This window comes from Panicum hallii, chromosome 4 (assembly GCF_002211085.1).
Source record: "Panicum hallii strain FIL2 chromosome 4, PHallii_v3.1, whole genome shotgun sequence".
In the NCBI taxonomy this organism is placed as follows: domain Eukaryota; kingdom Viridiplantae; phylum Streptophyta; class Magnoliopsida; order Poales; family Poaceae; genus Panicum; species Panicum hallii.
In genome coordinates this window covers 4,869,108-4,928,887 of record NC_038045.1, presented here as the reverse complement: position 1 = coordinate 4,928,887, position 59,780 = coordinate 4,869,108, and the positions used below count along the sequence as shown (strand labels likewise).

The following is a 59,780-nucleotide window of genomic DNA, read 5'->3' as shown; positions in this document are numbered from 1 at the left end:
GGGGAAGGGGGTGAACTAGTTTGCACAAAATATTAACTTATGGCTCAACTAGTTTGCACAAAATATAATCTAAAGCATGCTATTTAGATATACAACTAGGGTCCTTATAGTATGAATCTCATCCAAAAAGTTTTACGACCTATAGCCGATACTAACAAGATATTACACTACGAATATAAAGTCGTACAAATTGCAAGTATGAAATGCGAAAGCGAAGGGGATGAGAGAAAGCAAACTCTCGATACGAAAAATTATCTTATAGTATCGGTAAGCACAAGGCTACCCTAGTCTACGTTGTTGAAGCACTCACTAAGACTATTTCTTTCCGGTCACCGAGTCTCTTCCAGGACTCTTCTTGACTCGCCACCAAGGCTTACCTACCGAGGCTCTCACCAAATCCCCGGTCACCTCGATGCCGTCTCCACTAAAGAGCTTCTCCGAAGGAATGGGGTCTCCACATCCCCCGCATAAAAACGTCGTCACCACTCCACACCAAGCCGGAGGGTCGATGACTTGCCGGTGAGTCACCAAGACTCCAAGGGGCCGGTACGCTAAGATACAAGCTTTGGTTCACTTAAAAACCAGCACACAAGGCAACTACACTTTGCACTCTTACTCTAACTAGAGCTAGCCTATCACCCTCACTTACAATATCTATGTAGCTTCTCACGAACTCCAACAGCCTCAAATAACCTGGGGTGAGACCTTATATAGGCTAGAGATCCACTCCTAACCATTACATGCTTTTTCCCTAAAAAGCATAAAGTGTCGGTTAAACCGGTCGCCGCCGTCGGTTTAACCGGTCACACTGCTGACCTGCATGCTAACCATTGAACTTTAATATTCACTCTGCTAACGTCATTGTACTGGCGCAATGCACCAACGCACATTTGGTTCAACTGGTGCTGAAGATATTATTTCTCGAACGTTTATGCACGTATCTGTATCTTGAAAAACCTCTCGGGCACATGAAGTACCAATGCATCGATAGTTTTTTGTTGAGCGTTGGTTCAACCGGTGATCAAGCTGATTTTGACCCGAACCTTCCGATGCTACTGGGTATTATTTTTCACACTCGGAAAATCAACAAGTAGTAGTGACTCGTTGAATCATCCAACACTAGCTAGGCTCTTGAATCACGCAGCTTCGACAACGATGCTGCAGATGCTCACGGTGCACGATCGAGCGCACAGCTCCACGAGACCGGCAGCCTAATTCGCGTCGCGTGTCGAGCCAAGCGACGCCGCCGCCGCCGCCACTACCGAAGCTCACTCTCGGCAACAGAGCGAGTGCGGGCGGCGCGACGTGTGCGGTGCCGGCGGTGTGCTTCATCGTCGTGCCGATCGACCAACTGATTATTGGGAGCCCGGCCTCTCCCATGAGCCGTAGCCCATACAAATTCTCTCCTAGGTGTGCATTTCCATGATCACAAGCTTCTCTCTTCTTCTTTCTCAGTTGCATCGACACTCGAATAGCCAAGTCTGCATGTGCATCAATAATCCTTTTGTCCACAGCCTCAGACGTTCCATCACGTACATGGCAGTGCTGAAGATCATGCAAAGCAGAAAGCCGTTTAGCTTGACCCAAACACATGTATTGATGGGAAGTGTGCGGCCCGGTTCATGCATCTAATATGTAGCTGCAAGGTCCCGCTTAGCAGCCCTTGAAGATCACGTGAACTATATCTCAATCCTTATCTAGGGTTAATCCTCCACATCCTCGGAGAATTTACCAGCTAATTGGTAAATAGTTAATTTTAACACGGGTGGATCCAAACAGGATCAGCTAATGCTCAGCTGAAGCTTGTAATTATCAAATTAGCTGATCAAATCCATCTAATTACAGCTAGCCAGCTAATTGATTAGTTAGGTGGATCCAAATAGGATATTAGTAACATCAAAATCACACATTTCGCCATGACGATCGTCCTTATTTCATCCGTGCGCTGGAGAGGTACATACGGTCTTAATAAACAAGCCTGATCAAGACCAAAACCACTGGACGTCGGCCGTGTGTGGATGTCTTTGAAAAATGGGATGCTGAGCCGTTGTGGGCTAGTGACCCGGGGAGACCAGCAACCGAGTCAGGAATGGCTCGGTGCCTTGGTCGGTCGGCCGGTCGCACGCACCAGGTCACACACACGCGTCCGCATCCGCCGGGGTCCGGTCCGGACGTTGCTTCCCCACAGGTTCCCGCGCTCTGGCGCTGACTTCGCCTCAACTTTTGGTCGCTTTCGACACCTGCGCAGTCTAGGAGTCCTCTGCACACGTCCAACCTAGCTTTCAACGTAACGATCTTCCCTGTAGCCATCTTCAGCGATCCTCACCAGGAGCTTGCCTGGAGATCGAACGACAACCTCTCCAGAAGTTTGGAGATTATTATCGCAACGCAACTAAAATGAGCAAATCGTGGCTGGCGGAGTAGGAATTTTGACCCATGAAACTGCCGGTGCGCTGCAAATGGGATGCTGCTACTGCCGTGCCAAATCGAGAGCGTTGTCGTCGCGCCTCTCTGCTCTCTCCTTGGGTGTGGCCTCCGCATGTCACGTCGGCGTCGGTGTTCAAAGTCCACTCTCGATTTGGAATTCCCCGCGGCTGGTCCTAACTTCCACGCTTGAACTTCCAACCGCGCCGGCCGCCGGCGCCACGCACCACCACCACATGCACCTGGACTCAGGCGGAGCCAGTGCGCGTGCGCGCGCGCGCGCAGGGCGACCGGCCTCGTACGCTCCCCATCCCGTGTCCCTTGCTTCCACGACGCTTCCCCAGCGCGCTGGTCTCCGGTCGCCCGCTGCCTTTTTCCAAGGACGCCTCCGACCTATCCGTCAATGGCGAGACTCCAGATCGCAGGGCGCCGCGCCTATATAAACCCCGGAACGCCACGGCCCAGGCGCAACGAACTAGCTAAGCACACGGCCCTGCACTGGCAACAAAAAGCACACACGTGCGCATACTACTACAGAGATATAGAGCATTCCTGGGCTGATCGGTGGCGAGAATGGCAGCGAAACTCGTCAGGGCGCGATCACCGGCGGCCGCCGCCGCCCTGCTCCTCGCGGCGGCGTGCCTGGTGCTCGCGGCGACGGTCGCGGACGCCAGGCCGCTGATGAGAGAAGAGCTGCCGTCGTCGTCGGTGGTGGTGGAGTCGCCGCCGGCGGGCGGCATCCAGACGGTGGTCGGGGCCGCGGAGCACGACGGCGCCGGCGCCCGCAAGTTCGCGATGAGCATCGACATGCTCCGCGGGGTGAAGGACTCCGGCCCGAGCCCCGGCGCGGGGCACTAGCGAGCTAGCAAGCTAGGCGCCCGGGTGCGGCAGGGAATGGCGGCAAGCTAAGGTCACTCAGCTGTTCTAGCTTACAGGCACGCATGCTAGTATACTTTACCGGACGGGCTCATGTTCTTTGGTGCAGTACTATGTTTTGTTTGTTCTTTACTATATGTACGGTTGGCATGTACGTATACAGCAAAATACTCCTAATGACGAAGCACCGGTACATAGACGTGCCTGTTTTCAGGTGCGATAGCTTAATTATCTTGTAACATGTAACCGCACATATATATATATATATACGGCGTCTTGGTCGAGCTTCATTATTCATTATTAGCGTTACCTCGGTAAAAGTAAGAGGAAAAAAAAAGGTACAGGCTAGGCACGCATGTACCTGGTTGGCAGGTGCTGATCAGCAAACTGTGGCGTACGGACACGGGATGGGGGGCGTACGAAATTCCACGGCGCGTCACGTCAGAAGAACTCCTGGCACTCGAGGAGGACCAGGACGTACGTTGGACTCGATCGGCCGTCGGGCCGGGCCGGGCCGGTCGAGCGGTTCACGTACCCCATCCTCACCACCTCGACCTGCGACGTCACGCCCCTGGCCGCGCAGAACGCCAGCGTCTCCTCGGCCTCCTCCACGCTGCCGACGAAGCTCCCCGCGATGGACCTCCTCCCCAGCATCAGCGTCGGGCTGGCGAAGCTCAGCGGCTGGCCGATGACGCCCATGACCACCAGCTTGCCGCCCAGCCCGAGCAGCGCGAGGTAGGGCTCGAGCGGGTGGTGCGCCGGCACCGTGTCGATGACGTAGTCCAGCGTGCCGGCCGCGGCGGCCATCGCGGCGGCGTCGGAGCTGGCGAGGAACGCGTCGGCGCCGAGGTGGTCCATGGCCCGAGGAGCTGATCACGGTCATGTGGTGGCCCATGGCCTTGGCGATCTTCACGCCCATGTGGCCGACGCCGCCCAGACCCAGGACGCCGCCGCGGAGCCCCGGCGCGGCGAGGCCGAGCCGCTTCAGCGGGCTGTACACCGTCACGCCCGCGCACAGCAGCGGCGCCGCCTGCTCCGGTGCCATCCCCGCCGGAATCGTCACCACGAACCTGCGGGGGAAAAGAAATAAAACGAATTATTCACATTCGTTGATCTTTCCACTGGTCTGTCACGTGTCGGCATGCGTCACATTGAGCCTGTGTAAGTTTCAGCTGCTTGCTCACTTCTGATCGAAGACCTTGGCGGAGGAGAAGCCGCCCTGCGTGGGCTTGCCGTCGGGGTAGACGTCGTTGTACGACCAGATCTTCTTGCTGCAGTACTGCTCGTTGCTGGACTTGCAGGGGTGGCACTGGCGGCAGCACCCGACGATGAGGCCGACGCCGACGACGTCGCCGGCGCGGAACTTGGTCACCTCGGCTCCCACCTCCTCCACCTCTCCAACAACCTCGTGCCTGGTCTCACCAAGAAGATCGAAGAAATCAGTCACAAAAACCATACGCTATTGATGCCTGTTGTCTTTGTTGAAATACTTCATTCCGATTTTGAAGTTGAAAATTCTGAACCGTTTCTTGCTCAATTGGAAGCTAAAACCAGAACAAACTACCATTATATGCAAGCTACATATTTTACTGCAATCAATCCCATCCCCATATCTGCCGAAAACAAAATCATGTAAGTACAGTTGATTGCGACTTTACTAAAAGTTGCAGGTTTGCAGCATAAATCAAGCGATGCGTCTATCTTTGCATCGTGTGCTGTTTGATTTTCTCTTCTGATTTACTACTTCGTTTACAGGATGAGAGAGAGTTCCTGTAGTGACTGCTGCTTGTTAACATAGAGAAACTGCACTTACCCAGGGACCATGGGGTACTTGGACATGCCGAGGTGGTTCTTGGCTTGGTGGATGTCAGTGTGGCAAACCCCACAGTACAAAACCTTGATCGCCACGCCTTCCGGGCCAGTCTTCCTGCAGATCAACACATTAGCACACGATCCACAATGACGATTCAATTTCAATCTTCCGGTGAAAGAGAAATCGAACGCGCTACGATGTCAGGAAAATCTGCAGATTTCAGATCTGTACTACTAGCAAACGATGGAGCTAGCCATTGGGTATCATTACAAGCTGGAATACGGTGGCAACGCAGTTACCTTTTGGAGTTTTTGAAAAGAAGAACAACGAAATCACAATTGATTTCGTGCCCATTAACCGCATCCGGCCGTTGAAGATTCGAACTCGATTTCGCCCGTCAGGGGCAGGTGGTTGTGTACAACAACATCGTATTAGTTCTCTACAAGTACACGCCATCTTGGCTCGAACAGTATGGACGAAAACTGAAGCGTGCTTTGGGCAATGCAGCTTCCTGTAACTCCGACTGAGATCTTCTTCTTCTTGTTGTTGCTGAAACTCCCACCGTGACCATGTCCTGCTGCGAGGCGCTGGCCGCAAGCGACTGGAGGGCTCAAAGGAGCTGATGGTTGTGGTTGTGGTTGTGGCGTGCGTGGATGAAGAGCTTCCCTGCGGACGAGAAGCCAGAAGAATGCCGAAGACTAGCAAAGTTCAGGTTCATAGGATGTTTGTTGGCCTCTCTCTCTCTCTCTCTCTCTCTCGGAGGTTGCGTGGGCCTACAGCACGCCGTGTGGGCCGGAGCTCCAAGAGGCCTAGAGAGCGCGCGCCTCGGGCCGAAAGTGGCTCCATCTCTCAGCAAAAATATCACGGATGATGATGAGCGAACAGAGCGGCTGGAACAAACAACGATCGCACGTTCGTTCGTCAGGCTAACGGTAGGCCTAACCCCTTGTCCACTTCTGGCCAGCCGACAAGCGAACCGAAACCAAACCCTTTCGGCTCCGCTCCTCCCGACCTTTCCCCGCGCACGACAAGGCACCAGCACCCCACCGATTCCGTTGCCGGCGCGCGGTCCGCAGACACGGACCGACCTCGCCGCGAAGCTGATCGACGACGCGTGCTTCGCCGAGAGATTTGCTAGATTAATAAAAAAAAATGAAAGGAGGGGGATGTGTTGAATGGAGGTGAGCTGAGCCCGGCAGGGCGATGGCCTCGTGAAAGTTCCATTGTTGGGGCGCCGGATTCAGGTGGAGAAAAAGGGAGGAGGGCGAGAGCGAGGTGTGCCAGCACGACAGCGAAACGCCGATCGCATCATCGCATTGGGCGGGTGTGCTCCGATCTGGATCGTCAAAAGTTGCGAAGAATCGAGATTTGGTGGGTTCCTTGGGACGCGCCGGGTTCTGCACCTGCGTTGTTTCCTTGCCGTTCCTTCCCCAGACGTGAATCCAACGGGCAACGGTAGGACAAACATTATGCGGAAAGATACAGCAGAAATGGCGAGTTCAGAATTTGCGGCGATCCATTTCGTCTTCCTTTCCTGTACAGAGGAGGCAGCGCCGCCGTACGGCCATGCCCATACATACAGCTCGAGCTTTGCTCAGCCTTGCATCTCACCCCACTCCCCCATTTTTCTCCTCGGTTCCTGGCTGCCGTTTCGATTCCACAGCAGTTCGGGAAAATAAAATTAAAAAACCCGAGACAGTTTCTTCTTTGCTACTACGCGATTGCGTTCCTCCCAGACTGATCGATCGATCGATCCGGCCTACTGGATCCGCCCGACGGCGCCGACGCGCTCCGCGGCGGCGCGCATGACGCCCTCCACCAGCTGCGGCATGCAGAGCTCGGCGCCGCCCGCGGGGCCGCACCCGGCGCGGACGCCCGCGCCCGCCATGTACCGCTGCACCTCAGCGCGGATCAGCTCCTGCATCGCCGCCATGAAGTCCGGGCTGAACGGGTACGCGGACGGAGCGGGCGGTGGCGGGGGAGGGGACGGCGAGGGCGGCGGCGGGGACGCCGGGAGCTCCTGGAACTGGCTGTGGGCGCGGTCGTGGTGGAAGCGCTGGTCCGTGCCGGGGAGCGAGAGGGAGAGGGAGGTCAGCGGATCGTCGTCCTCGGCGGGCCGGCTCATCGCGCAGTCCGCCGGCTCGAACCCGCCGGACCGCGGCACGGGGCGGTAGACCTGCCCGGACCCGGAACCGGAGCCGGACCCGGCGCCGTGGCTGAGGTCGCTGCGGTCGGAGCCCGACGACGGGCTGTCCGGCGACAGGCTCAGGCGCTTGCAGGGCCTCGCCTCGACCTCGGCGGCGTCCGGGACCGCGCCGGCGCCGGAGGCAGCGGCGGCGAGCTTGCGCTTGAGGGAGCAGTTCCAGTGGTTCTTGACGGCGTTGTCGGTGCGGCCGGGGAGCAGGCGCGCGATGGCCGCCCAGCGGTTGCCGAGCCGCGCGTGGGCGCGGACGATGGCGGCGTCCTCCTCCGCCGTGAAGGGCCGGCGCTCCACCTGCGGCGACAGCTGGTTGCACCACCGCAGGCGGCACGACTTCCCCGACCGGCCGGGGATCTCGCGCCCGATCGCCGTCCAGTTGCGCGCGCCGTGCCGCTCCACGAGCCGCCGCAGAGCGTCGTCCTCCTCGGGACTCCAGGGGCCCCTGATCCGATCGCACTCCGCCTCGGCGCCCATCGATCCCCCCGGTTCACAGGCCCTGGCGAAGAGGACAAAACACACCCCTCGACTGGTACTAGTGGGCGGCGGTTAGCGGCGGAGCGGAAAGGCGTTTGGTTCCTTGCGGTTTCTTGTCCCGTCACCAGTGGTGGTGGAGGAGGAGGCGGTGGCAGCGGAGAAGACGAGATGGGACTGGGAGAGAGGCTGGGGTTGGGGGCTATAGTGACGGGAGCGGCGGGTATTTATAGCGGCGCGGCGGCCGGTGACCGGACCGGCAGCACAGCTGGCACCCGGCGCACGCGTCGCGAGCCCCGGAGCCACCTCACGCGGCCGTACCCGCCCCCGCGCCTTGTCGTTTTCTCCAGCTGTATGCCATGTGGGGCTGGGAGCCCCCGGGCCCGCGGACCAGTGAGAGTTCCACGGTTTGACCCATGTGGCTTCGGCCCTTCGGGGGGAGTGGGGCGGTTCCCCTCGGTGGGATTCGAAATTTGAACCGTGTCTCCTGCTGCTCTCGTTCTCGTACGTGGGGCAGTGGGAAACGGCTGGTGCGGTGGTGCGGTGCCGTTGGGAGCCACGGGGGTAACGGTAACGGCCAACGGGCGGCCGGACGGGATGCGGAAACTGGAAACTCCGAACTGCAAGCCCGGTAGTTCCGGTAATCTAACGGCGTCTGCCCACGTTCGCCTTTTCTCCGTTGCTACTCAAACGCCTCCGTTACGAGCTCCTCACACAGTACTAGAGTACCACTCGTACTACCGCCGCACGGAGGCCAGCTGTTTCTCGAGCCGCGAAATTCCGTGGCCACGATCGCAAGCTTGTCGCCGCCTCGTCGTTTTGCGACGCAACGGCGACGCCCCGCTAGGCCGCTACGCGACAAGCGAGACAAGGCCAGACGTGGGACGGTGGGAGCGCGGTGGTGGAGTGGACTGGAAACTACTCCCTCCACCCGAATGGAACGGAACGGAGGGTGTGTTCGTTTGGCATTAGACCCCTCTAAAATCTTTAGAGTGCTTCTCTCCTCTAAAATCTTTAGAGGAATCGCAGTCTTATTAGAGGCTGAATTAGAGGGCTGTTCGGTGCCGGACCTCTAAAGTTTAGATGTTTCGGGTTTTAGAGGGGTGAAACGAACGCATCCGGAGACGTGGTGGTGCGTGCGCGCCCCCAGACCAGAACCCCCAAACCCCCCTTGCATGATGGAGGGCGCGGCGGCGGTGACGCGACCCGACCCGCGCCCACGGCACCACCCGCCGATGCGCGCCGTGCTTATCCATCCATCCACCCGTTCTGACCATCCGTGCATCCATCCCCCCCCCCCCCCCCCGCGCCGCTGCGCGGCGGGTGCAGGCACCGCCAGTCCATCGCGGCCGTCCACGCGACCCCTCCCCTCCCGCGCCCACGTGGGGTCCCGCCCCCCGCGCGCCGTACAGGCGTGTACCGCCCGGTACGTACCCGCCTCGGGGGCGACCTGGATGGAGCCGTGGGCCTGTCGCTTCCTTCCCCCGGCGCTGCGCTGCCCATGACCGGTGGTCCCGGGACGGGCGCGTCGGGCCGAACCGGCAGTTCGGGGGGATGGGCCGCGGCAGCCGATAGGTAGATAAGGACGGGGCTGGTCCGCGGCCAGCCTGGCGCGCAGATCTTTTTTTTTCTTTTTTTGAAAAACGGCGCGGTTTCTGCGAGGCAGTTATGGCTCGTGGCTCGTGCCATCGGCGCGCCACGTACAGCACGTACCTGTGTGTTGTGTCGCGCGGGCCGCTCGTTCGTGGAATCGTGGTACAGGGAGACGTGACAGCGCGGCCGGTTCGCCCGTTGGAAGGGAGGACGGTCGCGGCGCTCACAGTAACTGAAAGCAACGGCACTGTGAGACCATGGAGCGAGTCCTCGAGTATCGATGTCAGCTGCGGGATCGGCCGCGGCGTTCACACCTCGGCCTCCCTGACGCGCGGGCCCGGCGGGGGGAACGAGGACGCGAGTGGTGGTGAGTCACCAGGGCCGGCAGTGCCAGGCGTGGGCGCGCGGCGCCCGAGGCGCGGCCAGGCTGGCGGGGCATTGAACGGCCCCCCGCCCCACCGACAGGGGCCGGTACCCGCGAGACCCGCGGCTGCCGCTGCCAACCAACCACCACTGGCCACTGGCCACCACCCCGGTTGCGCACTCCGGCGTCCACCTCACCACCCCACCACGGCAGTCCACCGCCACCGTGCGCGCGCGCGCCCCGGGGCGGTTGGCGCACGCGGCGCGCAGCTTCCTCGCAGCTTCCTGGGACGGCTTGTTTATTGGAGCTCCGTGCAGCGGCGGTGAGCGCGAGATCTTTGCGTCGCGCGCGCATGTGGTGGCGCCGTGGCGGTTGCCTACCGCGCAACTAGCTTCGGGCGACGGGGGGGATTCCCCCGCCTGTGGCCTGCTGACCCCCAGCCCTAATCGCGCTGTCATGCGGGGTGGTCGTCTGCGGCGACGGTGAGATCAGAGATCGATCGCGCCCGTGCTGCGCATTAGGATATTTGTCCGCGGGCCCGCCGCACGGGGCACGAGGCCGCTGGCGTCAGCGGCCCGCCGGATCCGTGGATGAGCGGTTGGTCACTTGGTTGGCTTTGCAGCAGTGGTGTGCCGTTGCGTTGCGTCCCTGCTGTGCTGCGTGCCTGGCGGCGATTAGAATAGCGGGGGTCCGTGGACGCACGGGAACTACTCCGCTACTCGGGTCGTTTGGTCTGTTTTATACTGCTCCGTCGAAAGAACGTAACTCTTCCTTCCTGAAAAATCAAATAATTTTAAATCTAACTAAATTTATATTAAAATATATCAAAATTCTCCAAATAATTTAGTATAAAAATATATTATATAATTAATCTAACGATATTTCTTTTATAATATAAATGTTAATACTATTTAGTATAAATTTGATCAAATTTAAAATTATTTAACTCTACGAGTGAGAGTTGTATTTTTTGACGGAGGGAGTACGTGCAGCGTCGACCGCTCTGGGTTTTTTTCTCCGAAAAGAATCGACCGCTCCGATCGTACGTGAGCTAGTGTTGTCGCGAGCTGTGTCCTCTTCGCGTGTGGCTGTGTGCAGGGGGGAGTGTGTGGTTTGTTAGATCTGAGGTTCGGTGGCGTCAGGCAATCAGCTCGCGTCGCGATTCGTGGGGCTAGCCGTTCGTCGGGGGAATAGAAAAGAAGTGGAGACAGAGGCGGGCGGGCAGGCCGTTTGCTTTTGGGAAAGGAGGAGGGCAACGACAGGCAGTTGGTCAAGATCAGGATCGATCGAGCAGGGGGGCAGTCAGTGGCCACGTAGCCGCGTGCATGCTCCGGATCGCACCCTGCACGGGCTGCCAGCTCACGCCGCGCTGCGTACGGCCGCGGGGAGGGGACGGTGGACGAGGAGGCAGCTTCCGAGAAGGAGAACAGTCTATGTATACTCAGATTTTTTTTAAAAAAGAAAAAATTAGCAACTTATGGAACCTCAGATACCAGTGAGCAACACAACACATGGGCTGAGCGGGTGAGCAGCTGGAACAAACTGTTGGATCCGTAGGCGTTCGTTCCGTTCGGTGTGGCCGTTGGGCGAGAGGCGACGAACGACGTCGCGCCGTTGGGCTTGAGCCCTGCTGAAAACACCACCGGGACGGTGCTACTGGGCTTTCTACTAGCGATGCGGTCCAGTCCTTTCTTGCTCCGGGCAAATTTGGGCTCCTGTATATATCTGGACAGGCTTGAGCTGCGGCCAGCGCTAATGGGCCAACTTCTTACTGCTCTAGCCAGCACAAGCCCAACTACGATCCGGCTTTCCTGTTCTTCTGCGACGGAGCTTCAAGATCAGTAGCCATGGACGCGCACGCGTGAACCTCCTCTTTTCATTTGCATGTGATGATGTGAAATCCGCTCCATGGCGATTTTCTTGCAGACACTACATAGTACGGAGGCCCAGGGATAACAAATCGAGGCCTGATTTGATCTCCAAACCATCGGATCAGCATCTGACAACCTCCAACAACTCTTCCTCTATGCCTACATTATTCAGAGTGCCCCGGCGAGGCCTACCACCGTCGTCGTCGGTCCTCGCTCCCGTCCAAACCACACCGACCAGTGGTCCTCGGCCACCTTGGCCAACGGTATCACCACCACCTTGCATCACTACCATCGTACTCGCCACCTCCACAGGATTGGACTACCGGCGGCGGCTTCCTCTTTGTTCTTTAAGCTCGCCTCCATTCTTCGACAGAGGACCGCTACCTATAACCCTGAACCCCAAGTGATAATATTATCGGAGATTCGGAGTAAATGAAGAAACTCCTCTAGGCCGATTGTGGTGGTGTTGCTCGTGTTCCCAATTTTTTTTTAATTTTTACTTCCCCCAAAGTCAATCTCATGTTGCTATTGTTTGTGTGAAAATACTCATGCTGTCACTAGGAAAAAGGTGTCCACTCGTTTGTCCTAGTTTAATTTTTTCTCTCTTTGATCATCAATATCTACAATTTTACGTAGTTCAGTAACCCAAAAGGTTAACACTAATATATTGATTATGAAAACTACTTTTATAATACACAATCTTTTTTGTTTTAAGAATAGTACATTTTTCTTGCATTCGCTGGTGGGAACAAAAAAGTTTTGACTTAAGAATTTAGAATTTCCGTCTCCACATGTGTTGTTGCCATCTGTTCATCCATTTCTTCACACGATCGCGTGAAAGAATCATTAGTCGTCATTCGCTCAAACATGTCAGATGAATCCGTTTCCACACCTCCAAGTGTTCCCGTAGTGAAGTTAATAAGGCTGGACTTGCTTCATTTTTACCCTCTTCAGCTTCGACAGCCATGCATGCGAAGCAAAAAGTACAAGTAGATGATGTCAGCACGTGCAAAGTGATCTAGAACTAAAAGATACCATAAATTCAAAACCAAGTACCCAAATTAAAATTGCATCATTGTGTTCCTCTCAGCAATTACTTCAAAACAAGGCTCCACCTGTGTATGTTAGACGATAAGTTCTTTTATGATAGAAAATGCTTTGCCTTTGTACTTTGCTTGTGATTGTTCAAAAACTTGCTTACGAGCTTTGCAAAGTGTTTGTACTGTAGCTTGCTTTTGTGGATTGAGTCGGATAGGTAAACCAATGATGTCTGTGGTGCATGGAATACAAGTGAGTAAATAATTAAGTGAATATTTTCCATACCACGATGCGAGGCAGGCATTTTAATCTAATCATCCAAGCATTTTAATTTACATGTCTGTAGCCTGCACCGTCCATGCCTCGTAACAAATGGCTGGATGAACACCGTGCCAAACCTTACGATGGCATGTCACTAAACCTGGTGGGACATTTCCACTCCATTTTAACTGCGAAAAGTTGAACAAAACAAACATCAGAGATATTACTGAATTTGTCATCTCTGCAGCCACCAAATTTTTGACGTAGAACGGTAGAAGTAGCCCACACTAGCGGTACAAAATCGGTTGACGTGAGTCACGAAAAAGGAGTTGGCGTACTCTGGCCACGCTGTCCACCACCAATTTCACCGTCAGAGCCTTTAGAAAGGGTGACTCCACTCGTCACTCGTGCCGGCGCCTACGCCTCCTGGCCTAACCCAAACGTCGGATCGCGCCGTGCTTTCCCGGTCAGGCCGCACCGAAAGGGTGTTACGTCACCGGCACCCCGCCACAGATCCATCCCATCCGGGCCCAGGCCTGCCTTAGAGAGATTCCCGCAGCCGCAGCCGGCCGAAGCCGATCGCGCGTCCACGCTGCCGTTGCCGGCTGGGGAAGGCAAGCAAAGCAGCAGCAGCAGCCGCCGCCGCCGCGTCCCCACGCCGCACGCGATTCGCGCCTCCGCGACTCCTCCTCCAACCCTAGGACGAGCTGCGATTGCAATTCGCCCCAGCCCGAATCGATCGAGCAGAGACCCTTTCCTCTCCCCGCTCCCCCGGCGGCACGTCGAGCGGCGATCGCCATGGATCCGCACGCGCCCTTCGACCACCCGCACCACCGCCGCGGGCACCCCGGCCACCACCACTACCTAGACCAGCACCACCTCCACCACTTGCCCGGCGGCGGCGGCGGGGGCGTTGCCCCTTCGCGGTCTAGGTACGACTCCCACCCGATCCCCTACCTTCCTTCCGACCACCACCCCCTCCCGCGCGCCCACCACCACCAGCCGCCCCCGCCGCCGCCTCCACCGCCCCAGCCGCTGCCCCCTCCGCCGCCGCCCGCCCCGCACCACCGCCACGACGCCCCCCACTACGCCACCCTCCCGCTCCGCGCCCCGCCGGAACCCTACTCCCCACCGCCGTACCGCAACCCCACCCCTCCCCACTACCCCTACCACCAGCAACGCCACGGCGGCGGCGGCGGCGACGACGACTTCCGCGCCGCCGACGAGATCCGCCGCGGCCCCGGCCACCCCCACCCCCACCCCCACCATCTGCAGCCGCAGCACTACCACCACCAGCAGCCGCAGCACCACCACCAGCAGCCGCCGCTCTCGTGGGAGGAGGCCGAGGAGGAGGGGCGGCGCTACCCTGCCCACCAGCTCAGGGGGGTGTCGCCGCCCGGCACGCGCAAGAGGTACCGCTGCGCCATGCACGACTCGGGTGACCTGGAGAGCACGTCCAGCTCTGGCCCGCCTCCACGCCGCCAGAGGCAGCAGCTGCACCCAAGCTACTCGCCAACTCCGGAAGACAGTTTTGTAGATAGGGCAATTAGTTATTCTGGTTACAGCAGCCACGAGGGCTTTGTAACTCACAGTGACAGTAATGGTAACAGAAAGATGCCGATGTCCACGTCGGCTATGCTACCTGGCTCGCCTAACTCCTTGGGTGCTGGGTATCCGAGGCGCGCCCCACAGGTCGCCCCTGCGAGAGTGTCTGTGTGGCAGCGAATTGAGGAGAATCCCTCAGTGTATGCGCCGCCTTCTCCAAGGAAAGTGCATATTTCACCGAGTAAGACCAAGAACTCCTTGTCCGCTACAAAGGAATTGGCCAGCATGATTTCTTTGGATTGCAAGGCAAAGAGTAATGATAAGGATAGTGGTGATAGTGCAGGAGTGAAGAAGAATGCAGTGAAGACAAATGAGAAGGTGCTGGCTTCAGTTCTTGTAAAGCCTTCATCGGAGGCCAAGGAAAAAGAAAGAGCTGTAAATAAGGTTACCAAGAAGTCTGATAATAAGGTTACCAAGAAGCCTGATAAGGTTGAGAATAATATACCGGGGTTCACTAGTGGTGGTGTGAGATCAACCGCTCTTCCTAGGGCTGGTGGGAAGAAAGTGAAAAAGATAGTCATCAAGAAGATTGTTAGGAAGATTGGCCCCAAAGATAAACAAACTAGTAGTCCAATCGTGTCAGAAAAGAAGGATGCCAGTGATGCAAATGCAAACACTTCTGAGAAGGAAGAAGGTGAGATCACATCATCATCTTTTGAGAAGGATGCTATTTCTGCACACAATTTGGTCAGCACTAGTGATACAGCTGGAGTTGGTAACACTGTGGAAGTCCAAAAGGAACAAAATAATGACTTGGTGAATCTGAGCAAGAGCAATGCTGCTCCAACCATTGCAGCTATGGATACTCTTGATACAGCGAGTGTTAGCAGGAGAGAACATCCTGGAAAAGAAGATGATAAGAGCTTCATGAATTCAGTTGATGGTAATGTTTCATCAGCCATTGAATCTACTAAAACATTTGGCACAACTGGTGAGCATCCTGGGAGAGAAGAGGAAGGGGGTTTCATTGATTCAAGTGGTCTAAATGCTGCTTTTCCTTGTGAGAATAATAATTCTCAGAAGGAAGAGGGTGGTCAAATTCTGGCAGTTTCAGGTGCACTCAATGTTACAAGTAACCCCCCAAGGATGCTTGATGCTGTGAAACCACATGAGTGTGAATTGGAGAACATTGAGAACAAAGTTCCTGAGGTCCTGAGTGGAAACAATCCTCATAGAGGTAAAGATGATACCGAAGTATTTAGTGGAAGTGGGAATGGCTGGAGGGAAGAAGGGAATTTCCTTGTTAATGATTCCATTAGAAGACCTATGACAGCTGAAGTTCTCATGACAGTGAACAAGGATGACAATGAAAAAGAGGGTATGATTCTGATGGGTGCGAGTGAAGTGTGTATTGCTTCTTTAGGGGATTCTGAGGGAGCTCCCAATATACAAGAAGCCGTTGTTACTCAGGGTGCCCGTAAGGAAGAAGGTAATATGCGTAACAACCCAAGAGAAAAAGATGTGTTATCTGTTAGCTCCTGGGGAGCCCTTGATACTCTGGACATTAGTGTTAATGAGAATAAGGAGAAAGAGTGTAGAATGCCCATTGAACCAAGTGAAGCTACTGCTTCTTTTACACAACAAGTGAAAGCTTCGAATACACTGGAAGTTGGTGTTATTGAGAATGTTCATAAGGAGATACAAATGCCCATTTGTTCAAGCTCATCTGAAAAAATACAGTGCCCCAAAGCTCCCAGTACAGCAGAAGTTGTTATTAGTAAGTTTGTTCAGAGTGAAGCAGGCAAGAGCCCTACAGATTCAACCGGAACGTATGTAGGAACTTCAGATAACTCTGAGTATGCTCCAGAATTTGTTGTAGAGGGTAGAACTGAAGATAGCAGCATGCTCCATGATGCAAGATCTGCTTTAAGTAAGTCAGATATCCCCAGAGATGTTGTGAATACAGAGTTCTCTGATCTGCGGCCATCTAGAGATATAGGGAGCAGAATTCTGCCATCATTGGATGATGATCGTATGAAGGATTCCTCTGGTGCTGTTAGTTTGAATAATGGTGTAGGAAGGAATACTACATCTCAAGTAGCAGAACTGGCACATCTTCATAGAACCCATCTGTCTCCTGATATCAATTTCTCCTTACATTCCCATGATTCACCATCTATATCTGGTTATAGTGAGCATTCTGTTCCTACAGCTTTGACCCTCGGTAATAATATATATTTCAGTAGCGCAGAGAGTGAAGGACATCCTGAGGAAAACCATAAGCTAGTGGAAGAAAACCAAGGATTTGATGCCAACAAAAGAAAGGGTGAATCTGGCAGTGACTTGATCAATGTAGGTGTTCAGAATTGGTTGACTTTACCCCTGACAGTCAGTTATGCGAATAATGATGCTACTGGCAGTACTGATATGTTAGATTTGGACCAGATTATGGATGAAGGGGCTTCTGTCTGTCAGGATCATGATAGTATGCCAGAAATGAAGCAGCATGGGAGTATTGATGCTTTGTCTGGCCAGGATGACAACCTTAATCTATGTGGTAGAAATACACATGAGTCAGACCTGTTGGCAACTAAAGAGAGAAATAAGGATGTTGAGAATGAGAGTGAGATCATTCTCCCAGGTACTGTTAATTTTGTAAATGTTTTAGATCAATACAGCATGCACGCAGTGGATGAACCTATAGATAAACCCATTCTCTTATCTTCACAAGCCATTGATGCTCCAGGTGGAGAGTTAGCTTCTTCTCAGGTATATGTTGATCCAGATCACACCTATCACAGTAATGCTGAGGATTCTGTGGCTGTGTCAATCACAAAGCCTGATTCGTTATCTTCCTGGATTGAAGCCATTGTGTCAGAAGCTAAAAAGGAACATCAATTATGTAGATCCACTCTACCTTCTATCAGTTCTCCAGACAAGGTATTAGCACCAAAGGAGGTTAGCAGGAAGGCAGTGTCAGATTCAGTAGTCAGTTCTGTTGTAAAATCTCCACCCAGAGTTAATATTGCGAGCTCCACGGTTTTGAAGGTTCCTACTAAGCAAGTGGCTTTGCCCAGCTCATTGCGAGAGCCTCCTCGCATAAACCAGAGTGCAAGGCACAGGACATGGCGTCGTGACAATGTTTCATCTTCTAATGCATCTTTGCATGTTTCTCAGCCTTCAGGATTGCCCCCTAAACTGCCTGTAAAGAAGAATGGCAAAAGTCAAAACTCTTATATCCGCAAGGGTAATGCGCTCATTAGAAATCCAGCCACTGGAAATCACCCTCATTCTTCTTCAAACCTAGATGCTCAAAATAAGTTGAGTAAGCCTGTTATGAGGAGAAGCTTGAACTTCGTCAGGAAAGTTGATTCAAATGACGTTGTGGCACGCACTAATGTTTCAGTTGAAAGACCCAAGACTCCCCCTTTGCCACTTCACACCAAATCCATCAGTTCTGCTGTGAATCTTTTGGAGCCAGTGTCTCAGACTTTGCAGAAGCAGCAGGTTCTTGAAACTGAAAAGGAAGATTCTAGTGCGCAGGTAAACTCGGGTGTTGATAACCCACTCAATATTTTGCATAAGCCTGAACTCCTGGATGCTGGTAAAGCAGTTAATGTAAGACCGAAGTCAAATCAACTAGCTGCTGCACAGGTGCAACATCCTGGTGACTCAAGTAACAGTTCGATGGATAAGGTTTTGTTGCTGCAGCCATCAACATCTGATCTCTATTTCAAGAAAAGGAAAAATCAGATTATTTTGGGCCCCTCTACTTCAGATGTTACAGGTGCAAAAGATATTACTCAGGCTGAGAATATAAAGTCAGGTGAGAGTAAATCTCTAATGTTTGCATCCGCCAACCATAATATGACTGTGGCCAAGGACAGACCACACAAAGGTAACATGTTATACAAAATGCTTGCTCCTGATGCCTTTAACCAAGTTGTTGCAATTTAGTTAACATGCCAAATTTCTCTAGTACGCTGGAACTTGATTGGAAATTACATATTATGTATTTCACATCTATCAAGCAAGTGGTTCTACCTGTCTTTCCTTTAAAAAAAAAAAAATCAGCTGTCTTCATCAGTGTAAGGGACATGAACTAAATTGAAAGATTGAACCATAACTAAAATATGAGATTAGCTGATAACATTTTGAAATATCATTTTTGTATCTTTTTCTTCTCCAAAGCAGCTCTTCAGATGACAAATGCTGTGGGAAGTTTCTCTCATGTATGGACACTCAGTGGACAACATCCGCGGAAATCTTTTGTGGGAACTAGTCATATGAAGGTCTTCCCTCGTATACTTCCATGGAAAAGAAAAATATTCTGCCAGAACTTCAGAAGCAGTTACTCTTCATTGTTGAATACAAGCTCGTTAGGGATAGTGAGGTAATCAATGGCAAACTGGTCTGGTCTTTCCCCTATTCTCTAGAATCAATCCATTCAATTTGTTAATGGCATGTCATGCTTTTCTACCATTTATCAGAAAACTATTGCAAACAAGGAAGAGAAGTACTATTTATACTGTCTCGACTGATGGATTCTCTCTTCGGAAATCTGGAGTGTTAAGTTTAGGCGGATCAAGTTTGAAATGGTCAAGGTTCCTTGAGAAACATTCTCAAAAGGTTAATGAGGTACTGAAGTCAACCCTTCCTTAAATGTGAATTGGATATAGTGAGAACCATTATAGCATTATATTCAGATGCAGATCCCATTATAAACCTGTGAAAATAGATTTACTAACTATAATGAACTTTACTTTTTTCTCGTGAAGCTTCTAACTGAAATCTTTTGGCTGATCTCAAATGTAAATGATTATCCTTAATGATTCTGTGGTTTGTAGAGTCGACGTTATTAGACTGTCAGGAGAGTCATAAGAACAGCTGCATGCCTAGCTTGTTTCCTTTCATTTGTTAAATCTTATATAGAAATGGTACACTTGCATAATCTCTATGCTTTTCAACAAAAACATTATTTTCTTTAGTTTATTATAGGGCTGCTACTTTGCGCTTGCTTGATCAAACATGAGCAACTTTTAATCTGGATCGCAGGAAGCTACACTGGCAGTTGCTGAAGTTGAAAGAAAGAAAAGAGAAAAGAGAAAGCGGCAGTCTCTCCGTAACAAGGGAAGGAATGGTAATGCATTAACTTGTTTATCAATTATCAGATATGGTTTGCTCTTCTGTTGCCACCATCTTGGTATGGTTGAATTGTATGCATGATACATAACTGTATACTTCCATTAAATGCATCTGTTCCTTCTTTTCATATAACCTATGCTTCTCTGTGTTAAAATTCAACGAGTTACTGTAGCCTCAGTTGGAAATTCATGATTGATTATTAATTATTTTTGATGATTATACCTTTCTATGTTGAAACACATTACTTTGAACTGCCTTTCTTAGAGCTACCAGTATATAGCTTCCGAATTCTCATATCTGGCATTAATTTGCCCACTAGATTTGTGTTGTTTTCACTGATGGTTCATGATTCTCGTTTTTTTTTCCAGATCAATACTCTGCACTGGTTGCTGCCAATCAATTAAGAAATAACAACAGATCATCTTCAGATTCCAGGGTGTCATCAACTTGCAATGAGTATGTTTTGCAGCATGCTTTTGCTTGTATTCATATTAAGAAAAAGAAACAGAATCATGACATCTCATTCTCCGTCTTTCTAAACAGATATGTGCGTGTTAACAAAGGTAACCAACTGGTTAGAAATCCAAAGAAAGTAATCCGCATGCTAGCAAGTGAGAAAGTTCGATGGAGTTTGCACACTGTCAGAACACGCTTGGCAAAGAAGCAGCAATATTGTCAATTCTTCACTCGCTTCGGCGAGTGTAAAAAATCTGGTGGCAAGTGTCCCTATATTCATGACCGAGCTAAGGTGGCTATTTGTACTAAATTTCTTAAAGGCTTGTGTTCTAATACTAGTTGCAAACTGACTCACAAGGTAAGATATTTCTTCTTGATTCTACTGCTAATCATGCTTTTGATTTTCTTTTTCCATCATGAGTATCTGTCCTGCAGGTCCTTCCAGAAAGAATGCCAGATTGTTCTTACTTTCTGCGAGGTGATTCACTTTAGTGTCATTGCACCGATGTTCAGTATGTTTTTGCAAACATATGCTTGCTTACATGTATGTTTGGTATCGCTAGCAGGGCTTTGTACCAACACAGCCTGTCCCTATAGGCATGTGAAAGTGAACTCAAATGCTCCTGTTTGTGAAGATTTTTTGAAGGGATATTGTGCTGATGGCGATGAGGTATTTATGATGTCACTAGAAATCTACTGATCTTCTTTTGAATTTTTATTTACGGACCTTTACTGTGAATTGGAGAGTATCTAGGTGCATCGTTTTTCTGGATGGATGAAATAAAAGCCATTGCTTCCACTTAGTTAGTGTAGACAATATTCTGTGACAAAATTAATGCATGTCAATTGATGTTCTTTTATATTATTCTGACAACATAAAATGCTTAAGAAAATAAAAAATGTCTCAAAATATCCAAATTTTTTTAGTTTCGTCAATTTGAATAATCTAATTTAGTTTAGTGTTTCTTCATGTAGCTAAATAGATTTAAAATGTGGAAGTAGAGTAAGCCTTTTTTTTGGACCTATGCTGGAAAAGCATGGCTCTGCTTTAAAACAGAGCTTGTTCATCTTTTAAACTTTGGGGGGCCTTAGATGAACTTTTTCATGTTCTGAATCAAGATCACTAATCTTTTCATGGACTTGAAACAATCTCTATTACAAGCAGTGTCGTAAAAAGCACAGCTATGTATGCCCTGTCTTTGAGGCGACAGGAGAGTGCCCACAAGAATCAAGATGCAAGCTTCATCATCCCAAGAAGAAAAACAAATCCAAGAGAAGCAGAGTAGACACCCTCCAAAACAACAATTGGGGCAGGTATTTTGACACAAGCATTGACCATGGAAGTGGGGCAAGGGTAGTTTCTTCAGAGGAAGATGAGAGACAGAAGCCGGAGCAAGTCTCTGGTGATGACTTTGTTGCTGACTACATTGACCTTGGTGCCGATATTGAAGTTGATGGAGATGTGGATGCTTCAGATGATATACAGCTGATGGAATTGGACTCAGGGAATCTCAAGATGCAGGCTGACAGTCTTGATGCACGAATCAAGCCACTTCGGATCATGAGAACAGCAAGAGTTTGACAGTTTCTTCCACAGGACTAGATACAGCTGCAGTGTTCTTACTGAGTCAGGGCGATAATATTACACTGTACATGAAGACTTGAAGAGGCTGAGGTGCTGACTGGAGTGTCTATCTCTTGAAGACTGGCTTATACAGGGCGATCAGTTTTTGCTTGGTTGAAGGTTTGATTTTGTACATCTCTTAGGAAATGTATAGGTTCATATGCCAGTAGTAGAGCGGTGACTTACTTGCTGTATTACCTGTGTATTTTCAACATTACCCAGAGTTGAATGTAACAAACAGTCATTTACAGTTGTAAAGAGAAAATAGAAATTTCTTTTTTACATTGCCTTGCACATCTTGTTACATACTTGCATTTCCGCATTTTGTTTCCAAGATACATTCAGATGCTGAGCGTAAGCAGTGTACTCCCCTAGGTTAAAAATATTGTACGCCGGAGCTTTCGTCGGGTTTGTACGTGACAGGCTGACAGAAATGGCCCATTATTCTCAATTCTGAGAAGGGCCATGCTCGTATGTTTGGAATCTATCATTCAAATATGAGAAGCTAATGCAACTATATCAATTTGAGCTCATAATTCAAAAGGAAAGGAAATCAATGAATACAAAAAAGATGCACTGGAACTCCGTAACCAGAGAACAAAAAAGCTGGAACATATGAGCTCGTCATGTCTTGAGAACTGAACGCACAGCTCATGCTGGTTTTGGGACCGGGGCAGCTTCTGTTACACTTCGCAGCAGCTCGAGTGAGCTCGATAGCCCAAGGAAATGCGAGAGAATTGTGTTGGCTGAAGCCTGCACATGATTATCGTTAATTAAAAAAATCAGGGTTTCCATAGCATCAAATCTAATAACCATGATACGATCAATATGACCAACAAAAATCGAATTTTGAAAATGTATTTGTTCTTTTCTACCGGGTGACGTTTGGGTTTATCCTAGAACTTCCTTTACTACGAGGACAAGCCAGTGACTATTGGAAATGATCATACTATTGACTTTGATTTGACTAATGATTTTCAGTTCCCAGGACGGCTGGACCTTGCATGTTCCAATGTTCGTGAAGATAGTGCATGCCATTTTGAAATGCATGGATACTTTCTCAGTATAAATATAACAGATCACTTTGGAATCTCGAAGTCTGAAACACCCACATAACCTATTACCCCTGAAGCGAAGCAAACAATCAAATAGAAAATAAATAGTGGCATACCTGAACAAGAAAAATATCTAAAGCAAGAACAGGACTCTGGCCAGGGGGTATCCCCTGGTAGTAGGGCACCGATGAGGCAGTGAGGGCTTTGGCTAACAAAGCACCTACGGTGGCCTGCAGGCCAAGAACTGCAGCACCCATTCCAACAACATTAAGCACAATACTATTTCTCAGATTGTTAACCACAGCAGCACGGGCAGGAGCCTGGAAAAGAAAGGAGAAAACAGTTATGTCTAAAACAGTTTAGCAAGATGCCACGCAAAGCACGCGCACCAAATATTGTTGGCCCCCATTTGGCTCCTAATAGAATTGGTTTTGGGAGTTTGTTTTCAATTCTTATTTAGCTTCAATAAGAATTCTGTTCCAGCCAATTTAGCTTCCAGCAGATTTAGTGAAAATAAGTCCAATAGCTACAAATAATTTTGTGTAATATAATTCTGTTCCAGCCAATGAACTTCCAGCAGATTTAGTGAAAATAAGTCCAATAGCTACAAGTAACGTGTGCGCATGGTTGTATGATCCAGATGCGGAGATGAGGTGGCTGTAGACAGGTACAAGATGGTGTGCCACTATCATAGGCTAATGTAAGTGGTGTAGGAGCAGTACCTTGTTTAACATAAAAAAAAAAGACATTGCAGCTGTACAATTATTTTTGGCAAAGGGAGTACCTTAGCAGGTTCATTTGCTGTTCTTCTAAGCCTTTCAGAAAGGCGGATATAACCAAATGACCGGAATACTGAGATAAAGGCTGCGATGATACCAAGCGAAGTTGCACAGAATGTAAAGGGAGCTGTTGCATCCCCTGTAGCAACTGCCGAGAGTGTCAGAATTCCAGCTGAAACAGTTGTGCACACCAGTTGGGACCAAAATCCCAGGTTACCCAGATTCTTAAAATACCATGCTGTTTTCTCTAGTTTTTTGCTAACCTGCTGAAAGAAAAGGTAAATACTGATTGTCTAATACATGAGAATCATATTATACATGGTAATTAACATGTTGTAGAGCATGACCGTTGGTAGATCATGTAACCATATGATGGAGAAAAAATAGCCTGAGAATCTAGAAAAGTCACCATGTTTAAGTTTGTTTAGAACACACTCTATTGAACTTTGATGATTTAACCAAACTGCATGACAGTACGATAACCGAAGATAATGCCCGGTAGCTACCACATGGATTTGGAATAGATTACAGTGACAACTTCTGGAATCATGTAGAGAAAAATATCACATTTTACATGAGATCTTGGTGAAATTAAATACGATATCTGGTATGGCACAACTAAACGATACCTCAGTATGAAAACTTCTGATGGACTACAAGGCAACGTATCTACAAAGTTTAGCAGGAAGTATGGTTCTATAATCCTGATCAAATGCTGCGCTGATGTGTTTTCAACAGGAAGTTAACTAAGCGAGAAAATCTGTCCTTTTGGCACACTTTGACGTGCCAGGCATGAGTACTACTTCATTCCTTAACACCAGCCTGCAGAACGCATTTCGGCATTTGGTTGCTGCTGGCGTCCCTCAAAGCAGAAGCAGAAAAAGAAAATACCACGTCAGTATATTTTCCTTGTGCCTGCGTTCCCGAGGTGCACTACTCTCAAACATCGGCACCTAACCGACCGATTATTACAGGAATCAGAAACAAGGAGAGAAAGGTTGCAGAACCAATTTCACCAGGACACTAGACCAAGTACTAACTGTCCTTGAACCAGACATCCACATCCCAAATCCTAGGCTGTTGCCTAGTAGTACGGCTGCTGGAGCTCAACAAATCAACCAAGAACGCGAGTGATTGGCACCTTAGCAAGCTTTGCGCGCTCGGCCCCATCCTCCGCAGAGAGAGGGGTGGGTTCAGAAGGGCCGGACGCCGCCGCCGCAGCGGGGTGGCGCGGCAAAGAGCTTCGGCCAGCAGCATAAGATGAGGTTCCAGTACCAACGGTGGCGGCCCCGCGGCTGGGAGCGGAGAAGCTGGGCTTCGGTGCCGGAGAGGACACCGGCCGCCACCTCAGCGTTGGGAGGGGCGGCCTAGGCGGCGCCGGGTACAGGAGGAGCGACCACATTTGTCGGCGAGAGGAGGAGGAGGAGGAGGCCGGCGTCAGGCGGTTTGCCGGTCACGGGATTTCTCTTTCTCAGTGATTCTTTGCTTGGAGATTAAAAAGCTCGTGTCGGAACTTTGGTCAACGTGGCAACAACTTGTCATTTTAGCATTTTGTATTTGCCGGTTGATCAAATGCCGAACACAATTGGTACAATGGTATTTGCAACTTAAAAAAATATATCTGAAAACAAACCTCCATTCATTACGTACTTTGATTGAAGGAAAGTATTCATAAAAAGATTAATCCTTATTTTTCTTGTAATTTTTATCAAATTACAATAAAAATCTTTATCATCACTTGAATAAAAGTATTTTGAAGCAATTTTTAATATACACTAAATATGCATATTGCAAAACACGGTATCGAACATTCATAGGTGAATATCTACAACCATACAAACATACATACATAAAGGAACATATCTTACCACAAAGCCAGAAGCTACACGAGTATTTAGACTCCAAACCTCCAACCAAGAAACATAAAAAACAAAAAGGGAAGAATTAAGAAAGAGTGAATGAAAGACTAAATTTCGAACTTCTACGTTCTTTCTTCAACCTTATTTTGATCCTCATGCAGCAATAAATATCTTTCATCAGTTGTCTCTTGATGTAAGGATCATCGATAGTCCTGTGCTGTCTGGTCGTGATCTATAAACCACGCTAGGTCGATCTCTACCACGCGACCATATCAGGCACCACCATTGCTCCAAGCTGACTATGGTGTCGCCACCAAAGACTCCAAGAGGATGCCTCGAGAGGAGAGTAGCATACGATGCTGCCGCCACCCGAACCAGTGCGTCGATTCTTTAGTTTTTATTTAGGTCAGTCCATGTAGGTTGAGGTCTTCACAGTAATGCCTTCAAAATGGAAAACGATGCCCCTAGCACCGTCATCATTGGCAGTCGAGGATCAAGTTAGACTTTCGTCCAAGAACCCGCATACCAAGAAGGCGACCGTTGACCCCTGGCAGCTCCACCAGCGTGTCCATAGGACGCCCAGTAGATCCCAGACAAGAGGGCGGCAATCGGAGGCGAGCACCCCATGGCAGCGGCCACCGGAGGCGAAAGACGTCCTCCACAGAAGCTCAGCCTAGTAGAGGTTGGTTCCGCGCGCTGTCGCCGCTGCATGTCGTCGGAGCCATGGGCCACACAGCCACAGACTGTCGCCGTTGCAGTCACGGTGGCGAAGATGAGGAATGCTCGCCGACGACACGTAGGGGGAGGACCCCGCCCACTGCCGCCAGACCTCTACGGCCCCGAGGCGCCGCGCCTCAGGCCACCGGGAGCCGGGCCCCGCCACGGGGAGCTGCCACTGTCGCCGAGTACATCGATGAACTATACGCGCACGCCAAACCTCGAGCTTTTCGGCACGAGCAGTGAGCCCCGCATAGATCCGGCTAGGTAGACACCAGCTCTGGGCATAGAGGTGCTGGATCCGACCGCCGCCAATAGCCGCCGCCCATGCTAAGAAAGTTTACAGTAGCTGTCGGAAACGGGGAAGACAAAGAAAGGATACCTCGCCGCCGCTGTCCATGCAACTGAGTGGGCTTCCGCCGGTCTGCTCGGGCGGCGGCGAAGAGAGGGACGAGGGAGGAGGGAGCTTGCGGTGGCGGTTGCTCGGATGCCACCCAAGTCGTCGACGCAGGGTCAACAGGTGCATGTATATTGTTTGATCAACTTTTAGTAAGAAAATAAAAAAATTTTACTTTTTTTTCTTATTTACAAGTGGACACAAACTAATATATCATCATAAACCTAAAAGAATCTTATTTTTGAGACCCATTTAATGCACCTTTTGTACGATCTTGTAACCTCCTAATTTTACGACTGCTAAAGAAACCATAATCAGCCAATATATAAACCCATATGGATAAAAAAGATATTCTAGTAACCAACACCTTCGATTTTCTTTTGAATTTCTAAACTTTATGAATTTTATAACATACTGCAATTTAAGCAATAAGAATCATATAATAAGATTTGCTACTAAACAAAGAGTTTTATATAAGAATAAAATCACATAAGAATTTTTTAAGTTCTCATAAAAAATTCTTCACGCCCACAAAAAAAGTGACAACACCAAACAATCGCGGCGGCACAGGGTGAGACACCACAAATTCGATTCGTGGCAGCGTCGCTGTGTTCCCCGCTCCGCCCGGTTCTTCCCTCGCCGCCGCCGCGCAATCAGAACATGCATCCGGCAGCACTTGCGCCGGCTCCGGCCGTTTTCTCCTCCGCCTCCGTGCGACCCCGCCGCGGCGCGGCCCCGGCCATCATCTCCTCCGCCTCCGGGCGGCCCCGCCGCGGCGCGCGTGGCGCCGTTCGGTGCGAGGTCGCCTCCTCCTCCGCGCCGTCGGCGGCTGGCCCCCAGGCCGCCAAATGGGCCCAGAGGACCGTCGTCCTCCCGCCGCAGTGCCGCGGCTGCCACCTCATCACCCCCAAGGTGCCTCCCCGCACACCCGCCCCCGCGTCCCCCGCTCGTTCGTGCACAGCCTAAGTGGCCTGTTCGGTGCGGTGATGGTGCTGTTCTTACTCTTGAAGTTGTTTATCGTCTGTCGCAGATTGTAAACGAGATAAGAGATGACCTGGCCGACTTCAAGTGTGGCATGGCGCACCTATTCTGTATGTATTTATTCATACTGTATGCAATCCATTTTTTTTTGTGCATGATTGATCTTGTATATGGAAATTTTACTTTATCAGTGACGGAAAATACTTGATCAGTTAGTAACTTAGTAATCATTAACACTGAGGTTTTCCATATCCATAAGATGTATAGGACGATACTGATGTCTGGAGTTGGTCAGCAGTTCCCAGTTCTTTTTTTTTTCTTGAATATGCAAAACCAAACTGAACTGATGTTGAGCAGACTCGAACCTGCAGCCAAACCGGTTCCCTTTTTTATGTCAACGTAGTATGGAAATTAAACTTGCTGAAAAGATTTGATTTTATGATATGAATGATGAATCCATAATTTGTGAGCGGATATGCTTGGGACAGAATTCACGTGGAACATATGAGAACATCCATAATTTGAAATTCCAAGAAGTTGTCGCTTTGTTTTCTTTAGTTTCACGATGAAGATGTTGAAGGTTCTGAGTGGCTTCCAACTGTCTGCATTTACATCTGCATGATATTAGGGTAATACAGTAGGCAAATTATTTAGCTACATGATTTTGATTTGTTGGTGCAATGATGTTGTTTCTTATTCTTATATCCACCATCTGAGTACTTATGCAATACATAGAAAAAAACAGTTAGTATGCGACCTTTCTTTGTTACCCATTCAATTTTATGAAGGAAAACATGAAGCTAAAGAAGTATCGGGTGTAATGAAAATATATTCAGCACGTATTTTCATGGTGTTTATAATATAAGAGAGAAGAAAATAAAACTTAGATGACAGATGTACCCTTGGAACTCTATATTGTGTTTGCTTTGAATTTTTAGCTAGCTGTTCTGTATGGAGTTTCCTATGAGTATATTTCAGTTCTCAAATTTTTTAATACCTGTAAAATTGTCATATTCTACAGTGCAGCACACAAGCGCTTCTCTTACTATCAATGAAAATTATGACTCTGATGTCCAGGCGGACACTGAAACATTTCTTAGTCGCATTGTTCCAGAGGTGAATGTCATGATATTTCTTGTTTAATTCTGTTCGTGGACAGCGAACTAAAATGGTCTCTCAGTTCATGTTCTTATTATGATCATTGATCAGGGTCCATCTGCTCCATGGAGGCACACCATGGAAGGTTAGTTTTTTGAAGCCTGATAAGGCTGGACCTTTGGCATTTCTTATGACTATTTATTTTGTTAATTATATAATTCATATTAGTATTTTGAGGATAGAAGAACAAACAATATGTTTAATACTAGTACTTTTTTTTCTTCTAAAAAACTCTTGTTTGTGCCATCCTGTTAGCATTGAGTATACTTAACTGTTACCTTATTTGGAGCTGCTGTTTTCTAAAATTCCATGCATCCGATGTGTATTACTTGTGTCATTGTTTCTGTGGCTGTTGGTAAGGTATATGCAGAGACCATAATATACATGGTTAGATCACTAACTAATTATCAGGTTCTGTTTGCAGGACCTGATGACATGCCAGCACATATTAAGTCATCAATGTTTGGTTGTTCCCTGACGTAAGTGTACCCCCCCCCCCCCCCCACAATAACTTTTGATGCCTCCAACATGTTTTTAACATTTGGCATATTCATCAGCATTCCAATCACCAATGGGCGTCTCAACATGGGAACTTGGCAGGTGCGTGAAAATATTAATTTTGCATGTACTTGTAGAGTAGTTCAATTAATTGCCTCTAATATCACTGTTTAAGGTTTTGTTCTCGACATGCCTAACCAAGAGCAATGATAATGTCGGATAAAGAATGTATGGAAGTTGTAAAAACAGTCCATTCAGTGTACCATCTACCTACATTTGAGCTGAATTTGAACTTGATTTTAAGGCTCTGCAGCATGTTGTGTTGGTTAATAACATCAGCATCTTGTCAATATTAGAAGCAACTAAAACTCAGTAGTGTTTATCTTCAAGGTAACTCACTGATACCAATTAGATAGGTACACACAAGCGTACCATTTCAGTGGGATTGCGCACACACATGCACCAGGAGCCTAGAATTCCCCTGTTCACTGTCCTAGCATGTGTAGGAGGCGCTCGCATGTGTATGCATGTGGTGCAGTTGGTGTGTGTGTGTCCTCGTATCTCTCTCTCTCTCTCTCGATCAACCTGGCCACCTGGCCTATATATATATGAGACCTAATACTGAGCATTCCAAATTTTTAGGGTATATGGCTCTGTGAACATCGAGACTATGCTACTCCTCGCCAGATTGTGATCACACTCAATGGGATCTAAGGGGATCAATATTAAGCGCTGGAAATGCAATGTGGTGGTTTCGACGTGTCTAAATCATATCATATGTACTGAAATTGAGACTTTTGTCCCAATTGTGATATGGGATCCATTAGATAATCTTATTTCTAATATCATGTCAGTACAAGGGGAATAAAATCTCTTCTTCACATGCTTCTTCTCAAGTTCGGCTTGTTTAATTATCTTAGGCATCTATAGACTTCTCCAGATATGCTTTGCTGGTTTAATGAAATGTTCTAAAAGTCATTATTAGTTTTAAGAAAAGTTCCATTGTTTTTTCCCCCGTCTTGCTCCTTTAACAGTTTTTCCACTCATGGGCTCCTAGGAAATGCCAATTTTTTTCTTTGGCTTGGTTGGACAGCTCGAAGGGGCTTGCCGCATCCCGAATGCTGCCAATCTGTGATCAAGTGACACAAATATTCAGCATATTATGACATCATGTGTTTTCTCAAGACAGGTTTTTCCTCTTGTTTAGGTGGTTTTGCCTACCGGACTTGTCGCCACCACCTGATGACATAGTCTGTTTGGTGTTTGAAGATTAGTGGCATGGTTGACATTCCGTTGAAGCCTGGGCTAAACTCACTGATTCTTCTAGGAGCTTGGTTGATCTGGAATCAATGAAGTGACTGTGACTGTGTTTTCAGTGGTGATGTGCCTTGCCTTCAAAAGGTTTTCAGCATCGCCGGCGAAGAAGCTCACCTCTGGGGCTTGGCTGGGGTTAAAGGTTTATTGCAGCTAGCTGCGACTGGCGGCACTGCCCTTTAGCTTATTGTTGTTTCTGTAGGTCACTTATTATGTTTCTGAGGTGCGAATGTAATCTGTTAGGATGTGTTGAACTTCAATACTTTCTTCTTCTTAATGCAATGTTCTAGGAAAAAAACACTTCCACTGATTTTTTATTTAATCGGTATACAAGTAATTAAGAAATAAAATAAGGAGAAAATGATAGCCTGATACAATTCCAACGTGAGAACAATGACCAACATGTTTCCAATGCTGTACAGCTGGGATATATTCATTTCTCCATGTATTGTTGCTAGAGTGCTACAGATCCATGGGAGTGTGACAGTTGATGAGCTGCAACCATGTAGCTCACTGCTGGAGGAAATTTGGCTGAGAGCAATAGAGACATTGGTGACAGGATGGGTACAATGTTCTAAAATTTAGAAAAACTCATCTGATTACCCATCTACTGCTAGTAGTAGTTATATACTTATAAGTCTTCTTGTCCTGGTCATGTGGACAGGTATGGCTACCTATTTCTTGTAGACACTTCCTGTTTTCAGAAAATTGGGAGGGTGTAACAAGGATGATGGCTATTGAGCCGTGATCCAGGCCATCACAATGGGGATGTCACGACTAAGGCCAGCAACAGCAGGGTGACAGTTAATCCTGTTCAGGAGGAGCATGGCAATGGAAGCCATCTTGACAGATCTGGCGGCTGATGTGGAAGATACAATTTATTGAGGGTGCTAAAGAATCGTACAAACCATATATTGAGGTAAACTTATTTCCGTTCTTACTTGTCTGAGGAATTTACTAGGAGAAAAAAATTTCTCTATGCCAGTTTTAACAGTACATTCAGTTAGTCATAAGTTGCTCCTGAAACATGTAATTCTATGTGAGTTTCACAGCAGGTGAGAGTTAAGACAATACTGTGCAACTTTGTGACTGACATCATAATCACCTTAGAAAGAAACCACCCATAAGTATTTATTACAGAGCTGTTATTCTTTCTCACCCATGTCAAGACAATTATCTCTTCCACGTTCTGCCAAAGATACTACTGAATAAGTTACGATCTGTGCTAGTTAGTTTTTTAGGCTAACGCTCCCAACTGGTGGTGGCCTTTTAAAGCACTACTTTGGTTGGTCTTGACAAAACCTCCTCTTTTGCCTCCTGTCCACAATCTAGCATTGAGAGTTTAAGCCCTTCTTTTATGGGTTTGGTGGATAGCTTTTGTCAAGAAGTTAAAGTCTCATGATCATAGTTGGTTTTCTTTCCTTATCATGTTTATTTAGATTCTTCATACATTTTGAGATTATGTTTCTCATTTACTTGTTTCTTCAATTTTTAATCTTTTATTACAAGGAAAATGTGAAAAAGCAAAAGGCTCACACACAGCTGTTTGCATTCCTCAAATGCGGTGTGAGGTTATGTTCCCGCATTGCAATCATTTGACCTTTTGTGTTTTTCCATTGATTCTGAATGCTGTTGCCCTTGTTTTATTAATTTTTTATTTGCATCAAATAGATGTTGGTTTACAGTTATGGCAAATTGTTTCAGTTTTCATCTGTTAGATGTCATTGTTTCAATGTCTGTGCATTATGCTTTTCTCTTCTCATCCGCAACTCTTCCATATGTACATCTCACAGAGCCATTTCCTAATGCAGGGTGCCCTTCCGACCCAAATGGGAGTAAGATATTCTCATATGTTTCTTATCCTGCTATTGCTTCACGGAGCTAGTGCTGCTTTGAAGGACCCAATACAGAAATGGCGGACTCTAAGTGGTAAATATGCTAACGCCTTGTATTTCTAAAACAAAATTATTTGATTGAACAATTCTATGCAGTCATTGCATGGTACAGCGTGATATTGCTGACCCTCTTACTCTATAGGTGCTCCTCCATTAGTCATAGCTCGTGGTGGGTACTCTGGGTTGTTCCCTGATTCAAGCCAATCTGCATGAATAGTCTCCCTGAAGCTATTCTTTTCTGCGATCTGCAACTTTCTAGTGACAATGTTGGATTCTGCAAGACTGGCCTGGCACTTGACAACTCAACGCTAATAGCTGAGGTCTTCCCTAAGAATGCCAAGACATACAAAGTGAATGGAGATGATCTGCATGGATGGTTTTCAGTCGACTTCACTTCAAATCAGTTAATGGACAATGTCACATGTGAGTAAAAATAACTTGAGCAACATTCCAAGAAGTTTGTCATGGTCTTGTTTATTCTGTATGCTTGAAGTTATTCACAAAAGTCATGAAATTAACTGTTTGCATGTCCTTCCTATACGATTGGGATTCTTACCATATTTAATTTCTCTTGCTCTTAACTCCAATCAGTATTGACTTAGCATGTCACACTCTGATCGTCCCGTAGTGATCCAGAATGTTCTGTCTCGCCCGAGCATATTTGATGGCACCACGGGAATGAGCCTTGTTGATGATGTAGTAGGACTCCACCCTGCTCAATTTTGGATTAATGTACAGGTAAGCATGTTTTCACTGCTAGCTATAGTTCTTCCCCTGTATTTAGACTATCGGATTCACACTCGTTAAACTATACTCCTGCTAATAGCTGTTCTTACCTTCCCATTTGTAGTATGGTCAGTTCACAAATTAAATATCGAAAAATATATATCATCTAAAGCGAAAGAATTTGGGGTCAATTATGTCTCCTCACCTGAAGTTGGATTCCTTAAAAGCCTTGGTGGGAAGCTGAGGAAGAGCAATGTGAAGTTCGTTTTACGGTTTCTTGATGAGAAACTCATCGAACCTTCCACAAAACAAACCTATGGAGCCATTCTAAAGGACTTGAAATCAGTCAAGACTTTTGCCTCAGGAATTCTCGTCCCCAAGAATTACATTTGGCCTGTGAACAAGGATCAGTACTTGCAACCAACTACTACTTTGGTGAAAGATGCTCATGCCCTAGGCTTGGAGGTCTATGCATTTAAGTTTGCCAATGATTCCATCTCAAGTTACAACTACAGCTATGATCCTAGTGCCGAGTATTTGCAGTTTATTGATAATTCTGACTTCTCTGTTGATGGTGTCCTCACGGACTTCCTGTCCACAGCTTCAGCAGCCATTGGTAAGGACCACTACATGTTTGGAAAAGCTAAACTGATGTTCACAAATAGAGTAGTTCAATTACCACTACATTGTTTGCATGTTATTATGCTCGACAAGACAATTCTTGTAATCTGACCTGGTCGTTGAAAACAATGAATGTCTTGATTCTGTTGTGCACTCTTTAACCTTTTTAGGGTCTGTCTCTTTTTGCAGCCTGTTTAGCACATACTAAGGACAACCCTCTTCCTCCTCCCAGAAGTAAGAAGCCTGTCCTTCAACCTGTTGTCATAATTGATACTTTTGCCATTTTGCAATGACCTAACATCTGAACTTGACTAGATGATACCAGGCCACTGATCATCACCCACAATGGTGCAAGTGGCATCTTCCCCGGTGCCTCCGACCTTGCATATCGATAAGCAGTGGAAGACGGCACAGATATAATCGACTGTTCAGTACAGATGTCGAAGGATGCAGTGCCATTTTGCATGGACTCTCCAGATCTTACAAAAGGCACAACAGCGGCAACAATGTTCATGACAAAAGTTGCCAATGTGAATGAAATACAGAACGGGTCTGGCATCTTCTCATTTGATCTTTCATGGAGCGAGATCCAAAACCTAAAGCGTAAGTATAACCTCATTTGCTTTGCCACAAGTTCTGTTTCAAAATGCTAGCATGTTCCACGCTAACAACTTCATTTTGGTCCCTTCAGCTGACCTTGTTGGCCCGTTCAATCAAGAAGGACTAACAAGAAATCCAGCAGCAAAGAACAGTGGGAAACTCATGGCATTAGCTGATTTCCTGGCCTTCTCAAAGAGAAGCAACGTCTCTGGCATACTAGTTGACATTAGTGTAAGCAAGCTTTCTTAAATCCATTCTTGCATGCCATTCTAATTCATTTCGAGTTTTAGATGAATGCTGTTGTGGTCAATGCAGAATGCTCCGCACCTAGCAACCAGAGGCATCAGCATTGTGGATGCTGTTTCCAGTGCGCTTGTCAATGCCAGCTACGACAAAGATACCAGGCAGCAGATCCTCATTGCGTCGGACGACTACGCCGTGCTTGTAGCATTCAGTAAGTTCCCAGGGTTCAAGCGGGTCCTCCAGATCGGCCACATGATCAGCGACGCCTCCAAACAGTCTGTGGAGGAGGTGGCCAAATTTGCAGACGCTGTGTCCATCAGCTGTGGCTTAGTTGTCGAGGCGCAAGGGTCATTCCTTGTGCGGTTCACTGATGTGATCGACAAGATGCACAGCGCAAACCTGTCAGTGTACGTCAGGGTGCTCAGGGACGAGTTCATGAACCTTGCATTTGACTTCTGTGCTAACCCAATGGCGGAGATCGTGCTGTACTCGTCTCTGATGGCTGAAGGGATCATGACCGAGTTCCCTGCAACGGCAGCTGAGTACTTCAGTGAGTAGTGCTATATGCCCATCAGCGTTGCATGTGTAACTGCTAGCATTTCACATTATCCATATTTGTATCAGCGTGAAGCTTACACATTTCTTCCATATCCCTCTTGTGACTGCAATGCAGGGAGCCCATGCAGTGACTTCAGTAAGAACCTGACCTACACGGCCATGCCTCCAAGGCCCGGGTCTTTGCTCAACGTGACAGACCCCCATGCACTGCCACCGGCGCAGGGTCCAGCGCCGGTGCTAGAACCTGCCGACGTCGTGGATCCGCTGCTGCCACCAGTAACCGTTGGTGGTCATGGCGCTGCATTGTCTTCAAATGATTCCAGCACTAAGAGCGGAGCCACGACGGCTGGCACCAGCTCTGGCCTTTGCTTGTTGGTAGCTGGACTCGCCGCGCTCTTGGCAGTGAGCTCTCGGTGATCCTGAAGCCTGGGGCACCGGAATCGTACTGTGGGTTTGTTTGGATATTTTTACGTCCCCGTCAGAACTGTTTCGTTCTGCAACATAATGTAATTTAAGCAGGTGACATTATATACATAGACACAGAGATTAGAGAACCTCTTTGTTTTGCATTTAGAGATTGGACATTATATGCTAGACTTTTTCTTCGAAACATAGATGCAAACACTCGTGTGCACGCATGAGCACCCTATCCTAACCTGAGACATGAGCCATGTCGATCTCAAGAGCCGCTCCAAGTTGGAGAGTGGAGACTTTAACCAACCCAGGTGAACAGCTAAGGTATGCTCAATTCGCGTTTGGGACTATTATTCCGTTTGTATTCGTTCTAATAGGATGACTTAAGCTGGTTTACAGTCATACTGAAAGGGAACGGTGTGTTCCAGCTTAAGAGTATTTTGAAGTCTCTATCTATCACAGGAAGAGTCCATCATGTTACACAAGTCACTGGTTAAGGTATGCTTATCTTGAGTAACAGAGTGACATGTAGTCCTTTGCAAATCAGTAGCATACTAGCATCACGACTATCACTAGAGCAACTATGTTCTTTGGATGTGATTCTATCTGTTCGTAGTTATCCCCCTGACTAGAGAGCATTTTGTTATTCTGAAGTTTCAATATAGCACTATACTAAGGACTAAGGAGCCTCCAAAAAAAATTGAAGATAGGGAGCCGTCAAATTTGATAAAGCACTGTAGTAAGAACTCGCCTGAAATTGCAGGTCCAGATTCCGGAAGCACTTTGAGTCTTCGAGTGACCTCCTATCCCATATGATGCATTTCATGGACAAACATCCTCTGCAATACTGCAGAGGAACCATTCACATGTTCATGTATGTGCTGTGGCTGCGGCATCATGTGATCAAGTACTAAATCCAAGATCATCCCAGTATGATGCCAACAGAAGTTCCTGATCAACTGACAAGGCAACGTCATGTTTGACCACCTGCTAGCATAGACAAAAGATGCTTATTTTCTGCTCTCTGAACCCTGAGCTTAACATGCAGCACTGGATCTAGTAACACCAGACAGCTATCTGATGAGTTCTGGAGAATGTCTGCATCAAGGTATTAGGTAAACCTGAACTCGAGTTCTGCTCTGTAGATATTTTATGCAGGTTTTTTAATTCTGTTTCTCTAAGTTTGCTCACCCTGGGTGGCTAACTCACACATGGTGTGAGATCTGATTAAGCTTCCTCACTCATATTTTTGTACTAGTTCTTATAAACTAATGAAAGATGGTGCTGATGCGATACTAGAGATCTGCAGGCTGGATCTGCTGTGACGGACACTATGATGACCCATTATCTTATCATCCAGTACATCCCCCATCTTCAGCTGTTTACTCGTAATTTAACACTACTGTTTTACTGTTGGATCTGTTGCACACTTGCACACACAACTTATAACAGTGTACAATCATATAGGTGGAATTTATCTGCTTGTTTTTGACTGGTTCAGTTGTGCCACTGAACTGGAGGGAAATGCTAGTCAAGGTTGCTGCTCGAGTACACAATACATGCATCTCGCACAGGAGCAAATGCTGTGCATGTGCATTAGCAGTGTGGCTGAAGCATGCTTAAATATGCACACTCACTACTCCCCTCAGAGTTCATTCAGATCCTCTTGACCATCAAGAGTTCAGGCTGACCTGCTTCGCCTAGCTTGTTTCACAATCCTTGTCTGCATACCACTCCCATTTTTCTAAGCAATGCAGCATGTGAGCTGTGGCAGCAAACATGCCCTTGGGGCGCATGCCGGCCATGAACCTTTTAGTCTTTTACCACATTTGTTTAACCTCATTAACCGGGGCATATGAGGTCACGAACTGGATGTTAACCTGTCACCAGTTGCGTTTTAGCACTAAGAAAACCCGTGGCCACTGGCTTAACCTCTGCCGAGATCACGTGCCACGAGGCGAGAGTACTAGCAGGGCAGCGCAGGACTGCAGGCCGGGCCGGCAGAAAAACCCCTGCCACTCCCGGCCGACACGGCCGCCTGCTCCACGCTCGAAGCACTAAATGCTGCACCATCCCCAACCTCCCCACAAAGAATCGCCTGCCCCGTGGTCCATCTCGAGGACGAGGAAGGGCAATGGTGGTGGCGACGGCGCCACCATGGATCGTGCTGCGAAGGAATACGAGAAAGAGCACTGGAGAGAAGCAGGAGCGGAGCAGACACCAGACATGCATGGCGGGCACCACAATTTCCGCCGCCTGCCGCCCGCCGTGCACACCGGACCCCGGCCGCGCCGGCCGGGGCCGGGACACATGCCATTGCCGGCAATCAGTAATCTTCTGGGCACGCGCGAGAGCGACATCGCAGAGTACTCTCAAAAACAAACGAAGGATCAGTAGGTTAATCCCAAAAATTAGTGACAGATCTACACGCTCTAGCAAAGAAACCTTAACTTGCCACCAGTGATTACAGCCACCACCATCCTTGCAGTAAAATTATTGCGATCAGTGAACGCGACCAAGCACCTCCGAGCCCGAGGTCAGTTTCTCTCTCAAGGAATGGCGGCGCTGGACCCGGCCGGCGCGCCGGGGGGCGCCGCCGCCGCCCTCTCGAGAACCGTCACGGCGTCCCTCATGGCGGGCCGCTTCCCCGGCGCCATGGCGCAGCAGGCGAAGGCGAGCCTGAAGCACGCCAGCAGCGCGTCCTCCCTGCCGTCGGCCTCGCCGCGGAGCGTGGGGTCGGCCATCCGGAGCACGCGGCCGTGCTCCTCGGCGACGAGCCCCGCGTGCCACTGGCAGAGCTCCACCTCCGAGTAGACGCGCCCGGAGAGGAGCTCCAGGAGCACCATGCCGAAAGCGTACAGGTCCCACTTGGCCGTGGGCCGGAGGTTCTTGAGGCACTCGGGCGCGTGGTACGGCGACGGGGCGCCCGCCGCGCCCGACGACGTCGCCGCCGCCGCCGACGCCGACCCGCAGGGGCTCGCGCCCGGCCCGGGCATCTGGGACAGGTCCGGCAGGCTGCTCGTCGAGTGCATCGATCGCTTGCTCCCGAACAGCCGCGCCGACGCGCCGGCGCGGTGGCCGGCCGCCTCGCCTGACAGCAGCCGGTCCAGGCCCAGGTCGCCGATCCAGGGCTCCATGTCCGCGCCCAGCAGGATGTTGCTCGGCTTCAGGTTGCCGTGCACGCCCTTCTTCTCGTGGATGTACGCCAGCCCGCGCGCCACGCCGCGCGCGATCCGCAGCCGCGCCTCCAGGCTCAGGTGCAGCGGCGACGACGCCCCGAACCGCCCTGCACACGCAGCGGCATCACCCCCGGTCATCACCAGATCAAGCGAACGTTGCATATACAATGCCAATGAGTTATGAATTCAGAGTAAATCCACAACTACTCGAGCAACCAAGGACAGTTCTTTCAGATTTTTGCTTGATTTGGAGGTCAGCAGGACTGCCAGTACCAAGGAGCCATCAAGAATTGCAGTGATTGTGATCAATGACAAAATTTTGTACAATCAGTACCTCTGACCAGCATGATTAAGCTCTAGACAATAGATGGATTAGTACTAGTAATGCGCATTTAAGCTGCAGCACAGTACGATCAGTAAAGATGCCACCTTTTCATAGGACTAAGCCGTTGCCGCCAAACTTTGCACATGATTGAAGCTCGAGATTATGAACTGTACAACAAGTGAATCGCTAGTTCTGCTAAGATGTCGGTATCAAATTAAGCAACTTTCCAATGCTTGAGCAAAATTTTAGTGCTGAATGTGGTAACAAACAAGAAATGGTGTGAGGTAGACGAAGGACTTACTGCTGAAAGCGATGTTGGCGAGGCTGCCATTGGGGGCGTACTCGTGGATGAGGAGCTTCTCGTCGGCGCCCCAGTAGAAGCCGCGCAGCCGGAGGATGTTGGGGTGCCGGAACCGGGCCACGGCGCGCACCTGGGCCTCGAAGTCCTTGAGCTTGTCGGCGCCGCCGCTCTCGCCGATGCGGCGGACGGCCAGCGCGGTACCGTCGGCGAGCACGGCCTTGTACACGATGCTCGAGCCCGTGGCGCCCAGGATGTAGGCCGACGCCTTGAGCAGCGTCTCCATCTCGAGCTCGCCGTCGCCGTCGACCGTGACCAGCGTCGCCGGCGCGGGGGGCGCCTGCTGCTGGGGTGGGTTGTGCTTCTTGCTGCCGTGGTCCTGCGGGGTGCTCCGGCCGATGAGGCCTCCTCGCTTCTTGAGGTCCTCGCCGTCGTCGGACTCGCCGTCCGACGACACCGAGCACTCGGAGCTGTCCGAGCTGTCGTGCCGTCGGCCAATGCAGCACCGCATCGATGTCGACGCCTTATCTTCTTTGCCTCCGGCGATGTCAAGCGTCTTGACCGCGCCGTCGATTCCTAGCGCGCTCTTCTGCTGCATCGGCGGCGCCGGGTCCTGCTCCCGCCGCTGCCGCCTCTTCTTCCTGACGTGGTACGCGTACAGGAACAGCATGAAGAGGAGCCCGACCCCGGCGATGTCCCCGACGACTATGGCGACAATGGCCGCCGGACGAAGCTTCTCCTGGTCGCGCGGCGCCTGCGGCTGCCCGCCGGCGCCCGGCGGGGCGCGCGTGGGGTTCTTGGGGATGGCCGCGAACGCCGGCGGCGAGTCGGTGGCGTTTGGCGGGTTCGACGGCGAGGACGGGATCGAGCACGCCTGCTTCAGCGGCGGACCGCACAGGTCCGGGTTGCCCTCGTACGCCGCCGCCGGCTGAGCGGCGAACGGCCCGGCCTGCGGGATCGCGCCGGTGAAGTTGTTCCGCGACAGGTCCACCGTCGCGTTCGCCGGCACGACCGCGGCCAGCTCCGTCGGCACCGCGCCGTCGAGCTTGTTCGACGACATGTTCAGCAGCCGGAGCCGGCTCCCGCCGAAGTCCGACGGGAGCGAGCCGTTGAGGTCGTTGCCGCTCAGGTCAACGAGCTCCAGCGCCCCGAGCCCGCCGATGGGGAGCTCCCCGGCGAGGCGGTTGCCGGCGAGCCCCAGCACGGCGAGGCTCGGCAGCCTGCACAGCGCGGCGGGGAGGCGCCCCGCGAGCGCGTTCCCCGAGAGGTTGAGCTCCTGGAGGCCGCGCGCGTACGCCGCCGCGGCGTCCGGGAGCTCCCCCGAGATGCCGTTCCCGGCGAGCGAGAGCACCCGGAGCTCGGTCGCGTTGAGCAGCGCGGCCGGGAGGCTGCCGTTGAGGGCGTTTCCGGAGAGGTCGAGGTGCTGCAGGTGCTCGACGCGGCCGAGGTCCGGCGGCAGCGCCCCCGAGAGCTGCGCGTTGGGGAGCACCAGGCTGATGACCCGCGACACCGTGGCCGCCGCCAGCGACGCGCTGAGGCCGCCCGCGCCCGCCGCCGCGGTGCCGTTCCAGGCGGCCGTCGTCGAGTTGGCGCCGCCGCCGCCGCCGTCGGAGGCGGAGGCCGAGGTCACGTTCACGGCCGCCGCCGCCGCGCCGTCGGGCTGCGGGTATCCCTTGCAGACGACGCCGTTCCAGGCGCAGGGCTCCGCGGCGTCGTAGCCCCACCCGGCCAGCGCGCCCAGCGGGTCCGCCGTGACCGCGGCCTTGAAGGACATGAGCAGCGTCCCGTCGGCGTTGAGCCCGGCCGCGCCGCCGCTCAACAAAACGCCGACCAGCAGCCACAGCGCCACCGCAGCCACCGATCCGCCGCCTCCCCCCGCGCCGCGCCTCCTCCCCTCCATTGCCGCCGCGGCGAGCTACCTAAGCACCCAGCAGCGCCGGCATCACCGCGCCCTCCCTCTCCTCCGCCGTCCTCCGAGCACACGGCACGCGTTGACCCAACACGAGCCGAGCGGGGAGCTGGAGCCCTCTCGCCTCTCGGTAGCTCAGCGCCCTCCCCTCGCGCTCAGGGCTGAGCAGCAGCAGCAGGTGGATGGGATGGGGGAGCCGGTGCAAGTAGAGCGAGGCCGCGAGGGGTTGGCAACGACAACAACAATGGCATGTGAGGCCGCAAGGCCGGGTGGGAGCGGAATAAAGAAGCGACGCGCCGGGTGGGTGGTGGCGTGGTGCGGCCGCGTGGGGGCGTGGGAACAGAACGGACCGGAGGGAGGAAGCCGCCGAGGCCGCGGCTCCGCGACGGCCGTGAGCTCGCCCGGAAAAACGCCGGTGCTCAGATTCCACGCCCGCTCCGCTACCGCCCGCTATAAATTTTCGAACAGAGTCGGGGCCCGGCCGCATCGGACGGCCGCCGGCGCGGCACGCAGGACACGCGTCGCTGTCTCTGACGACCTCGCTTCCTTTCCCCTGTACCCGTACTGATGCCGAGCTGCTGCGCCATGGATACGTATTGCGGCAGCAGGAAGGTAGTTGGGCCCGCCCGTCGCCTGCTCGCCTCCGCGGCAGGCGGGCGTCATCGGGAACCGTGACGTTGAGCTCCGGCCCTGCCGCCGTGCCGACGGTGTGGTAGTTTGGGTTGCTGGTTGCGGTTGGGGACGGGATTAGTTTCGCGGAGGGAGATTACGCGGTCTGTCTCTGCAATTACGCGCTGAAAAGGAGCGAGAGTGACGGGCGTTACACGTATTGATCGGGGGGGTGGGGGGTCGTCCTTGCTGACTCTCTCCCTTTCCAGGCGAGCGGGCTTGGCGTTTGGTACTGTACCGGACTGCTGGTCGCCTCCTCTAAAAACCCAAACTTTTTTTTTTCGGTTTTGGACAGGAAACGGGCACTTCATTCATACTTCAACGCCGGTTCTGCGTCCGGGCGGCTGGACGGCGCTTTCATGCGTCAGTTGCGCTCGGCCCCCGTGGCGCAAAAAAAAGACGTAGCTGCTTCATCAGCCACACACACACACATACATGTTCTTTTATACGCACCTCACCTCCCTCTTAAACGGGCCAGCAGCACGTACACGTTTCAGCTCCATGCACACCTACTAACTCTGACCGCTATGTTCAGTCTTGAATGGAGCCGACCCACCAAATGTCGCCAAAGCTCTTCGCCGACGACGCTATTTTTCGAAGAGTCGGTACACTTGTTAAGCATAAGGATAGTTTGTCAGTTTTTCAAGAACTCTACATCATTCACACCAAAACTAAACTCCATATATGATTCGGTCTTGCCCATCCAAATAAACGAATGAAACTCATCTTGTGGGGAAACAGCAGACAGATGTGAACATTGTACACACTACTAACACTTGAACAGTAGTTATCCCGGGCGGCCAGCAAATAAAGCAACAGAAGAAAACCTTGCCAACCTGACTGCCACCATGAACTGGTCCCACATTCATCCACGAAACGAAACGATCCCTCCATAACCTTGTTGATACTGCTCCATGAGTGATGTGCAGGGTCAGCAGCTGCCAGCTGGGGTCCCCCGGAAGAGGTAAACCCGGTTGTCACATTGCTGTGCATGCAACACAAGAACAGCTACAGGGGAGCCCAACCAACCCAATCAGCAAATGTGAAAAGGCGCTGGAGGATCCGACCAGACGAGAGGATGATATCAATCGGATCCTGATGCATGCATGCACCGACGAATCTATTTTATATCTACCAAAATAATGTATTTTGTTACGATTAGTTTCCGATCCGGAATAAATTCCGATCTCTTGTTGTACCTGTTACGAGTCTCTTATTATACCTATTATTTTCTGCTCGGAATAAATTCAGGTGTAATGGAATAAGGCCTCGGGGAGACGACGAGACGACGGCCGGCAGTGAAGTGAGCTAGCTAGCCAGCGCCAGGCACATCACTGCCTGTTGTCGTAGCGTGTCCATGCATGCATGCGCACGCATGTTCCTTGTCACATGGCGTGTACGCTTGTTGGGTGGTCGGGCTCGTGCGTGGCTGCGTGCTCGATCGTTCGGTTGCGTGATCGATCGGTCGATGGATAGATAGATAGATATAAGATCAATCTCGACATGACGACATTCATTTCTGGCCATCACATTTGTACATGCATGAATGGATGGCATCTTAGCAGCACGATTAGTTTAGTGACGGGCATTAGTGCAGTCGCTTTCACGGCCGAGGAAACGATTAGCTTAGGCTGCTTTTATATTCGTGTCACTAACCCAGCTGATCCAAGTTTGTTGCTTGCTCAAAGTCATGGACGGGCAGCAGGTCGCTGGCACGGACAAAACACGTCTTGTACGCATTATTGGACGGAGACATGCATGCATGCGAGATGACGATGCTACGTGAGGTAGTAGTTAGTGTGCCATAATTTTGAGAGAAAAAAAATGCTGTAATGGAGCTAGCTGTCTGTACCTGGTCAACATCATAGGCACTGTAGTGCATGCAGTGGCCTGCCTTGCATAAAAACTCGATGGTCCGCTTTCAGAAGGACGGATCGGAGAGCACAGAATGTACTTGGTGAGTGGTATGTCTACGTGTACAGGAAAAGCAAGTACAGATTGAGACGGTACACGAGCGAGACGGTGCATCAGATCTTTGTCCTGGGAAACTAAATAAACATACAGTCAACCCCACGTGTCAGTGGCACATCAAACTGAAAAAAAAACCTACGTGGCAACGATACAAGAAGTCCTATACGATATAGTACATCACATATGTCTTCTGAAAAAAAAATATACATTCATATATGGAATATTTTTCACTTGAGCTTTCACGTTCATTAGCGACAGCATCACGCGGTGAGTTTGGCAACATAAACATGCGTGAAAAGATCCAGGTGCTATTGTGTGACGCGCGTGCGAAAATGATTGGGTCGAATCGGGGTCCCTCCCTTGCATTGCCACTTTGCCAGTCACAGTTCACGCCAAGGATCCTCCTCTGTCTGCTCTCCTCTCTTCAACCGCGATAGCTCTAGCTTTGTTGGGGCGTTGCGCTGCATGTGATGAGGTGCAGGACGGGCCACATGGGGGATCATCCATCATGTCACCATGATGCGAGCGTGAGATCGATATTGGAGGAGGATCCGGCGGCAAAGGCGAGTAAAAGAAAAAAAGAAGTGGCTCATCCCACCTGGGATTCCTATGATGCACTGCCCCTGTCCTTCTGTGCTCGAGTGCATACGCATCTTTTTTTTTTCTTTTTCCAAAATCTTTATAGACTCTTGCAGGGTGCATCGATCTAGGTAGGGTTTTGTTTCATCATTGGCTCTCTGCGTGGATGTTGGTTGGTTATTAATTACTGCCCGTGGAACCTGGGTTAATGGGTGGGCTCATGGTAAGACAGAGACCTGCCCTAAACAAACATTATTAGGGTAAAAAGCTTCTTTTGTTAGTTTACTCCTGTTTTGCTTTGCCCAAAAGACCACCTTCTTTGCTGGACCTGCAGGGTTAAAAGGATCTTTAACCCAGCACATTCCATCCTTCAGCTGGAAGGCATCCTGTAATTTTATCCAGTCCTAGTAATAATATATAACCAGCTTCAGCAGCAGGAGTACATACCGTTGCCAGAACAGAAGTAGTCACTGCATCTTGGTCCTCAAGTCCCGCTACCATGGTCAAAAGGAAAAGTTACTGTACCTAGCCCTGGATAATTAAACAATGCCCTTGCAGTACATCAACGGCCGCACCGTACAAAAGTTTACCCATCGCCGGCACTCGTACCGGCACACTCAGATCTAGCGATTACTCCCTCCTGCATGCTTAGCAGCGAGTTCAGACAGGCGCCAGCTGCAGATCGAGCCTGGAGACGGAGCCGGACAAGCACATCAGATCACTACGGGCGAGTGAACAGTGCGATGCGAGGTTACGACAGATCCCTACGGTTAAAAGCCGGTTCACATGCGCGACCCGGCCGTACACATCCCTACACTAACCCTAATTAATTTACCTTTGGCCGCACGCTAAGCTGACGTCCGTGGCCGTGGCCGTGGCCGGCCGGCCGCACGCCGGCGGTCTGGTCACATGCGCGCATCGCGCGGCGAGCTCCGGTCTCGCCCTCGCTTGGACGCGGCCGCGACCGAGCAGTGCCACTGCCACGCCACGCGCCGCGCCGCGCCGCGCCAGGGGAAGCGACAAGGCTACCGCGCCGGGGCTGCCCGTTGCGCTTGGCGGCCACCGCCGATCCTCCCCGGCCGGCTGCCTGCTGCCTGCAGAGATGCGGATTCCGACCAACCGGCCGGCCTCGCCGTCCCAGAAGTCTGAAACCTCTGGCGCCCAATGGGTGTAGTGTACTCCGTAGCGGCGTAGCCTCGTTGAGAGCAAGGGCCGTGGCCGTTCTGGTAGGAGCAGCATCTGTGGTCAGTTTTATTCGAGGTTGTAGACAAGCGAATAGAGGTGTACGCAACTCAAAATCCCTGTCTCAAACCGTCAACTGCAAGTCTAGAACTGACCTCACGAGTAGAACAGTAACAGACCACTCGTTGTAACTGGAACCAGCGTTTCATCCCGGCCGTAGCCTTGCACCTTGCTGCGATCTGCGTCTACCGGACGGTGGTCTGAAACGGTCGTGCAGTGTTGAACCGTTGACCTTGACCAGTTGACCACATGTAATCGTGTAGTGGTAAACTGGTAAGTCCAGGCACCAGCTGTACAAAGTAGAATCCACGCTGCGGCCTGCACAGTGTATGGGCAGGGCCGCCGTGCCAGCTGCCTGCATGCCCCCAGCTTCTGGATCTTCGCCATCTCCGGCCGTCCCTGCGCGGTGGTCCTAGCTGGGCTCCGACGGATCCCTGCCTGCTGCCTCTTGTCTCGCCTGCTTCAATTCGGGTCTCCTTTCCCATGGAGGGTCGGACGAGGACACGCCATTACAGCATTCGTCCTCGAGGTTAGCGCACCCACGCGCTGGCGCATGGTCCCCGGCTGGCAAGGGTTACCGCTGCTGCCGTCGGCGCCCGAGTCTCACCTTCTCCATCTGCGTCACCCCTGCAACGCTGCCGTGGGGTGGTAGGAGCTGTAGCCGCCGTAGTGGCCTCCAGCTAGCTTGCACAGGGAGGGCACAGCAGCAGCCAGCAACCACCCCTTCCAAGAACGATAACCCTGGCCATCAATGGCGCTGCTCCATGGCCTCGGTGAGGGAGGCCATGGCGTGCCCGTCCTTCCGGGCACCGTCTGTCCTGGGAACAGGGCCGCATGGCGCAACTGCCGTAAATGTGCCGCACGGTACGCGTCCGTGGACGCACGCCACCAGAATTCCCTTGTAGAAAAAGAAAGAAAGAAAATGGTCGGTGAGAGGGGTCCTAAGTGGTTAATTGCAGGTTACTGATAAAATAACTCCACTGTCCCTGTTTCACCAACCTGTATGACCTACAACGCGCCTCTCATCTCTGACCAACCAGTGAGATGCATGCAGTGCAAAGAAGCATCAGCCATGGGCCTGGGCGAAGCTTCACACCAGCAACCATCAAAGGTTAAAGGCGAGTGCAAGAAAGCTAAAAAGGTGATCAGGAACAAACAGCCTAGCATGAACCTGACCATCAGGACGTGGTAAGACTAGCAGCTGGCCTGTACCGTGGATAATGCTGATCACACCCAGCACGACGGGCTTTTCCCCTTTGCTTCAGCAGCATCTGAGGCCTTGCAAACGGCAGCGGCGAGCATCCAAGTGCAATAGACAAGAACACAGGGGAAAAGGCAGCGCCTTTTGCTCCCAACCGCGTTCGGTGTCTTCATGTGCTGTGCTGCTGCAACCCTGCATGCAAGAGAGAGCTAGCGGCATGGTTAAGGTCAACTGACACTATCAAATTCCCAGTTGATGTCCTCTGTTCCTCTCGCCAAGTGGACGGCAAGAGATGCCCCAACTTGGTGAATAGATTTAGAGTGCCATTAGTAAGTCTGGTTCAGACATGATGCTGAATTCCTAGGACCTGGTTCCTGATCTAATGATCTACATTCCATGGCATGTGTGTTGGTTAGTACTTGGTACCCAGCCATCATGTTCAGACAATAACTGAAGGTCATGGATTTGGGGTTCAGTAAAACAGTTAAACTGGGCCGGCTGGTGAAATGTTTCAAGAAATTAACTTTAAGAAGGGTGCAAGTTCTGATACAAGGCATGTACACTGGTACCCCTGTTTTTTCTGTTTTGAACAGAGGCAGTACTGCTGTAATCTGGGCATGTCCTGCTGGTTCAAGAAATACGGAAGTAAGAGTGTAAGACTAACTAAAACTGGTTCAAGTATGACTTGAGAAGCTACTATTTGTTACCTAAAATAAAAGGAACCATACAGTAGCACACCTCCCTACTATTTTTCAGCTATTTCCCCCGAGAAAAAAAAGAAAGGAAGGACAAAGTACAGAACAGGGGCAGGTTGAGACAATCAGGTTAGATAGATTTTGTCATATATAACAACTCAGATCCACCCAAGAGCCTACCCAGATTAGCTAGCCCCTATAAGGCGCCACCAACAACTTTGACACCAGGACACAAGGAACAGTGTGTAAACACACATGCAATTGCATCGGCTCATCATTAACCAATATAGGCTTCAATAATTTAACACACGGACCCAATGATGTTACATACGGAAATGATTTTTTTTTTCACCTGCTCAGAGGTTAGGTCAGTCTACCATCTTCGTTCTTCAGCAATCACCACCGGTCCAACCTACAGACAGAACAAGGCTGAAAAGAATCAGTGCCAAGTCTGCGTTGGCATTTTAACCACCACAGCTTTGTTATGTGCAGCCCTGGAGCGCAGTCTTTCTTCCTGTGCTCCGGTGACTCTGTCTGAGCACGCGTGCAATGGCTGCACTCACCCAGAGACCAGAAAAGGCAGCCCAGGAAAACCTGCAGGGAAAGGTGCGAGGCATCCTTTGAGAAAGGTTGACCTGTAATGATTGACAGACCAGTCAGTATGAACAATTACATTCGTGAGATCCAAACTTTTGAGGGTCTTCCTTTTATCTCTGTAGATGTGTGTGCAACTGGAGCTTGAGATGCTGGGACCTGGGACTAGTGGACTACTACTTTGTGTCTCCCATTGCTAAAAGGCATGGATGCAGCCAAACTATAAGATGCAGCAAGTCACTTGAGTAGGCACTGCATATTTCAAAAACAGGTGAAAATAGGTGCAGAATGCAGTCATCTAGTGGAAGGTACTAGTTTGATGCAGCAAAATATAAACTTTTATAGATTGACAGAACATATTTCCAACTGTTGAAAAATACCATTTAATCAACTTGTACACCTCCATAGGGGGTTCAGAATTTGAGAGGAGTACACTACTGAAAGTACTTTACATTGCAGAGCTCTCCGTGCATCAGAAGTTTCAGTGAACCGATATATAATGCAAACAGACATACTGGAGATACAACATATTCTTTCAAGGTAAAAAAATTACCAACATATCTATACAGTTGTACCATATGAACAAGTAGCTGTCTGCTCCTGGCTTAGTAGTCATCTAGACGCCTGCGGGGGGGGGGGGGGGGGGGGGGGGGGGGGGTGGCTGTCATTTATAACAATGCATCTGGCAAGAGAACCCTCAGCTCCAAACCGATCTCTAAGGCAAACAATCCAGGGTATATCTTCTTGGCTCAACATCATCAGATTTCAGAGCTTTGGCAACAATAATTTTCTGAAAAAGGAAAATAGCCAAATCAATCAGAACATAAGTATATTTCAGCATCTTGGAAAGTAGTATACACCTAAAATATATATCACCAACACACCGACACAAACAGCGTATCGTTCTTTCCTAGATCCACAAGATAAAAGTTAGATACAAAAAGTGAAGACTAAAGTACACAAATCATTATCGTCAAGCTTGTCAACAACATTATCAGTATAATCTTTTTGGTCTAAAAGCTCAGAGTGTTTCTCGCACTAACAAAAGCCATGTTTCCTATTCCCAAAAAAACATAGACATTTGTCTTAAAGACAAAATCAACAACCAATAAGCATTGGAATAAGTACTGATTTGCTTTGTCCATGATTTTGAGTACCTTTTCATTGATACCAAGAGTAGTATTCTACAGCAGTCAGTGTGAAACCTTGGAACTCAAATAGTAGAAATAACTTCTTAAATCTTAATTAACACCATTCATCAACTGGTTAGTTAGAAAGCCTGGAATTGGCAGCACAGACCATCATGTCAGGATCATAACAGTTTAAGGTGTGTGAAGAAATATGGATGATTTTGCCACATCATGTCAACCTTTTCTCCTCAAAAGTTACATCTAGGTTCAACCAACCTTAGACTTGATCCAACCTGTGACAACAATAACAAAGAAAAGTCTGATCTAAATACCTTTAATTACTGCATTCCTTTACCTATGATTTGTCCAGATCAATGTGGCAAGAGCTCTCTGTTCTTTCATTAAGAACAATAAAAAAAGCAAAGATTTAGAAAGTTTGAAAAGGTAGTGGCGTATAAGGAACCACTACTTGAAAGGAGAGTGAGTAAGTACTGCCAAACTGCTGGAAAAATAACAAATGACCTGCCACTAATGGAATCACAGGAACAATTGATTAATCTGCTATAAGTGAGAAAAAAATTACTTGAATCTGCATACTTTTTTATCAAATATAAATTGACTAATCCGGAAAGACCCTCGTTCACCCCTGTAGGACTCTCAAAGTTTCTTGCTGCCACAAATCTTAATCATTACTGAAATCTAAAGACTAAAAGCTTAAAACCCATGTCTGGCCTGTTGATTGAAACAAGTCTTTGGCTAGGTAGACATATCTTTTTGTTATCACCAATAGCATGTTGAATTTTATGACTGGCAGTTCACCAAATAGCTTAAAATGTCAGGGTGTCAGGGAGATGTTGACAAACTAACCAAGTAACCATAGTTTAGCAAAAAAAATTAGAAAGGCAAACAACTGACTCCGAAGCGTTCTTTTAGAGGCAACATGTTCAAAGTAATTCAACAAGCAATGCATGATACTGAACTTTTCTGCAGTATAGGCAATTAACTATACGATGAGAGAAAATAAGAAGATTTTGTAGTGTGGAAAAGGTCAATAAGGCCGACGACTTTTATACTACATTTTTTTTAAAAAAATGACCGCACGTCAGTTATCAATTAATCAGATGAAGAAACTGCTAGCTAGTCCATCCCTACACGATTAGAAAATATAAATTGTGCAAACCAATCAAAGTTATAAATAAACTGAACAGAAAACACTTGCACAAACCAATTACGAAAGATGATCTAACCCTATCCGCACGCCGCCCGCTCTGCTCCAGGCTCCCGCCCGCCGCCCGCCCGCACGCCGCGCGCCGCCGCGCGCCGCCGCCCGCCGCCCGCAGCCCCGCGCCCCCGCCCCCGCCCGCCCGCCGCCCGGCCGCCGCCGCCCGCCTCTGCCTTCTGTCAAGTTGTTGGTGACTTGGTTAGTTGGTTTCCTCTTTGGTTTTTACTTTTCAGGGCACTGCTAAGAGACTAAGGGTGTGTTCCATTCCGGATACTTAAAAGTTTAGAGGGATCACATAAAAAAAATCTTATCATTTAGAAGTATTAAATAAAGTCTAATTACAAAACTAATTGCAGAACCCTAGTGCTAATTCGCGAGACGAATCTAATGAGGTATATTAGTCCATGATTAGTGAATAATTACTGTAGCATCACTGTAGCAAATTATGGATTAATTAGGCTCATTAAATTTGTCTCGCGAATTAGCACACAGCTGTGCAAAAAATTTTATAAACAGATTTTATTTAATACTTCTAAATAGCAAGATTCTCTTTGATATGTGGGTCTAAAGTTTAGAGGGTGGGAAACGAACAGGCCCTAAGAGAGTCCGGTCACAGAGATTTGGGATTTGGGAATTTGGGAGCTGTGGCTGTGGTGGCTGTGGCGGCGGCAGGAGCTGCACTGCCAGGAGCCAGGAGCGTCCGCGCCTTCGCCAGTTTGCCTGCAAGTCCGGCTCCAGGCTCCAGCCCGCCTCCGCACATTGGCGCCGCTCCGCCGCCGTCCTAGCCATCTTGCTGAGTGCCAGCGCCCCGCCGCCATCCTAACCATGGTTGAAAAATTGCAAGGGGAAGAAAAAAATTAACCAAAACGGTATATTTTTACATTATCCAGTGTCTAGACTCTAGGCCTCCAGCAATATCTAGTAATTTATAGGTATATCTTGAACATTCGCTCTCATTTCAGTCTCATTTTACATTTGCTTGTTGTGAAAAACGTTTAAATTACGGCATGCATTTTTTTAGCTCGTTGTCTCGGCAATACCTTGATTTTGTCGCGTCCTTCGCTACTGCTCCAAACCATCACTTTCCCTGCTGCTTGCTCAACAAGAGCCCCGGCCCAACATCTGTGGCGGCTAACTGCTTCTTCAATTGTTTCTTCTTCTTCTCAAGTTCATTCTCGGAATCTCACGCTCTGAGCACGCGCCACCGGCGTATTGCGGAGCGTCTCACTGACCACAGCGAAGGTACATCTCCCACTAACCCAGTCTCCTGTCCAAAACTGTTCGTTGTTGCAATCTCCCATCTTTGCCATTCATCGATGCAGGCATGGGCGAACCACTAATTTAGAAATTTAGAAAGATGTTTGGATCCGGAATTAATTTTTAATCCGGATCATGTTGAATGTTCGTATGCTCAATAGAGGGTAAGCTTGTGCTAATCAACGACACAGCCTAATTAATCTGTCATTAGAACATATTTACTGTAGCACAACATGGTTAAATCATGAATCAATTAAGTTTAATGGATTCATCTTGCGAATTAGCCTCCATTTATACAATTGGTTTTGTACTTAGACTATATTTAAGACTTCTAATTGGTGTCCAAACATCCAATGTGGCAGAACCAAATAGTCATTTAGATCATTAGATGTGTTGATGATACCATCACCATGTATGATCAAGCGATCCAATTCCACAATTTCCACTAATTCATCAGGTCACTGGCTAAATCCTGGCTTCGCAGTTCGCACCTCTAGCGGAGTGGTGGACTCCACATCGCTGGGCTGCCATCCGAACTCTTGCGAGCATCCTGCACGAGCGGTTAGAGCTACGCAGTTCCCACCAAAAGGAAAGAAAAAAAAAAGACGAGCGATTAGGCAGTTACTAGTACTTGGTAGATCTTCCATCCCGCGAAGGTAACCGCCGCGTCCTTGTCCTCCTGCGCTCGCTCGCCCCAGCCACACCAAGATCAGCCGACGAATTAACAGGCCCTTTCATTCCAGGGCAGAGGAGATCGATGGGGTCCGTCGTGAGCTCGGCGGCGAACGGCGTTGGCACGCTTGTCGGGAACGTCGTGTCCGCGCCGTTCAAGGTGCTCTTCGGCGCCTCCTGCGAGTAAGTTCATCTTGACGACATTCGATTTATTTATTTTTTGCTGCAATTAATTAGCATCCAGGAGTGGTGGATGGATTACGCCGCTCTTCTTTCTTCCTTCTAGTTTCTGCCAGAAAGTGAATTCCACACGCCATTGAATGATAGCAAGTTTTTCCCTTTCTTTTTTTCTCGCTCTATGTCAAAGGAGCGTTTGCTCAGGGACATGGGACCTGCCCTGCTTCATCGAGCACGTCTGCATCTCCAGCCTGCTCAGGCTCTTCGTGGTTATCATCGTCACCTACATTGGTATAAGAACACACACAGTCGAATGAATGGAGCATGCCATGCGTGCAGATCTTGTCACATCTGGTTAATGTATTACCTTCTGTTGGCACAACGTACAGTGCTGCTGTTCGGGTATGTCCTGTGCAAGCTGGGCATCGTCAAGTGCGTGGCCAAGAACGCCTTCAAGATGGTGTGGAAGCCCTGCTCGGCCTGCTGCGGCGCGCTCGGCCTCCTCTGGCAGAAGGTGCGCGACACCAAGCGCGTGCACCGCGGCCGACGCGGCCGGCGGGAGCGGGACGTCGAGCTGGGGCAGCCCAGCAGCAGCACGACCCGCGACGGCACAGGCTCATCCTCCTCATCATCCTCCTCCGACGACGACTACGACGGTGACCACCGCCGGGGCGCCGCGGCGGGCAGCAGGTCGACGAGGAGATCGTTGCCGTCGTCGTCGTTGTCAGTGCGGGAGAGAAAGAAGGACAGGATCCGGCAGTCCCTGCGCCTGAAGAGGGTAAGCTCCAAGGTAGAGCGCGCTGCGAGGGTAAGCCAGGGGATCAGTGGACGGCAACACCGCCACTCGACCTCGACCGGGCCGAAGAGAACGGAGGTGCCGCCGTCCTTGTCATCACGGCGCGAGCTGGGCATGGCTCGCCGGCGCGTGGGCACAAGCATGCGCACTGCCGCACATTAAAGTCGAGCCATGGCGATTCGACGCGACAATACGTGATGCCCCATCAATGACTTATGGATCCCATTCCACAGATCGATCTCGATCGTCCATGCTCTGGTGGTAGATACAGTACTTTGGTTAATTGCTTATAGGTTGGTAAATACTGTATCAGAACTTCGTGGTGAAAAAGTTCATTGCACATGGTATGGTAGTTAGATAAAAGAGTTGTTGATTAACCTAATTACAGACGCTGGTCCAAACGTTAGTACTGTGCCGTTGTAAAAGATGGTTAACTTAGTGTGTTGTCTAATAGGTGGTCTCATGTATTACCACGTAATCTTTAGATGATCTAACAAAGAACTCATATAATAGATTGTCTGTTTAGTTGTTTCGTGATAATCCATGAGTCCTAAATTTATGCATGAGCCAAATCAACGTTGTGATCTTTTACGTATTTTCACTTTGTAGATTTTTATGTCACCGTGGTGTTGTAGCAATAAAGTACATATCACTTTCAGCTCCACTAGTTGTAGGCAAATTATACACGAGAAGTATCCTACGTATAGATATAGATATTCAAATAAAATATTTATTGTATACTATACGAAAAGATTAAAAAAATGATCACATCTCGATGAAAAAGTTCATGCAAATAACTATACCAGAGGGCAATCATGAACAGCAGCTAGCTAGTCGCGTATATCAAGAAAACCCTTGCTAATTAGTAATTATTAATGTAATCTAGTAGCAGAACATCGAATACACATACACACATGCGGTCTTGGATTGATGCCGGTGACGAAGATGCCGCCTGGGGTGCTGCAGCCGCCGGCAAGCTCGCTGGCCGCGACGAGGAGGGGCGCGTTGGGTTCGGGCCCGGTGACGAAGATGCCGCTAGTGTGCTGCAGCCGCCGGCAAGCTCCCTGGCCTCGACGACGAGGTGGGTTCGAGCGTCGGGACGTGCCCCCTTTGTGGCAGCCGTGCCATATGCTTCACCGGCAAAGCACCGTGGCCTGGTTCGTCGCCTCATCGGAGAGACGGAGAGAGAGTTGCCAGCAGATGGAGATGGTGAATCGATTTCGCGCGCGAGGAAGAAGAATTTAGCGCGGCGAGAAGGAATCAGCACAGTAGATCCAGCGAGGGGAAAAAATCGCTTCCTCTAGCAACGACCGGGCATACAACGGTGGTAAAGTTGTCTCGTCGAGTGAAAAAATCGTTGATGAGCCCGTTGTTTTACGAGACAACAGCTTTTCTCTCTCTCCCCTTCTCTTCTCCATAGAAAAAAAAATCTACACAGCTCTTCATGAGACAGCCTACAAAACCGTTAATATATATAGCAATATATTTGCTCTTATGCCCTACAAACTGGCAGCTCTGTAAAGCCTGTTTGCCTTGGGTAAGATGGCTCAGAAGGAATCAACTGATTTACTTTCAGTAAGATAGACAATTGTAGTTCTTCCTCTATCTGAGTTTGTGCAAAGTTAACTATCCTATGTTTAATCAAATTATAAAAAAGAATAATAATATTTATGATGTAAAATGAGTACAATTAGATCTGTTGTCAAGTATATTTTTGTAGTTGATTTAGTCAATATGTACTACAAATTTAGTCAAACTTAGTATATTTTGATTGATAAAAAACTCAGAGTCCTTTCAGCTTGCTCCTAAACTGAGAGTTTTTTTTGTGTCTGCTGGGGTAGGGTGGGGCGTTGGGGTTAGGAGGTGGGGGTGGTTGGTGGGTCGGGTCATGGCCTCGTTGGCGTGAGAGAAGCTCCGCCATTATTAATATTTAGGGACGGAGCAACAGGAGATGTTATTTTAAAATCTACTCTCTGAATAAGATTTAGAGAGTTATTTGAGTAAAAATTGTTTTCTATATATTTGTATTCTCTAACATATTTTCTATACCTATGCGTAGTCTAGAGAGCCATTCTCGCTCTCCATCTATGGCTAGCGAGAAATCCGGAATAGAGGAGGTTTATATTTAGATATCCAATTGAAAAAAGGTTAGTTGGAGAGTAATTTTTAACCAAAATCTCTATTTCTAAATATATAAAGAAAGAGTCTCTTGGAGATGCTCTTATATCAACGCACGAGTTGCATAAGCTCCCTAATACTTGCATAACTCCGAACCTCGCTAGCGATATGCTGCAAAACGGTCAGCTCCAACTCTAATGATGCGATGCCGTTGAAACATATCGATGTCGAGGAACTTGCCGATCCGGGTTCGAGTCCCTCGTTACGAGTACTCATATTTTTTCTAAATTTATTTTAGGATTTAACCGGCGTTATTCTTTTAGCGGTAGGTAATGTGCCCGTCGATAGCGAGATGGGCTCAATCTCTTGGAGACGCCTGTGATAATTTTGTCAATCTCAAAAATATGCAAGCTCAGTCTTTTGGAGATGCTCATCACTATTAGAAAACATGCCAAAGATCCACCCTAAAAGTACTAGCATGAAAATGATCCGGTACGGGTCATCTTCATACCAGTACTTTTAAGGTGGATGGAAAGATCTAGAGAGTGGTAACACCACGCGGTATCTAAGGCTAGATATTGGTAGCGGGTGGTGCTATCATCCGGTACTAAATGCTCCACCCACACCCGGTATTAGCAATCCTCCACGACTTACTTCAAATAGAATTATCTTCCTATCAATTATAATTGTTGTGCATGTGAGATGGTAAGAGAGGTGCATGCAAAGCAAGAGGTTGCAGGTTCGAATCCCGGCCACCGGCACGTGCGCGTGTACGGGTCTCTTCTTGGATTTAATATATTTTTTTGATAAAAATGTTTTGGTACCGGATGGAATCTTCACCCGGTACTAAATAGACCCTTAGGCACCGGGTGTTTTACCCACTGACAAAAATCCAGACTTTTAGTCTCAGCCTCGCAGTACGGGTTAGGAAGCGATGCGTAAGGCACCGATCATCCGGTATTATAAGACTTGTTTCTAATAGTGCTATTGTGTGCATGTATTCATCTTCAATCTCGAAAATCTTCCGATTTAGTCTCTTAAAAAATACTTATAGAGATGGAGTTGCGTGCCTCGGGGCCGAACTGGTGAGCAGCCGACTCGTGCATGGCTCCGCCAGGCATCCGTACGGGGTTGTGGTGGAAAATAATTTTAAGTAATTTATAGAGGTGATTAAAATACTAATAATGTGGGCCCCTATGGCTCAGTGGTAGAGCGTGGGCTTCGTAAGCGGAAGGTCTGCAGTTTGATCCTGTATGGGGCATTAGTTTTTTTGATTTGTAATGACCATGTTTTTTTAAAAGCTATGTGACCATGGTTTTGGTGTTGCCGATACATGAAAACAAAACAAAAACAAGAACTTTCTAATCCTCTTTTTGGTAGTCCCCGGAAGAATACTTCAAGTCAGATTTACTTTTGATCCTATTTGCCAATTTTATGGTGGTGTGCCATTTAGAAGAAAATAGTATTAAGCATTTTAGTTGCGTTCTTATTATCATACGGTATTCTCTTGGAATTGCGTAAAAGTTGTCCTAATCGTTAGCTAAATGGGAATTTTTGCCATTTTAGTTCCTGTTACCATGCGCTTGATTCAAGGTCTGGTGCCCAAGAAAATTTTTTTTTGAGGAATTGGCCGACAAGTCAAAGATCCTGAATTATCCGATAGAACTCTTTCTACTTTTCATCCCACCAATTACTTTTCAGCAATACTCGAGGCAGAAACATAGTGATTCTATTTGTACAGGCTCTACTGTTTGCTGGAAAACTATAAGAGATTCTCTTCCAAAATCACAACTTCAGATATAACTATCATAATCATATCCAAGCTATGCTGAGGGAAGTTGGTATTGAACTTAGAGGTTTGTTGTCATTTCAGCAGTCACTGCAGTACATAAGGAATCAGTAACAGTTTTTGTTTGAATTCTGAAAGGATCTAATGTACAAAGTAAAACACATTTTTCTAAGCATCGGCTTGCAACATTAGTCACAAGACTCACAGCTCAAGCTTCTGCCCTCGAGAACAACAGCCCGGACGAACATTATATTTTCCGCTATGTATGTACTGCTAGCGAAGTGAAAGCTCAGGGATAGATGACCTGGGAGCGGTACGTTTCCCGGCCTTCCACGTGGCCAGGATGGCATCGTTGACGACGAGGATCCTGCCGGAGCCGGAGGTGAGCCGGAGCCCGAACGGCGCCCTGAGCTTCCTGCCGTTGTTGAGGCGCCACGTCGCGCCCCAGTTGTGCGCCATGGGCTTTGAGGTCGCCGTCGCCGCCCTCGAACTCGACCAGCACGTCGAAGTAGAACGGGTTCGCGCCCTGGTCCACCCTGAACGCGACGCTCACGCCGGGGGTACCTGCACGGCATCACCCTCCTGTACTGGACTCTAAGCACGCCGCCGGCGCGGAGCCTATCGGCCATGCCGCGCCTCGTCATGGCGCCCATGGCGGCGCCGCTCATGTCGAAGTGGGCGGCCTCGCCGGGGAACAGCCCGCGGGAGGATCGTCCGTGATGACGACGGTCACCGGCTGGCCGGAGCAGGCCGCGTTGCTCGCGCATTTGACCTGGACGGACGCGTTGTCTTAGCACTAATTGCGGTTTTAACATTTGTTAAATGTATACGTGTGCCAGCAGTAGGGCGTTCTGCTGGCGTAGGTACCTCATAGCAGGCGCCACAACCCTGGCCTCCCCTGTACAGCAGCGTGCTCCCGGCGGCGATCATCGATGAGAATGGCCGCTTCCCGACGGCGGTCCGGTAGCCGCACGCGCCACCTGCATGCATGCATATGTTTCTACCCATTAGTCAGTGGACCCATTTCAGCTCCGGCACGGTCACGCGCGTCGGCACAGGCATCGATCGCCTGCATTGCACGCGCACTAACCTTCGCTCCCGTCGCTGTTGGGGGCGCCGTAGTACGTCGCCCGGGCGCCCCCACAACCAGCCGCCGCTGCCGGCGCCGAGGGGCTAGCGGTGTGGTTGCTGCGTGGCTTTGGAACAGTAGTTGGCTGCGGCCGCTCGTGGCTGATCGACTTTGGCTGGGACGATGCAGCTAGCTTGAAGTTGTAGTTGGTCGGCGGCGTAGGCGTTGGCTTTGTGAGTTTCCGGAAGCAAGCAATGGGGCTCAACAGAAGCGAGAGCACCACCACCATTGCGCCCAACAGTAATGTGTAAGAAGGTTTCGCCATTGGCAGCTGGCCTAGCAGCTTACCTTAGCTTGTTGCTGGAGTGCTCTATGAGAGTTGCATGCAGCAGTGGTGACGACAGAAACGAGTGTTTATAGGGCATGCATTCGGGGCGGATGCACAAGGACAAAGATGACTTTGGGGATTCTAGCTACTGGTTGAATTATTAGGGCGAACTTGACAAGTTGGTGTGTTAATTGGCCTGAAACATGTCTAAGCAGAGTAGCAGACATGTTTAGTCTGCACCACCTGGTCATTGACAAATAAATGGGTCGCGATTGAGTACGACTACGAAATGTTGTCTGTAATATATGAAGTATAGGATCTGGCTAACTTACAGCCGGCCGTAATATTACCTTCCCATACGGTCTGCCTTCCAATTTTGGCAACCCCCGCCTCCCCTCCCTTTCCCACAATTTTTAGCGCCAAGCAGTGTCAGACCCGGGGCCACCAGGTTAGGCACATTACGTAGTTTAAGAGATTAAGCCCGTCTTATCTCTTACTCATTTGGTTTATCTCTTGTTTATCCCGTTTAAATAGGAGATAGAGCTAACCAACACGGAGAGGATCTACTCGAGATGTGTTCTGGTATGATCCCTTGACGGGGGTTGGTTAGCATCTTTGTAACTCTGACCTCTCGGATCTATAAGGGAGGTCAGGGACCCCCTCAAAACAGAAGATCATTAGATCGTTCCACACCAAAGGCAATACAAACCAAACAGGACGTAGGGTGTAACGCTCCGTGTGGCCCGAACCTGTCCAAGTCTTGTGTTCCTTGCACCTTCGAGTTCCTGATCTCGGCGTCTCCTCACCCAAAACTTACCACCTTGGGCATATCCCTCGGTGGGCAGCCGGTTAAACACCGACAGCTGGCGCGCCAAGTAGGGGGACGCGTCGAAGATCCACCGGCGAGCTCGATGGCATCTTTCAACTTCGTCAGATCAATTCCCTCTCAGGGCACGACATTCGTTTTTGGCTCGTGGGTTTGCATCGCAGATGGTACGGGCAACTTTCGGCGATTCCTCGTCGACATGACGCCAAAAACCTTCGCTGCGGACTCCCGCAGCGGC

The 59,780-nt window shown here is 49.6% G+C and overlaps 6 protein-coding genes, 1 long non-coding RNA gene and 3 pseudogenes across 19 annotated transcripts; 4 read left to right on the top strand and 6 right to left on the bottom strand.

The window, feature by feature from the left end:
- Positions 1-2,918: 2,918 nt before the first annotated feature.
- On the top strand, positions 2,919-3,580 carry LOC112890863. The gene has a single exon (XM_025957731.1). The coding sequence runs from the start codon at positions 2,998-3,000 to the stop codon at positions 3,280-3,282; it is 285 nt and encodes a 94-aa protein (XP_025813516.1). The 5' UTR covers positions 2,919-2,997; the 3' UTR covers positions 3,283-3,580.
- Positions 3,581-3,741: 161 nt separating this feature from the next.
- LOC112889158 lies at positions 3,742-8,753 on the bottom strand (annotated as a pseudogene).
- Positions 6,605-7,994, bottom strand: LOC112888939 (transcription factor MYB77-like). The gene has a single exon (XM_025955344.1). The coding sequence runs from the start codon at positions 7,785-7,787 to the stop codon at positions 6,873-6,875; it is 915 nt and encodes a 304-aa protein (XP_025811129.1). The 5' UTR covers positions 7,788-7,994; the 3' UTR covers positions 6,605-6,872.
- A 4,648-nt stretch (positions 8,754-13,401) lies between the features above and the next one.
- LOC112888938 lies at positions 13,402-21,963 on the top strand. 2 transcript variants are annotated; one of them, XM_025955343.1, is made up of 9 exons: positions 13,402-18,282; positions 18,651-18,849; positions 18,947-19,094; positions 19,512-19,596; positions 19,970-20,057; positions 20,145-20,415; positions 20,493-20,535; positions 20,624-20,727; positions 21,223-21,963. In XM_025955343.1, exons 1-9 carry the CDS (start codon positions 13,710-13,712, stop codon positions 21,637-21,639), a joined length of 5,928 nt encoding a protein of 1,975 aa, XP_025811128.1. In that variant the 5' UTR covers positions 13,402-13,709; the 3' UTR covers positions 21,640-21,963. The 2 variants fall into 2 exon arrangements, with proteins under 2 accessions (XP_025811128.1, XP_025811127.1); XM_025955342.1 differs by having other exon boundaries at positions 13,403-18,354.
- LOC112888940 (protein TIC 21, chloroplastic-like) lies at positions 21,942-24,971 on the bottom strand. 2 transcript variants are annotated; one of them, XM_025955345.1, is made up of 4 exons: positions 24,657-24,971; positions 23,521-23,781; positions 22,853-23,056; positions 21,942-22,434 (listed from the first exon to the last, which is right to left on the bottom strand). In XM_025955345.1, the coding sequence occupies exons 1-4, from the start codon at positions 24,915-24,917 to the stop codon at positions 22,333-22,335; spliced, it is 828 nt and encodes a 275-aa protein (XP_025811130.1). In that variant the 5' UTR covers positions 24,918-24,971; the 3' UTR covers positions 21,942-22,332. The 2 variants fall into 2 exon arrangements, with proteins under 2 accessions (XP_025811130.1, XP_025811131.1); XM_025955346.1 differs by having other exon boundaries at positions 23,521-23,778.
- A 2,055-nt stretch (positions 24,972-27,026) lies between these two features.
- LOC112888760 lies at positions 27,027-36,848 on the top strand (annotated as a pseudogene).
- A 1,029-nt stretch (positions 36,849-37,877) lies between these two features.
- On the bottom strand, positions 37,878-41,978 carry LOC112888759 (probable LRR receptor-like serine/threonine-protein kinase At4g37250). Its single transcript, XM_025955082.1, has 2 exons — positions 39,302-41,978; positions 37,878-38,782 (listed from the first exon to the last, which is right to left on the bottom strand). The coding sequence occupies exons 1-2, from the start codon at positions 41,196-41,198 to the stop codon at positions 38,046-38,048; spliced, it is 2,634 nt and encodes an 877-aa protein (XP_025810867.1). The 5' UTR covers positions 41,199-41,978; the 3' UTR covers positions 37,878-38,045.
- Positions 41,979-44,875: 2,897 nt separating this feature from the next.
- Positions 44,876-48,784, bottom strand: LOC112890999. 10 transcript variants are annotated; one of them, XR_003228388.1, is made up of 7 exons: positions 48,238-48,784; positions 48,128-48,158; positions 46,881-47,976; positions 46,668-46,756; positions 45,764-46,566; positions 45,262-45,649; positions 44,876-45,114 (listed from the first exon to the last, which is right to left on the bottom strand). It is a non-coding gene; the product is annotated as an uncharacterized LOC112890999 (long non-coding RNA). The 10 variants fall into 10 exon arrangements; XR_003228386.1 differs by having other exon boundaries at positions 46,881-47,078; positions 47,917-48,784; XR_003228382.1 differs by having other exon boundaries at positions 46,881-47,061; positions 47,917-48,784.
- Positions 48,785-50,666: 1,882 nt separating this feature from the next.
- On the top strand, positions 50,667-53,866 carry LOC112890997. 2 transcript variants are annotated; one of them, XM_025957892.1, is made up of 4 exons: positions 50,667-50,708; positions 52,511-52,622; positions 52,807-52,907; positions 53,006-53,866. In XM_025957892.1, the coding sequence occupies exons 2-4, from the start codon at positions 52,525-52,527 to the stop codon at positions 53,572-53,574; spliced, it is 768 nt and encodes a 255-aa protein (XP_025813677.1). In that variant the 5' UTR covers positions 50,667-50,708; positions 52,511-52,524; the 3' UTR covers positions 53,575-53,866. The 2 variants fall into 2 exon arrangements, with proteins under 2 accessions (XP_025813677.1, XP_025813676.1); XM_025957891.1 differs by lacking the exon at positions 50,667-50,708 and adding an exon at positions 52,094-52,423.
- A 3,742-nt stretch (positions 53,867-57,608) lies between these two features.
- On the bottom strand, positions 57,609-58,713 carry LOC112890995 (annotated as a pseudogene).
- Positions 58,714-59,780: the final 1,067 nt, after the last annotated feature.

Coding starts and splice junctions, on each gene's coding strand:
- LOC112890863 (XM_025957731.1), top strand. CDS start 2,998: ATGGCAGCGAAACTCGTCAGGGCGCGATCACCGGCGGCCGCCGCCGCC.
- LOC112888939 (XM_025955344.1), bottom strand. CDS start 7,787: ATGGGCGCCGAGGCGGAGTGCGATCGGATCAGGGGCCCCTGGAGTCCC.
- LOC112888938 (XM_025955342.1), top strand. CDS start 13,710: ATGGATCCGCACGCGCCCTTCGACCACCCGCACCACCGCCGCGGGCAC. Junction 18,850..18,946: donor AGCTCGTTAGGGATAGTGAG/GTAATCAATGGC, acceptor ACCATTTATCAG/AAAACTATTGCAAACAAGGA. Junction 19,095..19,511: donor ATTCTCAAAAGGTTAATGAG/GTACTGAAGTCA, acceptor TCTGGATCGCAG/GAAGCTACACTGGCAGTTGC.
- LOC112888940 (XM_025955345.1), bottom strand. CDS start 24,917: ATGTGGTCGCTCCTCCTGTACCCGGCGCCGCCTAGGCCGCCCCTCCCA. Junction 23,782..24,656: donor AGCGCGCAAAGCTTGCTAAG/GTGCCAATCACT, acceptor CTTTTCTTTCAG/CAGGTTAGCAAAAAACTAGA. Junction 22,435..22,852: donor TAGATATTTTTCTTGTTCAG/GTATGCCACTAT, acceptor AATCATGTGCAG/GCTTCAGCCAACACAATTCT.
- LOC112888759 (XM_025955082.1), bottom strand. CDS start 41,198: ATGGAGGGGAGGAGGCGCGGCGCGGGGGGAGGCGGCGGATCGGTGGCT. Junction 38,783..39,301: donor CGCCAACATCGCTTTCAGCA/GTAAGTCCTTCG, acceptor CTGCGTGTGCAG/GGCGGTTCGGGGCGTCGTCG.
- LOC112890997 (XM_025957892.1), top strand. CDS start 52,525: ATGGGGTCCGTCGTGAGCTCGGCGGCGAACGGCGTTGGCACGCTTGTC. Junction 52,623..52,806: donor CTCTTCGGCGCCTCCTGCGA/GTAAGTTCATCT, acceptor TCTATGTCAAAG/GAGCGTTTGCTCAGGGACAT. Junction 52,908..53,005: donor TATCATCGTCACCTACATTG/GTATAAGAACAC, acceptor CACAACGTACAG/TGCTGCTGTTCGGGTATGTC.